Raw genomic sequence first — 72,089 nt, 5'->3', positions numbered from 1 at the left:
CCAACCAGTAATGCTGAAGAAGCTGAAGCTGAATGGATCTATGAAGACCTACAAGACCTTTTAGAAATAACACCCAAAAAAGATCTCCTTTTCATTATAGGGGACTGGAATGCAAAAGTAGGAAGTCAAAAAAACACCTGGAGTAACAGACAAATTTGGCCTTGGAAAACAGAATGAACCAGGGCAAAGACTAATAGAGATTTGCCAAGAAAACACACTGGTCATAGCAAACACCCTTCCAACAACACAAGAGAAGACTCTACACATGCACATCACCAGATGGTCAACACCAAAATCAGATTGATTATATTCTTTGCAGCCAAAGATGGAGAAGCTCTATACAGTCAACAAAAACAAGACCAGGAGCTGACTGTGGCTCAGATCATGAACACCTTATTACCAAATGCAGACTTAAATTGAAGAAAGTAGGGAAAACCCCTAGGCCATTCAGTTATGACCTAAATTAAATCCCTTATAATTATACAGTGGAAGTGAGAAATAGATTTAAGGGCCTAGATCTGATAAAGTGCCTGATGAACTATGGAATGAGGTTCGTGACATTGTACAGGAGACAGGGATCAAGAGCATCCCCATGGAAAAGAAATGCAAAAAAGCAAAATGGCTGTCTGAGGAGGCCTTACAAATAGCTGTGAAAAGAAGAGAAGCAAAAAGCAAAGGAGAAAAGGAAAGATATAAGCATCTGAAGGCAGAGTTCCAAAGAATAGCAAGAAGAGATCAGAAAGCTTTCCTCAGTGTTCAGTGTAAAGAAATAGAGAAAAACAGAATGGGAAAGACTAGAAATCTCCAAGAAAATTAGAGATACCAAGGGAGCATTTCATGCAAATATGGGCTCAATAAAGGACAGAAATGGTATGGACCTAACAGAAGCAGAAGATATTAAGAAGAGGTGGCAAGAATACAAAGAACTGTACAAAAAAATCTTCACAACCAACAAAATAACAGTGGTGTGATCACTTACCTAGAGCCAGACATCCTAGAATGTGAAGTCAAGTCATCCTTAGAAAGCATCACTCTGAACAAAGCTAATGGAGGTGATGGAATTCAAGTTGAGCTATTTCAAATCATGAAAGATTATGTTGTGAAAGTGCTGTACTCAATATGCCAGAAAATTTGGAAAACTCAGCAGTGGTCACAGGACTGGTAAAGGTAAGTTTTCATTCCAATCCCAAAGAAAGGCAGTGCCAAAGAATGCTCAAACTACTGCACAATTGCACCCATCTCACAAGCTAGTAAAATAATGCTCAAAATTCTCCAAGCCAGGCTTCAGCAATATGTGAACCATGAGCTTCCAGATGTTCAAGCTGGTTTCAAGAAAGGCAGAGGAACCAGAGATAAAATTGCCAACATCCACTGGATCATCTGAAAAAGCAAGAGAATTCCAGAAAAAATATCTATTTCTGCTTTATTGACTATGGCAAAGCCTTTGACTGTGTGGATCACAGTAAACTGTGGAAAATTCTGAAAAAGAGGGGCATGCCAGACCACCTTACCTGCCTCTTGAGAAATCTGTATGCAGGTCAGGAAGCAACCGTTAGAACTGGACGTGGAACAACAGATTGGTTCCAAATAGGAAAAGGAGTATGTCAAGGCTGTATATTGTCACCCTGCTTATTTATCTTATATACAGAGTCCATCATGAGAAACACTGGACTGGAAGAAGCACAAACTGGAATCAAGATTGCTGGGAGAAATCTCAACAACCTCAGATATGCAGATGACACCACCATTATGGCAGAAAGTGAAGAAGAACTCAAAAATCTCTGGATGAAAGTGAAGGAAGAGAGTGAAAAATTTGGCTTAAAGAAAGCTAAGATCATGGCATCCGATCCCATCACTTCATGGGAAATAGACGGGGAAGCAATGGAAACAGTGTCAGACTTTTTTTGGGGGGGCTCCAAAATCACTGCAGATGGTGACTGCAGCCATGAAATTAAAAGACGCTTACTCCTTGGAAGAAAAATAATGACCGACCTAGATAGTATATTGAAAAGCAGAGACATTACTTTGCCGACTAAGGTCCGTCTAGTCAAGGCTATGGTTTTTCCAGTGGTCATGTATGGATGTGAGAGTTGGACTGTGAAGAAGGCTGAGTGCTGAAGAATTAATGCTTTTGAGCTGTGGTGTTGGAGAAGACTCTTGAGAGCTCTTAAACTGCAAGGAGATCCAACCAGTCCATTCTGAAGGAATCAGCCTTGGAATTTCTTTGGAAGGAATGAGGCTAAAGCTGAAACTCCAGTACTTTGGCCACCTCATGAGAAGAGTTGACTCATTGGTAAAGACTCTGATGCTGGGAGGGATTGGGGGCAGGAGGAGATGGGGACGACAGAGAATAAGATGGCTGGATGGCATCACTGACTCAATGAACATGAGTCTGAGTGAACTCTGGAACTTGGTTATGGACAGGGAGTCCTGGCATGCTGCGATTCATGGGGTCTCAAAGAGTCGAACATGACTGAGTGACTGAACTGAACTGAACTGAACTGATTATGAAATATTCAACAGGCAGTTATGAACAAACTAAGTAAATGAAAATAGACTAAAAAATAAGGAAAAAAATTATTGAAAGCAGACACAGGAAAATGACATATTATCTATAGGTGAAGAACAGTTTGTATGACTGTGAAATAAAATAAAAGAGAGGTAGGAAGGATGTGATAATACATTTCATGTACTAGAAGAAAGGAAATGTCAAATGAAATATTTATAAATTCATAAAAAATAATCTCCAGGAATGAAAGAGCAATCACAACATGATCAAAAGCAAATAACATACTTTCAAACAATGACTAAATAAATAAATAAACAATAACCAAAAAAAAAAAAAAAAATACAAGAAGGAAACTTTGAGCATCTGTAAAGGAAAAAAAAGAGCTAAAGAATAAAAATTATAGTTGATACAATAGACTGTAGTTACTGCCTTAAAGTTTCTTAATTATTTTTATTGGTGGGAGCCAAAAACATAACAATACCTAATGTAGTTCTGAGTATATCTAAAGGAAATATTTAAAGAAATTACAGTAAAAATTAAATTACAATCAAAATTTCAAGATAGAAAGAAATCATAGAGAAGAAACAGATGTTTTAGACCTAATCTTTTAAAATACATCAGTATTTGCATTAATATAAATTGTCTAGCTATGCCAATTAAAGGCAGAGACTGATAAATTGGATAAAATAACATTACCCAAGTGCATACTGTCTACAAGAAATTCACTTTAAATATAATAATAGCAGATATGAAAAGTGAAAGAATGGAAAAATATATACAAATAAAATATTATCAGAAAGGAGTGAATATATTCCTATTGGATAATGTAACCTTTAATGAAATGTTACCAAAAACAGAAAGAACATTAAATTTAGGGGGGAGGGGAAAGAAGTATAACCAAAAGGAAGACATAATACTGAACAATGGACTTTCAATTTATGTAAAGCCAAAAAAAAATATATATATATAAAATGGAAAGTTCAAGTCATCAAATCTGTAATTATAGTTTGAGATGTTGCACCCCTCTCTCAATAATGGGTGAAAAGTTAGACCAAAAAAAATCAGCATGGATATAGGATTCAACAAAAACATTCATCAGAATTTATAGAACATTTATTGAACTCCCTGTTGAACAGGAGAAGGATACCTATTCTTTACATTCTTTTCAGGTATCCATGGAATTTATGGCAATGTATACCATACCCAGGGCCATAAAATGGATTCAAGACTTAAATAATTGATATCAAAGGAAATATTTACTCTAATCACAATTAAATCAAAATAGAAATTAATAACAAAAAATAAAAAAGAGAATCCCCATATACTTAAAAATTCACGTATTTCAGAATAAGTCATTGATCAGAGGGGAAGTGTTAAGGAAATTTTTCTTTTTAAAACAACTAAATGCAAATGAATATTTAACATATAAAAACTTGTGGGATGCAGGAAAATCAGTGATGAAAGGGAGACCCCTTCATTAGAAAAGAGAAGAAAAGGCTTAAATAAATAACCTAAGTTCCCAATTTAAACTTTTTAGTCTTTGACAAAAAGGTCAAAATAAACCCAAAGGAAGAAAGGAAATGAACAAGAAGGAAATGCAAATCAATAAAATGGAAAATGGAAAACTGATACAATAAATATGCAAAAACCTGGTTTACTGAAAGGGATATTATGAAAGACAAATCTGGGGGGTGAAGGATGCAAATTATTAAAATCAGCAATGGAATAGTAGGTATCAATACACATCTTACAGGGATCAACACGACAATAGAGACATGATGTGGACAAGTCTACACATATACATTGGAAAATTTAGATGCAAAATTCTTAACAGCATATTAACAAATGAAATATAGTAGTAAATAAAAAGAATTATTCATCATGACATGTGGGATTTACTCAGAGATACAAAGCTGGTTCAGATATTAAAATAAGTTAATGTAATCCAGCAGAGTAAGAAGATGAAGATGAAATCACATTGATATATCTACTGATGCAAGAATTTATTTATTTCTTTTTTAAAAAACTTAGTATCCATAGATGATAAATAGTAAATAAACTTTAAGCAAACTTAGGATAAAGAAAATTTTCTAACCTAGATAAACACATTTATAATATATCTGTTCAGTTCAGTTCAGTCGCTCAGTCATGTCTGACTCTTTGCGACCCCATGAATCGCAGCACACCAGGCTTCCCTGTCCATCACCATCTCCCGGACTTCACCCAGACTCAGGTCCATCGAGTCCGTGATGCCATCCAGCCATTTCATCCTTGGTCGTCCCCTTCTTCTCCTGCCCCCAATCCCTCCCAGCATCAGAGTCTTTTCCAATGAGTCAACTCTTCTCATGAGGTGGCCAAAGTACTGGAGTTTCAGCTTCAGCATCATTCCCTCCAACTGCTATCATATTTAATGGTGAAACACTGTTTTCAACTCTGTGGTGAGTAATAAAATATTGGTGTCCATTCTTTTCAGTGATAATCAATACAGTGCTTAAAGTTCTAGCCAACATAATAATAATAATAATAAAATCACCATACATTTTAGAAAAGATGAAATAGTACTTTCTCTATATACAATTGATGTAATAGTCCACAAAAAAACCCCCAAGGAATCTAACAAACAAAAAACCTTCCCATAACTAATGAATTAAACAAGGCCACAGGATACAGATATCAGTTCACAAAAATCATTCCCTTCTGCAGGGAATCTTCCTGACCCCGGAACAAACCTACGTCTCCTGCATTGTAGGTGGATTCTTTACCATCTAAGCCACTAGGGACTTGTATGTTGAGTGCTAAGAGTAACTGCTAATCTAAATAAGTGGAGTGACATAGCAAGGTCATAGACTGGAAGACTTATAGTAAAAGATGTTAGTTTTCTTCAAATTTACATACATATTCAATGCAATTTCTATCAAATGTCATTAAAATTTTAATAGATACAGACAGTATTACTGTAAAATTATGTAGAAATAGCAGCTAAAGTAATCTTGAAAAATAATCATTCTGTAGTATGATGTCTTTCTATATAGCTGCAGTAATCATGACAGTAAGGCATTGGCAGAGTGAAAAAGCAAAGCTTGAATGAAATAGTATAAAGAGTCCAGAAATAACCTGGAAAAAAATCTGGTGAACTGACTTTTTACAAACTTTAAAGCAAGTTACTATAGAGAACACACTTATGGTTACCAATGGGGAAAGGGGTGTGAGTGGGACAAATTGGGAGAGTCAGATTGACATATATACACCACTACTTATAAAACCGATAACTATTGAGAGCTTACTGTGTTGCACAGGAAATTCTACTCAGTGCTATATGGTGACCTAAATGGGAAGGAAATCTAAAAAAGAGGGCAGGTATATATATAACTGATTTGCATTGCTGTATGGCAGAAATTTGCACAATATTGTAAAGGGACTATACTCTAATACAAATTAATAATAAAAAAATAAATTTACTAGAGTAGAGATAGTACTTTTAACAAATGGTGATGGAGCAGTTGGATAGCCACGGGGGTGAGGGGAACCTAAGTATACATTTCACATTAAATACACATTAATTCAAAATCAATTATAGATTTTTAAGTAATTATAAAATATAACTATCATTTTTAGATGCTAGCTCATGAAAACTTTTCATGATCTTTCTTAGACATGTCACCTGAAGCATAATCTATTTAAAATAAAAAAGATTAATTGACTTCACCCGAATAAAGTTAGATTTTTATATGAAAAATCCTGAAAAGAGAAGGAAAAGACAAGATACAGACTGAGAGAAAATATTTGAAAACCATATATCTAATAAACGACTTACCAAGAATATGTTAAGAACTCTCAAAATACAATAAAAAAAATCCAGCTATGAGATAAAAAGATATATGGAGACCTTTCATTGGTCAGGATATTCACATGGCAATAAAGAATATAAGAAGATGTTCAACATCACTAGCCATTAGGAAAATACAAATTAAGACTACAAAGAAATATTACTACACATCTGTTACAAGGTTTAAGAATTAAAAAATAAAATCACAGAAACAATGCCAAAGGTTAGTGAGGATACAGAGAAACTGAATTTCTCATATACCACCGGTGGCATTGTAAAATGGAACAACCACTTATAATTGTTTCAGTTCAGTTCAGTTCAGTTGCTCAGTCGTGTCAGACTCTTTGCGATCCCATGCATCTCAGCATGCCAGGCCTTCCTGTCCATCACCAACTCCCAGAGTTCACTCAGATTCACGTCCATCGAGTCAGCCGTCTCATCCTCTGTCGTCCCCTTCTCCTCCTGCCACCAATCCCTCCCAGCATCAAAGTATTTTCCAATGAGTCAGCTCTTCATGTGAGGTGGCCAAAGTACTGGAGTTTCAGCTTTAGCATCATTCCTCTTAATAAATGAAACGTAATGCCACATGATCCATCTATTGTGCTCATAGGCATTTAATCCAGAAAACTAATTATGCAAAAAAAAATCTGCACAAATACTATAGCATTTTTGTTTATAATAGTCCCAAACAGGAAAAAAAAAAAAATGTTTCTTAATAGATGAATGGTTAAATCAACTATGGGATAAATTCATACCAAGGAATATAACTTAGCCATAAACATAAATGGACTGCTTGGTGCAAGTAGCAATTTCAGTGAACCTCAAAGGCAGTATGCTTAATGACACAAGACACTCTTAAAGGTCACAGACTATTTTAAACTATCTATATAACAACATCAAAGTGAAAAAAATATATAGTAATGAAAACAGACTAGCCAGGGGCTAAGGAACTGTAAGAAGATGGACACTGCAGAAGAATTCCAGTTTAAATGTAGAATGTAGAATATTTTATGGATACAAATAAATTATTAAACAAGCTTTGCTCACTAAATATTATGGTTACTGTCAAGTATAATAACATTCTGGCAAAAAAATAATCTCCTTATAATATTACCTTGTGGTATTAAAAGTTAGCATCTTTGTGAAAACTTTGGGTTTTTAAAGGAATGATTTGAGAATTAAATCTGATTTTCTACTTGGAAGTTGCACAAGACAGCAGAAAGATTCAGGGGCAAAAGATCAGAATTCTTCATTTGAAGCCTTTGTCAAGTTACTTGCTATTTGATCTCAGGCAATTTACTTGTTCACACTGGGTATCATTTTTCCTAAGTGACAGTTGGTATTTGGATATTACAATATCTGACCTAATTATTGTAAGGAAATTTTTCATAATTAAAAGTTACAAAGAGCTTTATAATTTGCATGCATTAAGTAAACTGAACTTTCTGTCTTTATTTGCATGGTTTAGATATTGTAAAAAAGTAGATGTCAAAAACAAAGAAAATTTTGATCTTGATAAGTTTGAGTTATCTGTTCAAATTTGAGAAATTCAGAATAAGGAAGAACTATGTTGTCTTGATCATCCCATAAACTGTACAGAGGAGCTCAGCCTAATCCCAGGTCAATTGCTATTTATGGTGCTGGGCAAAAGGGTGCTATGTTATTTTTACAAATGGAGGAAAAGATGTTTCTAATAAAGCACTTAATTGTTTCTCCATAAGACTCCAGTCTTATAGCTAAACGACTTCATGAAAATTTGATGATGTTAAAGTGGAACCTTCTTTTTCCAGCTCTTAAATTAAATTGATAGTTTATATCTCTGTGGAAAAAAAAAAAAAGTACAACTTTTAAATCTTACTTTGTTTTGAAATCTAAGCACTCATTGGAAGGAAAGCCAACAGAACTCAATGGATTCAGCAGATGAACTGCATCACTCAGTTATCAGAAAACTAACAATGATCATTCAAAGTAGAGGTGATCAGAGTAAGCTTCATAGGTCAGTACAATTGCCCCCAATGTATTAAAATAGTTTTGAGTATTAACTAGGTGACCTGTGATATGTTCTTTTTGGTTCTTTCTTCCACAAGATAGGGCTCACCACACTATGATTAAGACTGCCATCATTAGCTTTTCCTTAGTCATATCCCCACTGCGGTATAAAATAAACTTTTCTTTCTTATCCACATAGGATCCAGTTATTTATTTAAATTTAACACTTTTAACAGGACCAGAGAAAACAAATTTCAAGAAAATTAGTTTTTCTCATATCATTTGATTTATCATTAGGATTAAAGAATATATTACTTCGGTTTATTTTTATTTATTTACTTTTTGGCCTCTCCAGGTGACATGCAGGATCTTAGTTCCCTGGCCAGGGATCAAACCCCTTCCCCTTTCAATGGAAGTGCATATTCTTAACCAGTGGACCACCAGGGAAGTCCCTAAAGAGTATATTAATATAGTGAAAGTGAAAAGTGAAGCCATGCCTGGCTCTTTACGACTCCATGGACTGTAACCCACCAGGCTTCTCCATCCATGGAATTTTCTAGGCAAGAGTACTGGAGTGGGTTGCCATTTCCTTATCCAAATATATTATTATAATCCAAGTGATTTCAAAGAAAAAATAGTTATCTTAAAAAGTATTATTGAAAACTTCCTAGGCACAAATCTTGCCACTGGATGTAAAGGATGGATTGGATTGTCCTAGAGCAGCACACTGACAATTTCCAAGTAACTGTGAGTGATGTGTCCTGAACCACATATAAAAGAACTGAAGTGTTTTGTTTTCTGCTCCTGTCATTCTTCAGTTAATACCCTCTATATAGAGAGGAAAGCCAAATCAAGGTTGTCCAGTAAAAAAAAAAAAATGCTGTCTTCTCATCAACTTTTCAAACTTCTTCATACACTGGCTTATAAAACTGTAGGCAAATAATAAGGGTTATTGATAGTGAGGGGTAAACACCATAAAACTGATTATAACATCCATATTTATGGACCAATAGCACCATCTATCACTTTAGATACTTATCCATTATATTATACATACTATAATACAATCTTAGTGTGACAAAATGAAGAAATGTTATTATGTGTTTATTTTGTCAGTGTATATGCTTGTAAATATCATACAATTAGATGAGTTATACTTCAAATTTTATTATATGTAGCATATATTTATTACACATTCAATTTATTTTATTTATGATCTTTTAGCAAATAGTATCAGTTTATCAAAATGTATACTCTTTCTAAGGAGTTATATATCTTATACACAGAGTGTGAACACAGGACTGTACTAGGTGTGTAGAATATTAATATTGAGTATAAATTATGGATGCTGCATATGTTTAACATAAAAATAAAGTAAATCCAAATAGATTGTGCAATCATACTAAGAAGGTGTCAGTTTTATTAAAAGTGCTCAATTTTATGAAAAAGTTGCTTGAAGAAAGGGAAGAAAATACCCCTGAATCCACTGTTAAGATGTTCTTGCAGCAGTTCTCCAACTTCAATATTGCCCTGGGTTTCATTTTACCTCATGTTTTTGTAAGAGAAGTAAGTGACTATGTTTAAAGCTAATCCGGTTTAGAGTTCTAGTTATCTGCTTAGACTCATTCCTAATAAACCATGGATGCCAGAGATAATGGAAAGATGTCCCAAATGTGTTAAAGACAAAACAAACACACAACAATAAAAATGTTAATCTAGATCCCTATACAAGCAAAAAAAGTTCTTTAAACAATGAAATTAATTAAGCTTCATTTCAGTTCAGTCTTTCAGTCATGTCCGACTCTTTGCGACCCCATGGGCTGCAGCAAACCAGGCACCCCTGTCCATCACCAACTCCCAGAGCTCACTTAAACTCATGTCCATCTAGTTGGCCATGCCATCCAACCATCTTATTCTCTGTTGTCCTCTCTGTTTTTAGGACATGTGCTCTATGAAAAATAGTAAGGATGGAAAGTGATTTCAGATTGAACTGTACAATTCCAGGAGGGAAGAAAATGATCAGAAAAGGCAACTTTGACAGATAATAACTGTTTTGAGTTGCAGTTATTAATAACTATATCTTGTGGGTTTTTCATATCATCATTAGTCAGGTATAATTTACATGCAATAAAACTCATCAATTTTAATGTACAGTTGCAGGAGTTTTGGCAAATTAGTGCAGTCATATAGTCACCACTGTAGCAACAGAAACAATGGTTCCATCATTTGAGACATTTTCCTTAAATGTCCTATTTAGATATAGTTAGCTGCTTCATACATCCATCAGTAATCAATTTTCAGGTTTTAATAGTTTCACTAGTCTAGAATATTGTATAAATTAAATCACAAGGTAGAGAGCATTGTGAGTTTGGTTTCTTTCGCTTAGTGTATTGCATTTGAAGCACATTTGTGCTATTGAGTACATCAACAATTTGTCATAGTAAATACATGTCTAATTTTGTGAGAAAACTATTTTTACAATATTTTTAGCATTTTGCATATTCACTAGCAATTCATAAGTTTCTTTATTATGTTTTAGTCGGAGGTTTGTATTATATTTTTTTTTTTCTGTTTAGATATCTTAATAGAGATATCAATGGAGTAGCCATCATAGTCAACAAAGAGTATGAAATGCAGTACTTGGATGCAATCTCAAAAATGACAGAATGATCTCTGTTCGTTTCCAAGGCAAATCATTCAATATCATGGTAATCTAAGTCTATGCCCCGACCAGTAATGTTGAAGAATCTGAAGCTGAACAGTTCTATGAAGAATAACAAGATCTTCTAGAACTAACACCCCCAAAAGATGTCCTTTTCATTATAGGGGACTGGAATGCAAAAGTAGGAAGTCAAGAAACACCTGGAGTAACAAGCAAATTTGGCCTTGCAATGTGGAATGAAGCAGAGCAAAGGCTAACAGAGTTCTGCCAAGAAAACACACTGGCCATAGCAAACACCCTCTTCCAACAACACAAGAGAAGACTCTACACATGGACATCACCAGATGGTCAACACCAAAATTAGATTGATTATATTCTGTGCAGCCAAAGATGGAGAAGCTCTATGCAATCAGCAAAAAAAAAAGACTGGGAGCTGACTGTGGCTCAGATCATGAACACCTTATTGCCAAATTCAGACTTAAATTGAAGAAAGTGGAGAAAACCACTAAACCACTCAGTTATGACCTAAAGCAAGTCCCTTATGACTATACAGTGGAAGTGTCAAATTGATTTAAAGGACTAGATCTGATAGATAGAGTGCCTGATGAACTATGGATGGAGGTTCATGACATTGTAAAGGAGACAGGGATCAAGACCATCCCCAAGAGAAAGAAATGCAAAAAAGCAAAATAGCTGTCTGAGGAGGCCTTATAAATAGCTGTGTAAAGAAGTGAAGTGAAAAGCAAAGGGGAAAAGGAAAGATACACCCATTTGAATGCAGAGTTCCAAAGAAGAGCAAGGAGAGATAAGAAAGCCTTCCTCAGGGACCAATGCAAAGAAATAGAGGAAAACAACAGAATGGGAAAGACTAGAGATCTCTTCAAGAAAATTAGAGATATCAAGGGAACATTTCATGCAAATATGGTCTCAATAAAGGACAAAAATGGTGTGGACCTAACAGAAGCAGAAGATATTAAGAGGTGCCAAGAATACACAGGAGAACTGTACAAAAAAGATCTTCATGAGCAAGATAATCACGATGGTGTGATCACTCACCTAGAGCCAGACATCCTAGAATGTGAAGTCAAGTGGGCCTTAGGAAGCATCACCACAAACAAAGCTAGTGGAGGTGATGGAATTCCAGTTTAGCTGTTTCAAATCCTGAAAGATAGTGCTAGGAAAGTGCTGCACTCAGTATGCCAGCAAATTTGGAAAACCCAGCAGTGGCCACGGGACTGGAAAAGGTCAGTTTTCATTCCAATCCCAAAGAAAGGAAAAGCCATTACACGCTAGTAATGTTTAAAGTTCTCTAAGCCCGGCCTCAGCAATACGTAAACCGTGAACTTTCATATATTCAAGTTGGATTTAGAAAAGGCAGAGGAACCAGAGATTAAATTGCCAACAACCACTGGATCATAGAAAAAGCAAGAGAGTTTCAGAAAACTTCTACTTATGCTTTATTGATTACACCAAACCTTTGACTGTGTAGATCACAACAATCTTTGGAAAATTCTTCAAGAGATGGCAATACTAGACCACCTTAGTGGCTTCCTGAGAAGTCTGTATGCAAGTCAAGAAGCAAAAGTTAGAACTGCTCATGGAACAATGAATTGGTTCCAAATTGGGAAAGAAGTATGTCAAGGATATATAATGTTACATTGCTTATTTAACTTATATGCAGAGTACATCATGAGAAGTGCTGGGCTGAAGCACAATCTGGAATCAAGATTGCCAGGAAAAATATCAGTAATCTCAAATAAGCAGATGACACTACCCTTATGGCAGAAAGTGAAGAGGAACTGAAGAGTCTCTTGATCAAAGTGAAAAAGGAGAGTGAAAAAGCTGGCTTAAAGCTCAACATTCAAAAAATGAAGATCATGGCTTCTGGTCCCATTAGTTCATGGCAAATAGATGGGGAAACAATGGAAACAGTGAGAGAGTGTATTTTCTTGGGCTCCAGAAGACTGCAGATTTTTACTGCGGCCATGAAATGAAAAGACACTTGCTTCCTGTAAGAAAAGCTATGACCAGCCTAAACAGCATATTAAAAAAGCAGAGACCTGACCTTGCTGACAAAGGTCCATCTAGTCAAAGCTACCGTTTTTCCAGTAGTCATGTATGGATGTGAGAATTGGACCGGAAAGAAAGTCGAGGGCCAAAAAATGTATGCTTTTGAAATGTGCTGTTGGAGTAGACTCCTGAGAGTTCCTCGGATAGCAAGATCCACCCAGTCAATCCTGTTCAGTTCAGTTCAGTTCAGTTGAGTTCAGTTGCTCAGTCGTGTCTGACTCTTTGCGACCCCATGAATCGCAGCATGCCAGGCCTCCCTGTTCATCACCATCTCCCGGAGTTTATTCAGACTCAGGTTCATCGAGACCGTGATGCCATCCAGACATCTCATCCTTGGTCGTCCCCTTCTCCTCCTGTCCCCAATCTCTCCCAGCATCAGAGTCTTTTCCAATGAGTCAACTCTTCTCATGAGGTGTCCAAAGTACTGGAGCTTCAGCTTTAGCATTATTCCTTCCAACGAAATCCCAGGGTTGATCTCCTTCAGAATGGAGTGGTTGGATCTCCTTGCAGTCCAAGGGACTCTCAAGAGTCTTCTCCAACACCACAGTTCAAAAGCATCAGTTCTTCGGTGCTCAGCCTTCTTCACAGTCCAACTCTCACCTCCATACATGACCACAGGAAAAACCATAACCTTGACTAGACGGACCTTAGTTGGCAAAGTAATGTCTCTGCTTTTGAATATGCTATCTAGGTTGGTCATAACTTTTCTTCCAAGAAGTAAGCATCCTTTAATTTCATGGCTGCAGTCACCATCTGCAGAGATTTTGGAGCCCAAAAATATAAAGTCTGACACTGTTTCTACTGTTTCCCCATCTATTTCCCATGAAGTGATGGGACCAGATGCCATGATCTTCATTTTCTGAATGTTGACCTGTAAGCCAACTTTTTCACTCTCCTCTTTCACTTTCATCAAGAGGCTTTTTAGCTCCTCTTCACTTTCTGCCATAAGGGTGGTGTCAACTGCATATCTGAGGTTATTGATATTTCTCCCCGCAATCTTGATTCCAGCTTGTGTTTCTTCCAGTCCAGCGTTTCTCATGATGGACTCTGCATATAAGTTAAATAAGCAAGGTGACAATATACAGCCTTGACATACTCTTTTTCCTGTTTGGATCCAGTCTGTTGTTCCATGTCCAGTTCTAACGGTTGCTTCCTGACCTGCGTACAGATTTCTTAAGAGGCAGGTCAGGTGGTCTGGTATCCCCATCTCTTTCAGAATTTTCCACAGTTTATTGTGATCCACACAGTCAAAGACTTTGTCATAGTCAAGAAAGCAGAAATATATGTTTTTCTGGAACTCTCTTGCTTTTTTGATGTTCCAGTGGATGTTGGCAATTTGATCTCTGGTTCCTCTGCCTTTTCTAAAACCAGCTTGAACATCAGAGAGTTCACGGTCACGTATTGCTGAAGTCTGGGTTGGAGAATTTTGAGCATTACTTTACTAGCATGTGAGATGAATGCAATTGTGTGGTAGTTTGAGCATTCTTTGGCATTGCCTTTCCTTGGGATTGGAATGAAAACTGACCTTTTCCAGTCCTGTGGCCACTGCTGAGTTTTCTAAACTTGCTGGCATATTGAGTGCAGCACTTTCACAGCATCATCTTCAGGATTTGAAACAGCTCAGCTGGAATTCCATCACCTCCACCTGCTTTGTTCGTAGCAATGCTTTCTAAGACCCACTTGACTTCACATTCCAGGATGTCAGGCTCTAGATTAGTGATCACATCATCATGATTATCTGGGTCATGAAGATCTTTTTTGTACAGTTCTTCCATGTATTCTTGCCACCTCTTCTTAATATCTTCTGCTTCTGTTAGGTCCAGACCATTACTGTCCTTTATCGAGCACATCTTTGCATGAAGTGTTCCCTTGGTATCTTTAATTTTCTTGAAGAGCTCTCTAGTCTTTCCCATTCTGTTGTTTTCCTCTATTTCTTTGCATTGATCTCTGAAGAAGGCTTTCTTATCTCTTCTTGCTATTCTTTGGAAGTCTGCATTCAGTTGCTTATATCTTTCTTTTTCTCCTTTGCTTTTCGCCTCTCTTCTTTTCACAGCTATTTGTAAGACCTCCCCAGACAGCCATTTTGCTTTTTTGCATTTCTTTTCCATGGGGATGTTCTTGATCCCTGTCTCCTGTACAATGTCATGAACCTCCTTTCATAGTCCATCAGGCACTCTATCAGATCTAGGCCCTTAAATCTATTTCTCACTTCCACTGTATAATTATAAGGGATTTGATTTAGGTCATACCTGAATGGTCGAGCGGTTTTCCCTACTTTCTTCAATTTAAGTCTGAATTTGGCAATAAGGAGTTTATGATCTGAGCCACAGTCAGCTCCTGGTCTTGTTTTTGTTGACTGTATAGAGCTTCTCCATCTTTGGCTGCAAATAATATAATCAATCTGATTTTGGTGTTGACCATCTGGTGATGTGCATGTGTAGAGTCTTCTCTTGTGTTGTTGGAAGAGGGTGTTTGCTATGACCAGTGCATTTTCTTGGTAAAACTCTATTAGTCTTTGTCCTGCTTCATTCTGCATTGCAAGGCCAAATTTGCCTATTACTCCAGGTGTTTCTTGACTTCCTACTTTTGCATTGCAGTCCCCTAGAATGAAAAGGACATCTTTTTGGGGTGTTAGTTCTGTAAGATCTTGTATGTCTTCATAAAACCGTTCAGCTTCAGTTTCTTCAGTGTTACCAGTTGGGGCATAGACTTGGATAACTGTGATATTGAATGGTTTGCCTTGGAGACAAACAGAGATCATTCTGTCATTTTTGAGATTGCATCCAAGTACTGCATTTCGGACTCTTTTGTTGACCATGATGGCGACTCCATTTCTTTTGAGGGATTCCTGCCTGCAGTAATAGATATAATGGTCATCTGAGTTAAAATCACCCATTCCAGTCAATCCTGAAGGAAATCAACCCTGAATATTCATTGGAAGGATGGACGCTGAAGCTAAAACTCCAGTACCTTGGCTACCTGATCCTAAGAACTGACTTGTTAGAAAAAACCCTCATGCTGGGAACTATTGAAGGCCAGAGCAGAAGAGGTCAATAGAGGATGACATTGTTGGATGGCATTACCGACTTGATGGATGTGAGTTTCAGCAACTCTGGGAGTTTGTGATGGACAGGAAGCCAGGCATGCTGCACTCCATGGGGTTGCAAAGAGTTGAACACTACTGAGTGAATGAACTGGACTGAAATGAACTGAGACGAATTGAAATCATAACAATATAGCATATTCTAAACAATAAACAAAATATCTTCATCATTATTTCCATTTTCTTAGATTAATTTTATCAGCGTTTCGTGGGTTAAAGAACATAAACATTATATATCTTTTGGAAGATTTATACATAAAAGTGTTTAGTGTAGTTTTCAGTCAAATATAAATGAGATTGTATTCTTAGTTTTGATTAACAATTACTCAGTACTAGTATATTAAAATAAAATTGATTTTTCAAATATTAACCTTGTATCTTATGACCTTCAGAATTGAAGTGTGTTTATCTTTGTGTGCTTGTATTTATAGATTTTTTTGACTTTCCAAGTAGATACTCATATTCTCTCTGAGACACATAATTTTATTTCTCTCAAGCTGTGCTATTTTATTTTTAATTATTTTATTCCTTCTATTTTCTTAGGACACTGTCTAGAACCTCCATATAATATGGAATAGAAATCATGAGAGTAAAAAAAAAAAAAAGAAAAGAAAGAAATCATGAGAGTAATTTTTTTAGCCTTGTTCCTAATCATAAACATCTACTCCAGATTATCTATCTTATAAAATATGACAACTAATGTCTATAAATATATATGAAAAACACAATACATATGCCTTACTTTAAATATGATAAAGCTTAATTTAAATTTATTGTTTTCAATGTCTATATATGCAAAATTTATGTTAGTATACATGTGTATTTAGATACATTGCTTACACACAATGTGCTCTAATAAAAATTGTATTATATTAATGTTGTATGCATGGAATATTATATAATCCATTCAACAGCCTACTTCCGTATAAAGCTATGCTTTAGTCACTTCAGTTCAGTTCAGTTGCTCATTCGTGTCTGACTCTTTGTGACCCCATGAATTGCAGCACACCAGGCCTCCCTGTCCATCACCAACTCCCAGAGTTCACTCAAACTCACGTCCACTGAGTGATGCCATTCAGCCATTTCATCCTCTATCATCCCCTTTTTCTCCTGCCCCCAACCCCTCCCAGCATACTTATTCTCATCTTGCACACCTAATACAGGGATAGATATAAATGTGTTTCAGGAAAAAAAAAAAGTATATACATATTAGGAGAAGAATAGCACAGAAAAACCTTCTGAGATATTTTCTAAGAAACTAATTTGTGTTTTGGTCTTTCTATGGTTGACGATATGTCTTCTAAAAGCCAGCAGACAAGACAACTAAATTTCATATGTCAGTAAAGTTTAGTTCACAAGATCCCAAGAAGCATACATTTGAAAAAAATTGTATTATTCACTTATTTGAATGGCTGAAACTTTCAGAAGATTATATCATGAGAGAAAGGTTTAGGAAAGAGTTTTGCAGATGGTAAAGAATCTGCCCGCAATGCGGGAGACCAGGGTTCCATTCCTGGGTTGGGAAGATCCCCTGGAGAAGGGAACCATTACCCACTCCAGTATTCTTGCCTGGAGATTCTATGGAGAGAGGAGCTAGGTGGGCTACAGTCCATGGTGTCCCAAAGAGCTGGACACAACTGAGTGACTTTCACTTTCACTTTCACTTTTTTTGGAGAGAGTTTGGTCCTGCAAGTCTAGTATAAGCGTAGCACAGCAAGACACTTAAGTTTGCACTCCATCACACCCAGAGTGTGATACATCTTGTCGGCTCCACAACTATCCCTCTGGGGTCACCTTCATTATATTGAATCTATTTTATTGCAGGAACCTCCTAAGTAGACTCATGTTTCCTATGGATCTGGTAGAACACAGAAGCCAGGAGTAGATCTTTTGAACTAAGCTTCCATGCACTGGTGCATGTTCAGTCATGTCAGACTCTTTGTGACCCCATGGACTGTAGCCCACCAGACTCCTCTGTCATTGGGGTTTTCCAGGCAAAAACACTGGAGTGGATTGCTATTTACTCCTCCAGGGCAGCTTCTCACCCCAAGGATGAAACCAGCATCTCTTATGTCTCCTACACTGAGCAGGCAGATTCCTTACCAACTGTGCCACCTGGGAAACCTCTTATTCAAAAAAAAAAAAAAAAAAAACCACAAGCCTTTTTTGTCCTTTTCTGACTTCATTCCTCATCACTACCAAGCTATTGAAATGGAGCAGAAAACCAAATTTAGCTCTAAGCTTAGTGGAAGGCAAAACTGCAGGAGGTAGACTACATGGATTTCATTATTTAATACACAGAGGACTATGTGTTATGTACCAGAACTTTGAATTTCAAGAGCAGAGACATTTCCTTATTTTGCTTAATTTGCTTTGGAATTGCTCTGCAGAAAGCCATTTCTTTCCTTCTTTCTTTTTTAGGCTACATTTTTTTTTTTTAATTGGCAACTCAATCTCTACATACATATGATATTGCATGTTATAAATGGATTGACAATTAAATAAATCATATAAATTCATGAGAATTTACATAAAACTATGCCTCTAGGTTTGGGTGCATTTTGTGCCAGGTACTTTAGTAAATATGGCAAACATGAACTCAGCTTCTTCAATTTACAAGAATAAGCTTTTAAAAAATAGCAAATATGTCATCTCATAAAAAACTTAATATGTCAAACCCAGAAACATGAATAACTAATGACAAAAGAACATTATTAAAGAAAAGTTGGTGATAAAAATATTTATTTAAAAATTTAGCAACTGGGCTTCAAAAACACAAAGCCATTTCTTAATGAAATTCTATTTTTCTCAAATAGTTACATTTGGAATAGTATGGAAAATAGGATATATCTAGAAATCATAAAATCCTCTCTTTGTACAATTATCTATAGGTTAACAAATCAATAAAAAAAATTTAAGCACAAACTAAATAATTCAGTGGACACTATCAATATATTTGAGCTTCCCTGGTGGCTCAGTGGTAAAGAATCTGCCTGAAATTCAGGTTTAGTCCACGGGTCAAGAAGATCCTCTGGAGAAGGAAATGGCAACCCAGTTCAATATTCTTGCCTGGGAAATCCCATGGACAGAGAATCCTGGCAGGTGACAGTCCATGGGGTCGCGAAAGGGTCAGACCCAAGTTAGTGGCTAAACAAAACAACAAACAAACAAGGTATTTATGTATATTTAGTCATGACAGAAGGATAGATAGATAAGTAAATAGATAAACTGAAATATAGGAATGAATAATGAAAGGAGCAGAATGCTATAGTTTATAAAATGTACCTATTGTTATGCAAGTTTTCATATTTAATGACTAAGAGGTTAGCATTTGTTAATGTGATGTAATGAATGACTGAGAATAAGTGAAGTTGCTATTAGAGAGACCTGAAGTCACAACGCTTTAAACTTGTGATAAGTTTGTCCCTCACCTAATAAAATAGCTGATCTGGTAGCTTGATGGTGTCAGTTTCCATCCATTTTGATTTCTGCCATTGTCTCATGTTATTGCCCATAGGGTCAATGATATCAACCCAGCTGAAGTAAATGAACTGTTGTATCTATAATTGAGTTTTCTTAAGAAATTTTCCAATCAGTCTTCTTTAGCAAGGCCCTTTTTAATATCTTGCAGCAGCTGATTGCCTGATTAATGTCCCATGAAATACACAACTTGCTATTGTGAATGACCTGAATTTTAGCAGGAAAAAGTGTAGACAATATAGTATGTGTCATTCTAGCTAAAAACTATCTTTTGCCACCATTGAGTCCAAGTTTGAAAAATGCAAACATTCATAATAAAAATCTTTCCTTTTTGAATACTTCTAAAGATTTTCTCATGGCTGTAACATACATCAGAATGTGTAGTTCTTAATCTCTTATGAAATATTGCATCTGCTTGATAAAACAATGACAGAATTGACAATGTTGCAGTTTTCATATACTGAAACAATGTAGTCTTGTGCTTTCAATGAACAATAAGTTCACAAAACCTCACAAGGAAACTGTCCAGTTAGTTACTTTACTTCCAGAATAAGACTTTACTGAATGACAACTTCTAAAAGCTTGCAGATATGTTTGATGGGAGGAAGTGAGCTAGAAGAGGAGTTTCAAACTATGTTTTGAATATATAATATTCACATATCTTTATGTTTGACTATCTTGAATAAAATTATGATATAACAAACCCAAACTTTGACTATATAGATGAATATAATGAGTTAGTGTAGTTAAAGCAGGGCGTTTGACACATGTTGAACATTCTGCAAACTTTAGCAGTTGTATATATGACTTTTTGCATAGCTTACTGTAAATATCTGCTGAACAGAATTAGATAACTTCCTATGGGGTCAAAATAAGTCCACACTTCCCCCCTAGTAGCCATAAATTACTTCCAAAATTATTTAAATGTCCACCTTGTGACTGTTGCAGTGTTTTTTGTTTATTTATTAAGGCAAATTAAGGAACAAAAACTTAGCTTCTAATACTTGTGATTTTTAGCACAATTTGTATATTTATTGCACCATGATAGTGAATACTTAATTTTCAAAAAAAGACATTTTCTTTGAGAAGCTGCGTATCTTCTACAGAACCTGATTACCTAGGTCAGAATTGTGACTCACTCTTTTACTGATAGCATGACCTCCAGCAAGATGATTGACATCTCAAGGGCTTGGTTTCCTCTTGTAAAATGGGCATACTAAGAACAGATACTTCACAAAGATAATAAATGGATGGGGCTTAGAAAAATCTGGTAGAAAAGCAAAGCTGAATTAAAAGATGCCTATGATTGCTATTGAAATCTTGAAAGATGATGCTGTGAAAGTGCTACACTCAATATGCCAGCAAATTTGGATAACTCAGCAGTGGCCACAGGACTCGAAAAGGTCAGTTTTCATTGCAATCCCAAAGAAAGGCAATGCCAAAGAAAGCTTAAACTACTGCACAATTGCACTCATTTCACACAATAGTAAAGTAATGCCCAAAATTCTCCAAGCCAGGCTTCGACAATAGGTGAAGTGTGAAATTCCAGATCTTCAAGCTGGTTTTAGAAAAAACAGAGGAATCAGAGATCTAATTGTGAACGTTCACTGGATCATGGAAAAAGCAAGAGAATTCCAGAAAAATATCTATTTCTGCTTTATTGACTATGTCAAAGCCTTTGACTGTGTGGATTACAATAAACTGGAAAATTCTGAAAGAGATGGGCATACCAGACCACCTGACCTGCCTTTTGAGAAACCTATATGCAGGTCAGGAAGCAACAGTTAGAACTGGACATGAAACAACAGACTGGTTCCAAAAAGGAAAAGGAGTACGTCAAGGCTGTATATTGTCACCCTGCTTATTTAACTTATATGCAGAGTCCATCATGAGAAACGCTGGGCTGGAAGAAACACAAGCTGGAATCAAGATTGCTGGGAGAAATATCAGTAACCTCAGATATGCAGATGACACCACCCTTATAGCAGAAAGTGAAGAGGAACTAAAAAGCCTCTTGATGAATGTGGAAGAGGAGAGTGAAAAAGTTGGCTTAAAGCTCAACATTCAGAAAATGAGGATCATGGCATCTGGTCCCATCACTTCATAGGAAATAGATGGGGAAACAGTGGAAACAGTATCAGACTTTATTTTGGGGGGCTCCAAAATCTCTGCAGATGGTGACTTCAGCCATGAAATTAAAAGATGCTTACTCCTTGGAAGGAAAGTTATGACCAACTTAGATAGCATATTCAAAAGCAGAGACATTACTTTGCCAACAAAGATCCGTCTTATCAATGCTATGGTTTTTCCAGTAGTCATGTGTGAGAGTTGGACTGTGAAAAATGCTGAGCACTGAAGAATTGATGCTTTTGAACTGTGGTGTTGGAGAAGACTCTTGATAGTCCCTTGGACTGCAAGGAGATTCAACCAATCCATTCTGAAGGAGATGAGCCCTGGGATTTCTTTGGAGGGAATGATGCTGAAGCTGAAATTCCAGTACTTTGGCCACCTCATGTGAAGAGTTGACTCATTGGAAAAGACTCTGATGCTGGGAAGGATTGGGGGCAGGAGGAAAAGGGGACAACAGAGGATGAGATGGCGGGATGTCATCACTGACTCAATGGATGTGAGTTTGGGTGAACTCTGGGAGTTGGTGATGGACAGGGTGTCCTGTAGTGCTGCAATTCATGGGGTCGCAGAGTTGGACATGACTGAGTGACTGAACTGAACTGAACTGACTGATGATTACTATTTATTGATTATTTATTGTTATTTATTTTACTGTTTCCTTAAGGATTGATCAAATGATAAAAGAAAAAAAATTAAACCCTACTCCTTTAAGTCTAGAAACAGTTTTATTTTCTGTTTTTGCCTCCAGTAAAATAAATTATTGCCCCTAAATGTAGTTTCTAATCATCAATGATTATCTGTTTGACATCAAAGTCTTGGTATCCTTGAAATAATTGCCTCATATTTCTAAATGATTTGTTTCCTTTCGTCATTGTTGTTGATTTAGAGCATGTGAATGTGACAGTAAGCAAGCAAGGGAAGAATTACTAAAAAGGGGGATGAATGAAAACATATCCCTTTTATCTAAAAAGGTAAAGAGTATATATGTTTCACATTTTCTTTATCCATTCCTCTGTTGATGGACATTTAGGCTGCTTCCATGTCCTGGATATTGTAAATAGTGCTGCAGTGAATACTGAGGTGCATGTATCTTTCAAATTATAGTTTTCTCTGGATATATGCACAGAAGTGGGATTGCTAGATCATATGGTAGCTCTATTTTAAAGTTTTTAAGGAACCTCCATACTGTTCTTCATAGTGGTTGTACCAATTTACATTTCCATCAACAGTGTAGGAGGGTTCCCTTTTCTCCACACCCTCTCCAGCATGTATTGTTTGTAGATCTTTTGGATGATGGCCTTTCTGACCTGTGTGAGATGATGCCTCATTGAAGTTTTAATTTGCATTTTTCTAATAATGAATCATGTCAAGCAACTTTCCATGTTCTTTTTAGCCATATGTATGTCTTCTTTGGAGAAATGCCTATTTAGATCTTCCATCTGTTTTTTTCTTTCTTTTTTGATTTGGTTGCTTGTTTTTTCTGATGTTGAGTTGCATGTGCTGATTGTGTATTTTGGAGATTAATCTCTTTTTGGTTGTTTCATTTACAAATATTTCCTTTCATTCTGAGGATTGCCTTTCTGTTTTGCTTATGGTCTCCCATGCTCAGTCATAAAAAAGATTGACATAACCATTTGCAATGACATGGATAAACAGAGATTGTCACACTGAGTGAAGTAAGGCATACAGAGAAAGGCGACAATATCATAGGATATTGCTTACATGTGGAATCTTAAAAAAAAAAAAAAGGTACAAATGAACTTATCTACAAAACAGAAATAGAGTTACAGATGTGGAAAAAAAACTTAACGGTAGCAAGGGGATAAGGGCGGGGGAGGGATACATCGGAAGACTGGGATTGATACATATATACCGCTATATATAAAACAGATAATTAATAAAGAACTACCCTGTGGTACAGGCAATTCTACTCAGTAATTTGTAATGTCTATATGGGAAAATAATCTATGGGAAAAAAGTGGATATATATATATATATATATATATATATATTTGAGATTTAATTTGCTGTACACCTGAAATTTACATATCATTGTAAATCAACTATACTCCAATAAAAATGTAAAATTAATAATAAAAAAAGAAAGTGAAGGATAATAGATATCACAGAAACCAGTAGAGATTATAAGACACAGTATTTCTGTATGTAGTACATTAAATGTTATCTGAATTGTGTTTCTCATTTCTGAAAACTGACCTTCAGAGAACCGTGTAACATTGTAGGTCAGAATGATGAACAGAGTTGCCCTGCCAAATTGGCCACATAAAATTAAAACAACAGTGAAATAGTTGCTGAAATTCTCAATCAGTTAAGCATTGTGCTAAAAAAAAAATTCCCCTTCAGAACTTTTGTACACAACAAATTATTTTACACTAGAGAAGTGTCTTTAATATTAATAGTGATGAGTTTAATTTTCGGGAGAAAAAAATGTATTCTTTCCATTTTATGTTATTTTTGTACATTTACTTAAAAACTACTATTGTTTATAAAACCTACTAACTTCACATAAAATAATGCAAACCATATTTATTACTTGCTATATTATTAAGTACTTGTATTATCCAGTACAATAAAGAGAAAATAAATATCAAATACTTATAGTACTCATATCACAGATTCAACTGTAATTAATGAGATAGTAACATGATAAAAATTATATTAATATATTGTTATAAGATAAAGCAACTGAATATAAAATTATTATAAGTACATTGATTTTCATTCAATGAAAGAAAATGGCACTATCTGTCAAGAGCCCTTATTTCTTACATTATTTTCACTTCTGCAGTTTCTCTAAGTCTTAACATTTCCTTGGGCTAAATGAGCCAATATCACTTGTCTCAACATACATAAGAACAAAAACAGTAAGTTAAATGAACACATTTTAAAATTTTTGAGAAACGTGTTTCTAAAATGATTCATGCAAATCCCTCATATTAGATTTTAGGGAAATTTTTACTGACATCACCATTTAGGCATATAAAAATAAAAATGAAAAAATCCTCAGAAAAATATGTATGCATATGTGTGTGTGTGTGTGTGTGTATGTATATGTATATATATATATATATATATATATATATATATATATATATATATATATATATATATATAAAGTACTTATTTCATTTAAATAGTCTATTCCAAATGTTTTCTTTTTTAAAATCAATGTTCATTTTACAATTCAACTGTATGTCTCCTTGAATTACCGTGGGTTCCCTGGTGACTCTGAAGGTCAAGAATCTGCCTGCAATGCAGGAGACCTAGGTTCGATCTCTAAGTTGGGAAAATCCCCTGGAGAAAGAAATGACAACAGACTCCAGAATTCTTGTCTGGAGATTTTCATGGACAGAAAAGCCCATACAGTTACAAAGATTAAAACATGACTGAGCAACTAACACTTTTGCATTAACATAGATTCATTGCTAATATATAAAGTGAAAAATTTATTGTTCATTGTTTTATTGTTAAAACTCTCAGAAATCTTGCTTTATCTTATTGTGCATTCTGTATTTAAAATGAAATTTTAAAGAGATTATTTCCTTAATATCTACTAAACTGCTTTCTTTAAATCTACATAAGAAAATAGGAACTATTTCTTTTTCTCAAGAATTTGTTCTAAAAGAAGAACAATGTAGACCAAATTTGATTATTATTTCATATATACTCAGGCTTCAAAACCAAGTTGTACCAAAATTGAAGAGCTTAAACAGATTCAAAGTGTTGTTCCTTCTGGTTATTTTTGTTCTTGTTCTACTTTTATCATGTTCTATCTTGCTTCTTATTTGGGGGTATATTTTCCTTACTTGGGAGTCATCAAGAACCTTTACATGTACAAAACATATAAATTTTAATGTATGTATTAAGAATATGTATTTGATTATATATATATATATATACACACATATACACATTCACACACATATCAGGCATATATATACTGATGCATGCACATGCATGTACATATATATACATGTAAAATGATTATATATAATTAGATATAGATAATGATATTGATGTATTGATGATGATGATAATAGTATTGATGATATAGATCAGAGTAAGACAAACTCTTTTCTATAAAAGGCCATATATAATATAAATATTTTGGTCTTGAAAGCTATATATGTTTGTCACAATTGCCCAACTGTGACCCTGTAATACTTTAATATGTAAGCAAGTGTAAACAATGGGTAAACAAAATAACATTGTTGATTTTTAATAAAACTATTTACAAAAACAGGTATCTAGCTAGATTTGTCCCTGAAATTTGCTTACCCCTGATATACGCACTAGATACAGCAGCAGAAGGGAAGAGATATGTAACAGCGGAATAGAAAAGATATGTTACAGAGCCTGTCACAGATATTTACAAAAACAGACATCTAGCTAGATTTTTCCCTGCAGTTTGTTTACCGCTGATATATGCACTAGATACAGCACCAGAATGGAAGAGATATGTAACAGAGCCTGTATTCATAAAATATTTCTCTTCTGACCTAAACTCTCACATATGGTTGCCAAATCTTAATATACCTGTCTTTCCAGATTCATTAAATAGGCATACATATGAATTCTCATTAATTTTTCAGATTAAATTTATCCTTTCATGAAAATAAATTAAAAAAAATCCTCTGCCATTCTATAATTTTACACATAAACATCATCCACTAGAATCTTGCATAGGAAAATGATCAAGATAAAACAATGTAAAATTAAATAGATTGAGCTTAAAAAGCTAATATTGATAAAGAATATTAAAATTGTGGATTATATGAAATAAAACTATAACTGGTAATAATCTGTAGTACTTTTCAAAGTGGCAGCATTGAAAGTGATATGATGTCTGGATCATGGAGAAGTTCCTGCCATTGAGACAGAATAATCTATGTTTATATTCTACATTAATTATGATTCTGCATGATCTTCCTTTCTTCTTCTTAAGTTTATATCAACACTGGCATGGCATGAAATGCAGTTCCTTCTGCTTTTTTCTATAAATAGTGTGGGAAAACTTGGGTGAGAAAATTATGATTAACTTGACACCAGAAGAATGAAATTTAGAAAGCCAAGCAAAACAGAAAAAAAAGTCACCAAAGCTGATAGAAGAACCTGAAAAAATGACCTTATGGACATATGTAGACCACTTACCCTATAAATAAATACATAAATAAAATCAATAAAATAAAAAAGCTGCTTAATTGAGATGATCAATACTGTGAGTATAGTCAGACTCACCAAGGAAAAAAGAAAGACAAATGATAAAAAATTAGAGAATAGAGAAAATGAAAAACAAACCACCACCAATAACAAATTGCTTGCTAGTAATCACAGGTGGAGATGGGAGTATCAGTGTTGATATTTGGAGGCAGCTATCATGTGAAATATTGAAATTCACTATGATGAAAATAATGCATGTACATAAACGGGATAATTCTCACTCTGTCATCTCTCATGGCATTGAAAACCAGAATTATTGGTGTGTATGAAATGTAACACGAAAGTGGTGTGGATGAAATCATATAAAATTTCCATAATTTTTGATTGGAATGGAAGCATTAGTATGTCTCACAAGACGTTTTATGTGTATAACATTATATATATCTACTGATCCTAAATCCTATGAGAAGGCTTAGCGAAAATGATTGATTCTTACTGTAGTACTGTCTAACTAAAACAAAAATGGGTTTCTTGGAGAGAGAGGTGAGACTATGTCTAAGAAAGAAAATATACAAGATGAGCATGGACTATTCTGAGTTATCAGAGAGCAAGATGGCTGTTAAGGACCACTAGGGTCAGGTCCTGAGGATCCAAAATCCAAACTGCTGAGGCTTCCACTTGTCAATTCAAGATGGGACAATTTAGGATTTAATATGGCTAAAAGCCTCTTGATGAAAGTGAAAGAGGAGAGTGAAAAAATTGGCTTAAAACTCAACAATTCAGAAAACTAAAATCATGGCATCTGGTCCCATCATTTGATGGGAAATAGATGGGCAAACAGTGGAAACAGTGCCAGACTTTATTTTTTTAGACTCCAAAATCATGGCAGGTGGTGATTGCAGCCATGAAATTAAAAGATGCTTACTCCTGGGAAGGAAAGTTATGATCAACCTAGATAGCATATTCAAAAGCAGTGACATTACTTTGCCGACTAAGATCCGTCTAGTCAAGGCTATGGTTTTTCCAATAGTCATGTATGAATGTGAGAGTTGGACTGTGAAGAAAGCTGAGCACTGAAGAATTGATGCTTTTGAACTGTGGTATTGGAGAAGACTCTTGAGAGGCCCTTGGACTGCAAGGAGATACAACCAGTCCATTCTGAAGGAATCAGCCATGGAACTTCTTTGGAAGAAATGATGCTAAAGCTGAAACTCCAGTATTTTGGCCACCTCATACGAAGAGTTGACTCACTGGAAAAGACTCTGATGCTGGGAGGGATTAGGGGCAGGAGGAGAAGGGGACGACCAAGGATGAGATAGCTGGATGGCATCACCGACTTGATGGACATGAGACTGAGTGAACTCCATGAGTTGGTGATGGACAGGGAGGCGTGGTGTGCTGCAATTCATGGGGTTGCAAAGAGTTGGACGTGACTGAGCAACTGAACTGAACAGAACTGAAGAGTTGCAATGGATTAAAACTCATCATAAATAAGTGTTAATTTTTTATTTTTATTTTTTAAATAATTTATTTATTTTAATTGGAGGCTAATAACTTTAAAATATTGTATTGGTTTTGCCATACATCAACATGAATCCGCCACAGGTGTACACGTGTTCCCCATCCTGACCCCCCCTCCCACCTCCCTCCCCGTACCATCCCTCTGGGTCATTCTAGTGCACCAGCCCCAAGCATCCTGTACCATGCATTGAATCTGGACTGGCGATTCGTTTCATATATGATATTATACATTTTTCAATGCAATTCTCCAAAATCATCTCACCTTCTCCTTATTCCACAGAGTCCAAAAGACTAATTTATACATCTGTGTCTCTTTTGCTGTCTTGCATACAGGGCTATCATTACCATCTTTGTAAATTCCATATGTATATGTTAGTATACTGTATTGGTGTTTTTCTTTCTGGCTTACTTCACTCTGTATAATAGGCTCCAGTTTCATCCACCTCATTAGAACTGATTCAAATGTATTCTTTTTAATGGCTGAGTAATACTCCATTGTATATATGTACCACAGCTTTCTTATCCATTCATCTGCTGATGGACATTTAGGTTGTTTCCATGTCCTGGCTATTATAAACAGTGCTGCGATGAACATTGGGGTGCATGTGTCTCTTTCAGTTCTGGTTTCTTTGGTGTGTATGCCCAGCAGTGGGGTTGCTGGGTCATAAGGCAGTTCTATTTCCAGTTTTTTAAGGAATCTCCACACTGTTCTCCATAGTGGCTGTACTAGTTTGCATTCCCACCAACAGTGTAGGAGGATTCCCTTTTCTCCACACCCTCTCCAGCATTTATTGCTTGTAGACTTTTGGATAGCAGCCATTCTGACTGGTGTGAAATGGTAACTCATTGTGGTTTTGATTTGCATTTCTCTGATAATGAGTGATGCTGAGCATGTTTTCATGTGTTTGTTAGCCATCTGTATATTTTCTTTGAAGAAATGTCTGTTTAGTTCTTTTGCCCATTTTTTGATTGAGTCATTTATTTTTTCTGGAATTGAGCTGCAGGAGTTGCTTGCATATTTTTGAGATTAGTTGTTTGTCTGTTGCTTCATTTGCTATTATTTTCTCCCAGATGGAGACATATATCATGTTCATAGATTGGAAGAATCAGTATAGTGAAAATGAGAGTAATACCCAAAGCAATCTATAGATTCAATGGAATCCCTACCAAGCTACCAATGGCATTTTTCACAGAGCTAGAACAAATTATTTCACAATTTGTATGGAAATACAAAAAGTATAAAATAGCCAAAGCAATCTTGAGAAAGAAGAATGCAACTGGAGAAATCAACCTGCCTGACTTCAGGCTCTACTACAAAGCCACAGTCATCAAGACAGTATGGTACTGGCACAAAGACAGACATATAGATCAATGGAACAAAATAGAAAGCCCAGAGATAAATCCACACATATGTGGACACCTTATCTTTGCCAAAAGAGGCAAGGATATACAATGGAGAAAAGACAATCCCTTTAACAAGTGGCGCTGGGAAAACTGGTCAACCACTTGTAAAAGAATGAAACTAGAACACTTTCTAACACCGCACACAAAAATAAACTCAAAATGGATTAAAGATCTAAATGTAAGACCAGAAACTATAAAACTCCTAGAGGAGAGCCGAGTATAAACATTCTCTGACATAAATCCCAGCAGGACCTTCTATGACCCACCTCCCAGAATGTTGGAAGTGTTAATTTTTTTTTAAACTGAGTAAATAGAAAAATAACCAGGTGATAGCCTCACCTTTTCTATACAAACTGTACCACTGGGTAACCAACAGTAGATGAGAGGTAATAATACCTTGCAAAATTATTTCAGTTGAGAGTTAAATAAAATGCTAGAATTATATTATAACCATTTTTTAACCTCCAGTGGAAGAGGAAATGAAAAATTGGGCATAAATGGCTGCAACAGCAACAACATAAAGTGAAACCCAGAAAGCAAATATTCTGTGCCTCCTATTGTTGTTGTTGCTTAGTTGCTAAGTTGTGTCCGACTCTTTTGCGACCCCTTGGACTGCAGCCCTTCAGGCTCCTCTGTTCATGGGATTTTCCAGGCAAGCATTTTGGAGTGGGTTGCCATTTCCTTCTCCAGTGCCTCTTATGAAAAAGTTTGTTATTATTTAAAGATCTTATCCAGTGTTTGTCTCACACATGTTAAGTTGCACTGTGATTTGCAGTAACCTAATTCAGATTCTTGGAAACATTCTAAGTCAAATTTCACAGATTCTAAAATAGAGAAATTATGAAGAAAAGATAAAAGGGTAGAGAGTAAATAATACAGTAAGCAAAGTATGGTGTCTTGATAAACCATAAAGAAATTCAAGGAATTGACTGCTGTAAATATTAGGATAATTATTAACTATTAGAGGGACAAAGGAAACTATAATTGATTTGGAGCACCAAGAGAGTCTTCACGAATGGCTACAAAAATTATATTCCTTAATCCACACAGTGGATACAAACATATTTAATGTATAATAATTCGTTTGACTGAAAATTTAAATTTTCACTTTGCATTTTGGGAAGTGGCTGGGAAAATTATATTCCTTAATCCACACAGTGGATACAAGCACATTCAACTTATAATAAACTGTTAGACTGAAAATTCAAAAAATTCATTTGACTGAATTTTCACAAAATTGAAAACCATCAAGTTTGAAATAAACATGGTTTTATTGTGCTCTTCTTTTGTTAAGCAAACTTGTTTAACAATAGCATAGATTTTCTAAGAGTTATGTGTGGATCACAATAAACTGTGGAAAATTCTGAAAGAGATGGGAATACCAGACCACCTAACCTGCCTCTTGAGAAATTTGTATGCAGGTCAGGAAGCAACAGTTAGAATTGGACATGGAACAACAGACTGGTTCCAAATAGAAAAAGGAGTACATCAAGGCTGTATATTGTCACCCTGCTTATTTAACTTATATGCAGAGTACATCATGAGAAACGCTAGACTGCAAGAAACAAGCTGGAATCAAGATTGCTGGGAGAAATTTCAATAACCTCAGATATGCAGATGACACCACACTTATGGCAGAAAGTGAAGAGGAGCTAAAAAGCCTCTTGATGAAAGTGAAAGAGAGTGAGAAAGTTGGCTTAAAGCTCAACATTCAGAAAACTAAGATTATGGCATCTGGTCCCATCACTTCATGAGAAATAGATGGTGAAACAGTAGAAACAGTGTCAGACTTTATTTTTGGGAGCTCCAAAATCACTGCAGATGGTGACTTCAGCCATGAAATTAAAAGACGCTTACTCCTTGGAAGAAAAGTTATGACCAACCTAGATAGTGTATTCAAAAGGAGAGACATTACTTTGCCGACTAAGGTCCGTCTAGTCAAGGCTATGGTTTTTCCTGTGGTCATGTATGGATGTGAGAGTTGGACTGTGAAGAAGGCTGAGCGCCGAAGAATTGACGCGTTTGAACTGTGGTGTTGGAGAAGACTCTTGAAGGTCCCTTGGACTCCAAGGAGATCCAACCAGTCCATTCTGAAGGAGATTTCTTTGGAAGGAATGATACTAAATCTGAAGCTCCAGTACTTTGGCCACCTCATGAGAAGAGTTGACTCATTGGAAAAGACTCTGATGCTGGGAGAGATTGGGGGCAGGAGGAGAAGGGGACGACCGAGGATGAGATGGCTGTATGGCATCACTTACTCGATGGACGTGAGTTTGAGTGAACTCCGGGAGTTGGTGATGGACAGGGAGGCCTGGTGTGCTGCAATTCATGGGGTCGCAAAGAGTTGGACACGACTGAGTGACTGAACTGAACTGAAATGATAGTTGACTACTCAATCCAATTTCCATCTAGGACCCTCAATCTATTTCATTGATCATGATATTTCCTTTCCAGGCAACTGGAGAAATAAACAGCTAATTATATTCTACATATGAGAACAGAAGTCTTAGAGAATACCTGATTTGACAATCAAATAATTGAACAGATTTAGAAAAATATTACAGATCATCAACCTATATTTAGTGTTCTTTTTTCTACTAAGGTTTCAAAACCAAAGGGGAAAATGAGGGTGGCTACAACATACATTCTGTGAAAATAATATGTCGTTTTTTGCAGAGTAGTTTTTATTGCTCATTAACTTGCTATTGTATGACTTTTTCATGCAATTACTAACTGATTAAGATAAAATCATTGTCTGGGGCCAGCGTGAGGAACTCCGCCCATGGCAAAGGTCATGAGGAAGGAGGCTTGGCATACGCAAAGACGTGATCAAGCCTCAGGAAACCCCATGTTCCCGAGCATCTACCCCAAGACCAGAGTCTGTTTTATGCTCTCCCCCATAACCGTTTTTCTCGGAGAAGGAGTTAACTTGCAGCTCCAAGGCAATAAAAATTTCTGGGCGTGACAAGAGTGTTTCAGCTTAAGGACTCCTCTGAAGGTTATCTAGCCCACCTGTATAGGTTTGTCCGGCCACATGTAATTGTTTACAGCCTCCCAACCTGAGAGGCACGAGATGTTTTAGACTTACTAAAGGCAAATTCTTTCGGGAAGTTAGAAATTATTAGTATAGTGGGTTGGTTAGGAACTATATTGGTGAAGGGTTTTTCATTTGTTGTGCCAATAATTGCTGTTAATTCCCTGCCCTGGGTGTGACAAGGGTGTCTTAGATCAAACCTTTCTGCTGACAGACTAGCTTGTGTGACAGGATTATCCATACTCCTGCCACTATGCACATGATTGTTTACTACCTCTCAACCATAAACAGCACAGAGAGTTTTGAGGTATTTTGAAAGTCTTAATTAGCATAAGGTTTTTCTCATTGTTGAGTCAATGATTGCCACCAGGCCTCCATATTATTAGGCACCTGGGAATATATTAATCAGTGTATTTGGAATATAGAAAAGGAAATAGAGTAGTTTTAAAGTTAGCAATACTAGACTTTTTGAGTTAATGAATTTTCTCTTTTGTAATAGATCACTGTACTTTGTTACAAGTCACTGTGTCCTTGCTATGTAAAAATGTAACTTTATCACTATCTTAAGACTAAATAGATCTTAAGGGGAACATTGGTGAAAGGATTTTCATTTGTTGGGCTGATGTTTGCTGCTAAACCTCCATGTTCCCTGCCCTTAAAATGAATATAACTAGCATATAGGAGAAATAAGTATTAACTTTTAAGCATATAGGAGAAATAAGTATTAACCTTTAAGAGTAATCATGTTAACCTTGGGTTAAATAAATTCCTTTCTTGATTGTAACTCACTACACCCTCACCCTATAAGAATGGAACTTTATTTGGAGGGTGGAGCCTGGTTTAAGAAAAAACACCCTTGGAAGAAATAAGTTTTTTGGTTATCAGAAAGAAAGGATCATAAAATGTCAGCAGGTCTCACTCATGGCCAGAAGATGATGTAAAATCCCTAAGACCTTTTTATGTGAAGCACCTGATTTTGATAAAGGTCAGGACTGCTGACCCCTGCGTGACTCTGTATTCACTCCTATGTGTAACAAAAGGTAGATAAGCAAACCCAAAATAAAGAAATCGAATCAGTCTTCAGAAAGACTGATACCCCACATCGCTTCTTTCTTGCTCCCCATTTCTCTGGCTGAATTCCCATCTGGAGCATGGATGCTATTCCACATAAACCAAATTATTCAGCCTCTTTTTCTGCACTAATTTTCCTACTACACTATCCATTTCTAATCCCTCTCTATCTGTAATTAAATAAGTATTTTTCCAGGGACGCCGACTCCGTCCCCACCTTCGAATCACCCTGGATCCACTGGGGCTGGACCCCAGCAAATCATTAAGAACATTTTCTACCAATTAGTGCTCTTTGTCATTAAATATTTAACTGTTTAGTGGAACTAAACATCAAAAGTTCTCCACATAAGTTCTGAAAGATAAAATGGTATTTCTCTGAAGTGTCATTCCCTGCATCCAAGTTGCCTTCTTTTTATTTGCCCATGATCTCTATCTCCTTTGAATAAATCAAAACCCTGGTGGGATTTTGTTTCATTCTTTTCAGATTTTCTTACGGAACCTTCCTAGGGAACAACTCAAAAATTTTAAGCTTCCTTCTTCATAGTCAAAATTCTTCATGTGAAATTTTTGATGACAAAACTACATTCTCTGATCCAGTATAAATCTTGGTTCCCACAAGTTACTAAAATCTGACTTCAGTTTAATGATTATAATATTGAATGCTATAATAATAGGTACTTCTACCTATTTGAAAAAAACATGGTTGAGAATGGAAATCATTTATAAATGTAATGTTTAAGAAACTTTTTTCTGTAAAGAGACAAGTAGTGATATTTTTGTATTTGCTAATATCACATTCTCTGTCCCAACCACTCAGTTCTGTTGTCATATAACAGATGCCATAAACCTTGTGTGAAAAATTATACATGACTGTGTTCTAATAACAGTTTGTTTATAAAAACAGGTGATAGACTGGTTTTAGCCTGAGGCTTTCAGATTGCCTGCCTCTGATATTGAAAAAAGCTCCTCCTTTTCTTGCATTAATTTATCAGTTTGTCCAGCAAACATGTATTGTTTATCCCTTGTTGTGGTTCAGTCACTAAGTCATATTGGACTCTTTGCTACCGCTTGGACTGCAGCACGCTGGACTTCCCTATCCTTCAAAATCTTCAGGAGTTTGCTCAAATTTATGTCCATTGAATCAGTGATGCTTTTTAGCCATCTCATCTTCTTCCATCCCCTTATTTTTTGCCTTCCATCTTTCCCAGTATCAAGGTCTTTTCCAGTGAGTCAGCTCTTAGCATCAGTTGGCCAAAGTATTGGAGCTTAAGCTTCAGTATCAGTCCCTCCACTGAATATTCAGAGTTGATTTCCTTAAGAGTTCTCTGTATATCACTTCCATACTCTATTTGTGTTAGACTAGCAATAAATGGATAAACAAATGAATTTGTAACCAGCATTATGACAATAAATGTTATGAAGAAAATGAAAGACAAGGAGGTGGGGAGATATTGACTGCCAATGCCTGGTTGAGAGGAGCATTTTATATGGTGGTCAGTGTAGCTTTCACAAATAGGTGACTAATAAGTGACCTGTAGTAGAGAAATGAAGCAAGAATGTGATAGAGTTAACTGAGTGAATAGAATGTTGGGCAAAGAATACAACATGTGTAAGTACCATGAGATTGAAACAAGTATATTATTGTTGAACTTCAAGACAGCTAATGTAGCAGAGAATAAAAGGAGAAAGGTAGAGAGTAGTAAAATATAATCTGAAACGTGTATAAAGTGTGTATTTTAGGAATGGCATTTGGGGACCACAACACACAGTCTTTTAATGGTATTTATAAAACTTTATTTCTTTCTTGATAAGGTCCAGAACCACTGGAATTTATGAGTACTGAGGTGACATGATGCATTATGCTTTGCATGAATTGCCTTGGTTGCATTATTGAGAAAAAAATGGTGGAGAGGCAAAAAGTGACAGCAGAGAGAAGTTTTAGGGACTATTGCCACAATTCAAGTGAAAAGTCATGGTGACATAGGTGAAGTCAGTCACTGTGTAGGTAATGAGAAGTTGTTTAAGCATTGATTACAATTATGTGAGTTTTGGGGAATAAAACCATAAAGCAATTACTATTAAACCCAAACTGAAAAGTGTAAGTACATTCTTAAGAAAATTATCAGGGACTGTCAAAGAGTCTTTTTTCCATTAAGGTATTTTTATTTATTTTGATATAAATTAATATTTCCAAATAAAAGAAAATGATCAACACTCACAAAAAGGCATCATAAAGTTAATACATTTTATCAGTTTCCTGCTTGAAAAAAATTCTGGCAAATCTGGCTTCTTAAGCCAATCATCTGTTGATAGGCATTTGCTTCCATTTCATGGCTATTGTAAATAGTGCTGCTATGAACATTGAGGTGCATTGTATCATTTCAATACACGTTTTTAAAATTAATTTATAATTACAGTTTTATACTATAATCTTTTCCAAATTATTTTTATTTTTAGAGGTTTAGAAAATCTTCAAAAAGGAATATTATAATGAACAAATACATTTAATTTTCCTCCAATACTAACAATGTAAATTATAAGTTAGATTGGATTCAGATTTTCTTTTAAAGCTGGCAGGTGAGAAAGGGCAGGATGAAGGAGACCCATTGAGCTTGGACTTGCTAGACTGCATTTTTGTAGTGATGCCACAAGGCAAGTATCTCAATACTCAAATTCTTGTTGCTCCGAAATAATTTGATGGTTGTCAGTAAAGTTGTCAGGAAGCAGGTTATGAATATATCTGATTACTTTAAATTTATTTTTCTTCTTGTTTTTTTTCTTTCCTTCCCCTCTTTCCCTTCCTCACTCCCTCTCTTCCTTCCTTCCTTCTTGTTTATTGCAATAGATCTTTCTTCTATCATAACACTGTTAGTTGACCATGTCAGAACGATTAGAAGAGACAGTTCATTTCCGTCAGTTGCTGTTTATAGTCACAAACACAGGTTGCACTGAAAAACGTCCCATAATTCAAGAAGTCAGTGTAAAAGAAACCCTATTAAAGACAATGGAAAAATGAAATACAAAATAAGAACAATTTATTATTTTGATACACTCTTATCTGTGATTTGTTTTCACTATTGTTTTCTAAGTGTCATGTATGTGCCAGGGGAAAATAATATTTTAAAAAATACCTAATTATTAGGCAGTAAAAAGGAGAGAGAGAAAAAATAATTGCAGTTAGCCACAGGTGTTCTCTTCATGCACATTCTACTTAGCAGCAAGCTGATGTGTTTTATATTCTCTCACACACTCTTGCTGAATTCTGCAGATTGCTTATGATGACTGAACTTCTTGGGAATGCTTTAAAGAAGCCTCTTCAAGTTTGATCACTTTGCTCAGTAGGTTGCTTTGACAGAAAGTGCCAATTACTAGAAATATACTAGAAAAATGATGAAGAGAATCTGTCTCAAACACACACACACACACACACACACACACACCTATACAAAGCATTTTATTAATATGAGTTAAAACGAATGAATGGATGATAACTTTGAAATCACAGTTTGGATTTTAGTACAGTTTATAAAAATATTCCTGAAACTAAATAGAGTTAGAGCAAAGGAATAAAATAATTTTTAACATACATGTAAATCTTTAAATATAGACGAGGCCTGGCGTGCTGCAATTCATGGGGTCACAAAGAGTCGGACACGACTGAGAGACTGAACTGAACTAAACTGAACTGAAAACAAATAGGGGAAAAATAATGATGGTAATTTTAAAAAATATTTATATATTCTTAAAATTTATGTCCATTGTACAAATGTAGTGTAATCTACAGCCATCTAATGAATTTATAATCACAAATATTGTTTCTGTAAATATTCATAAGATAGAAAATGATTATTCAAGTATAAAAATAGATCCATTTCTGTAGAAAAATGGTAGGAATACACAAAATGACAATTGTAGGATTATTATTTTTAAGATAAAAAATATGTATACTTCCTATTACTCTGGTCAAGGAATAGTAATACTGTTTAATTATTTATATCAGAACTTACAATAATGCAACATGAAAGGAAACTACATATTTCTGTGGCTAAAGATCAATTTATAAATATTCTTCTTATATCACCATCTTACCTTGATTACATTATAGAATATGTTTAGAATATCAATAAGTGAAAGTTGCTCAGTCATGTCCGACTCTTTGCAATCCCGTGGGCTGTAGCCCCCAGGCTCCTCAGTCCATCGGGAGTCTCCAAGCATGTATACTAGAGTGGGTTGCCATGCCCTCCTCCAGGGCATCTTCCCAAACCAGGGATTGAACACAGGTCTGCCATACTGCAGGCAGATTCTTTACCAACTGAGTGACCAGGGAAGCCCAAGAATACTGGAGTGGGTAGCCTGTCCCTTCTCCAGGGGAATTTCCTGATCCAGGAATTGAACTGGGGTCTCCTCCACTGCAGGCAGATTCTTTACCAACTGAGCTATCAGGGAAACCTCAAAATTTACTTTAGGAGACAGATCCAAACAATATTGTTCTGATTGAATTCAGAGAATATCTGCCTATGTTTTCCTCTAAGAGTTTTATTGTATCCAAATTTACATGCAGGTTTTTAATCCACTTGCATTTATTTTTGTATATATTGTTAAAGAATATTCTCATTTAATTCTTTTGAATGTAGCTGTCCAGTTTTCCTAGCACCACTTATTGAACACTGTCTGTTCTCTATTGTATATTCTTGCCTCTTTTGTTATAGATTAATGGACCAGAATGTGGGTTTATTTCTGGGCTATCCTGTTCCATTTATCTATATGTCAGTGCTATATTTTTTTGGTGATTGTAGCTTTGGAGTATAGTCTGAGATCAGGGAGAGTCATTGCTCCTGCTGTGTTCTTTCTAAAAACTGTTTTGGCTCTTCGGGGTCATTTATGTTTCCATATAAATTTTAAAATTATTAAAACTAAAAACCAATTCTTTAAAAACTGACACAAAGCTGATAAACCTTTCCGGAGACTTATCAAGAAAAGAGAGGGCCCAAATCAATAAAATTAGAAATGAAAAAGAAGTTACAATTGACAGCACAGAAATACAAAGGATCATAAGAGAGTACCATAAATTATTATATGACAGTAAAATGGACAATCTAGAAAAAATGAACAACTTTTTAGAAATGTACAATGGGATGAATCATGAGATAGAGAATAACATATATACTCTACTATATATAAAATAGATAAGTAATGAGAACCTACTATACAGCATAGGGAATTCTACTCAAAGCTCTGTGGGGACCTAAATGGGAAGAAAATATGAAAGAGATGGGATAACTGATTCAGTTTGCTATACAGCAGAAACTAAGATGACATTGTAAAGCAACTATACCCCAATATAAATTAATTTTTTAAAAAGATGATCAAAGTTTCCTAGGAATCCGTCCTGTGATGAAAAATCCTCCACTGAATCCTGGGCAAAGCAAATGAAACTCTCACTACAGAAATATTTATAGAATGTTTCTATAAATGTCTTGTCCACAGGGTCACTTAAAAAGGGAAATTTTTAATTTGTTATATGAAAGTTACATAATTGTGTTATAGCAGAAAATTAAGGGATGATATTTTTGCAATAATGTAAATAATGACGTATACTTGAAACTAATATAAGCTTATATGTCAACTATATCTCAATTTGAAAAAAAAAAATAAAACAGATAATTTCCTAGGTTAGTCATCTGGCTTTCCCTAATGATTTATTTCTTCTTTTGCTACAGCTTGTTAAACTAAATTCAAATGGAAAAGGAAAATAAATAAATATAATCCTCAATTTTTAGCTTTTTGATTTGCAAGTAGTTTAAACAGAAATTTCTTAAGGCCTTATAATCTTTCTGTATTTCTTCTCGGCCAGAAGCAAGCATAACTTCTCCTTGATTCTCTGTCTGCTATATAGCTTTGTCACAGGTTTGAACTGCATTAAATTATGTCCAAGTTTGTTTATTTGTTTGTTAGATTTATTCAGTAGGAATGTAAAGGATTTCCTATGTCATTCTTCAAGACTTTCAAAGCTAAACTATGAGACTGACTATACCTTTATAGTCAACTTTCAAAAAGTATATGTCAAATGGGCAGCTTCGCTTAGCAACAGTTTCACTTTTACACGATTTAATGTATTCCCAAGTGAGAAGAGGAGCCTACAAGCATTTTGCAGGCTTTCTGAGAAACATAGCTTTAAAATTTTTCATGCAGCCATTTAAACACAGGCAAAATAAGTTAACAACTTGAGCCTATTTTTCCCCTGAACTCCTATTAGAAAGATCCATTTATAAATGGTGTAAGTATGTGGGCTCAGATGTGTCTGACTGTTTGTGATCCCATGGACTGTAGTCCCTCAAGATTATCTGTCCCTGCAATTTTTTAAGGAAGAGTACTGGACTGAAATGACATTTCCTCCTTCAGGGGATCTTACTGGCCCAAGAATCAAACCCTTGTATCCTGTGTCTCCTGCTTTGGCAGGTGGATTATTATTATTATTATTATTATTTTGCCACTGAGCCACCTGGGAAGCTCATTTAAAAATGGGGGTGGAGCTGAACATACATATTGAAAGATATTAGGGAACTAGAAATTAAATTTAGTATCGGGAAACACAATAATAGAATCAGAGATAACTTTTCTCCATTTTCTAGAAAAACTATAGGTGGTACAGTGATAAAGAATCCACCTACCAATATAAGAGATGCAAGAGACATGGTTTTATCCCTGTGCTAGAAAGATCCCCTGGAGTAGGAAATCTCAATCCATTCCAGTACTCTTGCCTGGCAAATTCCATGGACAGAGAGACTTAGTGGACTACAGTTCATAGGGTTGCAGAGTCGGACACGACTGAGCACACACAGAAGCAAATAGAGCTGCTTTGTGTGTTGGAAGAACTGAGCTATACAGAATATCTCATTTCATTAGAATTATGATAATAAAGACAACTTCCTTTTTGCTTACATTAAAAGATATTAATTGGCAGCATGCTATACTGTACCTGTATATTTAAGCCTCACTCCTCAATTCTCTCCTTCACCCATGATGCACACCATGGATCATAAAATCTAGGATCTAAATTTTCTAGCATCTGACTTTTCCTACTTCTAAGGAAACTAAAAATAGATAATTTATCAGTGTTTTCAGAAAGGACTTGAATCTGCTCACTCTCAGAGAGGATTGGTGAAGTTTATTGTATAATTATGTTCTTCACTGTTCAACTTCAGCTTCTTCAGCATTACTGGTTAGGGCATAGACTTGGATTTCTGTGATACTGAATGGTTTGCCTTGGAAATGAAGAGAGATAATTCTTTCATTTTTTAATTTGCACCCAACTGCTGCATTTTGAACTCTTTTGTTGACTAGGAGGGCTACTCCATTTTTTCTAAGGGATTCTCACCCACAGTAGTATATACAAAGGTCATCTGAGGTAAATTCGCCCATTCCAGTCAATTTTAGTTCACTAATCCCTAAAATGATGATGTTCATTTTTGCCATCTCCTGTTTGACCACTTTCAATTTACCTTGATACATTGACCTAACATTCCAGGTTCCTATGCAATATTATTCTTTACAACCTTCTATTTTATCTCCAACACCAGTCATATTCACAACTGGGCATTGTTTTCACTTTGGCTCAGCCTCTTCATTCTTCCTGGAGCTATTTCTCCACTCTTCCCTAGTAGCATGTTGGGCACCTATTTACCAGGGAAGTTCATATTTCAGTTTCATATTTCAGTTTCATAGGGCTCTCAAGGCAAGAATACTGAAGTAGTTTGCCATTCCTTTCTCTGGTGAACCATGTTTTGTCATAATTTCTAGAACTAACAGCAAAAAAAAAAAAAGTCTTTTTCATCATATGGTATTGGAATGCAAAAGTAGAAAGTCAAGAGATAGTTGGAGTAAAAGGAAAGTTTGCCCTTGGAGTACAAAATAAAGCAGGGAAAAGGCTAACAGAATTTTGCCAAGAGAACACACTGGTCATAGCTAACATCCTCTTCCAACAACACAGGAAAAGAATCTACTCATGGACATCACCAGATAGTCAATACTGAAATCAAATTGATAATATTCTTTACAGCTAAAGATAGAAAATCTTTATACTGTCAGCAAAAACAAGACCATAAGCTGACTGTGGCTCAGATCATGAACTCCTAATTGCCAAATTCAGACTTAAATTGAAGAAAGTAGGGAAAACCACTAGACCATTCAGGTATGTATGATCTAAATCAGTCTCTCATGATTATACAGTGAAAGTGACAAATAGATTCAAAGGCTTAGATATGATATATAGAGTGCCTTAAGAACAATGGACATATGTTTGTAACATTGTACTGGAGGCAGTGATAAAAACTATCCCCAAGAAAAAGAGATGCAAAAAGGCAAAATGATTGTCTGAGGAGTATATGTGTTAGTCATTCAGTCATGTCTGACTCTTTGGGACCCCATGGATAGGGGCCTGCCAGGCTCCACTGGAGTGGGTTGCCATTCCCTCCTCCAGGGGATCTTCCCAACCCAGGGATCAAACTGAGGTCTCCCACACTTCAGGCAGACTCTTTAGCTTCAGAGATAATAAGGAGGGGGTTGTGTCAAGGCTGTATATTTCCCCCTTTCTTATTTAGCTTTATGTATATAGTATATCATGCAGAATGCTGGACTGGATGAAACACAGGCTGGAATCAAGATTGCAGGGAGAAATATCAATAACCTCAAATACGCAGATGACTCCACACTTATGGTAGAAAGCAAAGAGGAACCAAAAAGCCTCTTGATGAATGTGAAAGAGGAGATTGAAAAAAACTGGCTTAAAATTCAACATTCAAAAAACGAAGATCATAGCATCTGGGCCCATCACTTCATGGAAAGAAGGGGAAACAATGGAAACTGTGACAGAATTTATTTTCTTGGGCTCCAAAATCACTGCAGCTGGTGACTGCAGCCATGAAACTAAAACATGCTTGCTCCTTGGAAGAAAATCTATGACTAAGCTAGACAGCATATTAGAAAGCAGAGACATTACTTTGCCAACAAAGGTCCGTCTATTCAAAGCTACCATTTTTCCAATAATCGTGTGGATGTGAGTGTCAGACCATAAAAAAAGCTGAGAACTGAAGAATTGATGCTTTTGAACTGTGGTGTTGGAGAAGACTCTTGAGAGTCCCTTGGACTGCAAGGAGATAAAACCAGTCAATTTTAAAGGAAATCAATTCTGAATATTCATTGGAAAAACTGATGCTAAAGCTGAAATTCTAATCCTTTGGCAACCTGATGTGAAGAACTGACTCCTTAGAAAAGACCCTGATGCTGGGAAAGATTGAAGGCAGGAGAAGAAGGGGATGGCAGAGGATGAGATGGCTGGGTGGCATCACAAATTCGATGGACATTGAGTTTGAGCAAGCTCTGGCAGTTAGTGATGAACAAGGAAGGCTGGCATGCTGCAGTCCATGAAGTCTCAAAGTGTTGGACATAACTGACTGAGTGAACTGAACTGAGCTGTGCTGATTTTCTTTGCCTGAGTTTTTCCCATTGCCCTGTATAATTTCAGCTCTTTTGAGGTTCAAGCTACTAAAATTTTATTACATGAGTTAGTGAGAGACACTCAAATAGTGTTATCCAGTTAAAATGTGGTTCCATATTAAAGAAAAGTTCTTAATTCTTACTGTCTACTGTGTCTAACAGAGTATCATCTTGTGAGATCAGTTGTGCATATTCACTGGAAGGACTGATGCTGAAGCTGAAACTCCAATATTTTGGCCACCTAATGCAAAGAACTGACTCATTGGAAAACACCTTGATTCTGGGAAGGATTCAAGGTGGGAGGAGAAGGGGATGACAGAGAATAAGATGGTTGGATGGCATCATGGACTCAATGGACATGAGTTTGAGTAAGCTCTGGGAGTTGGTGATGGACAGGGAAGCCTGGTGTGCTGCAGTCCATGGGGTCACAAAGAGTCAGACACGACTGAACTGATTGAAAACCTGTTTTATCATAGTTGTTCAGAATACTCCTCCCATCTGAAGAAGGTTTAAGGATTGTCTTTTGGGGGCATTATATATGGCAGTATTTTCTCCAGCATTATAAAGAGATATGCCAAAGCCCTCTTACATAACCATATTTTTACTTCTGCCTTGTCATCCATATATATGAGTATTTTTAATATTGTATTTTCATGTTTCTGTTGCTTTAGAAAATAACAATTGCCAAAATAGATTTATCATTATTTTTTAATTTATTTTCTGATTGTTATCAGTGGACATTTTAGTTGAATGTTGTTTTAATTCTCTCAATTTATCATATCTATGTTTTGAACTCTTCTGGAGACTATGGTTCAATTATTTTATTTAATTTTATGGAGACTATATCTAAATAATTTCTGAGGGATTTCTTCTATAATATTAATTTCCTTCTCCTCCAACCCATGTCTCCCACATGGGATTCAGACTCTCTACCATTTGAACCACCAGGGAATCTCCATATCTATATATTTTCTGAGGGATTTAATCTATAATATTCTAGTTATTTTTTGTTAGCTTCAGGGAGTAGAGGAGGTATAGAAATGTTTCCTCTGTTTTTGTAGATATTATAGGTGAAATTTTGAGTAAGACAATATAAGGATAACATCTGTTTCTGAAATACACATTACTATAGAGAATGATTATGGGAAAACACCAAAGGAAAGTATCATTCTATATTTCAAAGATTTCTTAGGAAAAGGGGGGGAAGAAAAAAGAAAAAAAAAACTATTAGAGATGTTGATGTAAATAATTTCTTAAACTCTTTAAATTTCTTAAACTATATATCACCATGCTTTGTAGTCACAAGCAAATATGGAACTTGTTTCACAAATTAAAAAAAAAAAACAAACTTGGAAGTGAAGATGAAAATTTGTCAAATAAAGAGAACCTATTTGATGCATAACAGGCTGGCAGCATCTTAAAATCTTCACTTAAGCAAAATGGCAACCCACTCCAGTACTCTTGCTTGGAAAATCCCACGGACCAAGGAGCATGGTAGGCTGCAGTTCATGGGGTCGCGAAGAGTCAGACACGACTGAGCGACTTCACATCACTTCAATGGGGGGCTCAGGTTTGTGAGTCCTGGTAACTGAGACCATTGTTCTACTAAAGGCACAAAGGTTCTAGGGCTTCCTAGGTGGCACTGGTGGTAAAGAATCATGCCTATGCAGGAGATTGAGAGATGTAATTTCAGTCCATGGGTTGGGGAGATCCCCTGAAGTATTCAATCCACTCCAGTATTCTTGCCTGGAGAAGCCCATGGAGAATGGAACCTGGAGGATCTCAAAGAGCTGTGCAGTATTGAAGAGACTTAGCAGCAGCATCAGCAGAATAAAGGGTCTAAGGGAAAGATTTTAAGGAAAAAAGTACAGTTCAGTTCAGTTGCTCAGTAGTGTCCGACTCTGCAACCACATGAATCAGAGCACGCCAGGCCTCCCTGTCCATCACCATCTCCCGGAGTTCACTCAGACTCACGTTCATCGAGTCAGTGATGCCATCCAGCCATCTCATCCTCGGTCGTCCCCTTCTCATCCTGCCCCCAATCCCTCCCAGCATCAGAGTCTTTTCCAATGAGTCAACCCTTCACATGAGGTGGCCAAAGTACTGGAGCTTCAGCTTTCACATCATTCTTTCCAAATAAGTCCCAGGGTTGATCTCCTTTGGAATGTACTGGTTGGATATCCTTGCAGTCCAAGGGACTCTCAAGAGTCTTCTCCAACACCGCAGTTCAAAAGCATCAATTCTTCGGCACTCAGCCTGCTTCACAGTCCAACTCTCACATCCATACATGACCACAGGAAAAACCATAGCCTTGACTAGATGGACCTTAGTCGGCAAAGTATGTCGCTGCTTTTGAATATACTATCTAGGTTGGTCATAACTTTTCTTCCAAGGAGTAAGCGTCTTTTAATTTCATGGCTGCAGTCATCATGTGCAGTGACTTTGGAGCCCAGAAAAATAAAGTCTGACACTGTTTCTACTGTTTCCCCATCTATTTCCCATGAAGTGATGGGACCAGATGCCATGATCTTCATTTTCTGAATGTTGAGCTTTAAGCCAACTTTTTCACTCTCCTCTTTCACTTTCATCAAGAGGCTATTTAGCTCCTCTTTATTTTCTGCCATAAGGGTGGTGTCATCTGCATATCTGAGGTTACTGATATTTCTCCCGGCAGAAATGTCTCCCGGCCTATGTTTCTTCCAGTCCAGCGTTTCTCATGATGTACTCTTTATATAAAGTTAAAGAAGCAGGGTGACAATATACAGCCTTGACGTACTCCTCTTCCTATTGGGAACCAGTCTGTTGTTCCATGTCCTGTTCTAGCTGCTGCTTCCTTACCTGCATACAGATTTCTCAAGAGGCAGGTCAGGTGGTCTGGTATTCCCATCTCTCTCAGAATTTTCCACAGTTTATTGTGATCCACACAGTCAAAGACTTTGGCATAGACAATAAAGCAGAAATAGATGTTTTTCTGGAACTCCCTTGCTTTTACCATGATCCAGTGGGTGTTGGCAATTTTATATCTGGTTCCTCTGCCTTTTCTAAAACCAGCTTGAACATCAGGGAGTTCTCGGTTCACGTATTGCTGAAGCCTGGCTTGGAGAATTTTGAGCATTATTTTACTAGCATGTGAGATGAGTGCAATTGTGGGGTAGTTTGAGCATTCTTTGGCATTGCCTTTCTTTGGAATTGGAATGAAAACTGACCTTTTCCAGTCCTGTGGCCACTGCTGAGTTTTCCAAACTTGCTGGCATATTGAGTGCAGCACTTTCACAGCATCATCTTTCAGGATTTGAAACAGCTCAACTAATTCCATCATCTCCACCAGCTTTGTTCGTAGTGATGTTTTCTAAGTCCCACTTGACTTCACATTCCAAGATGTCTGGCTCTAGATTAGTGATCACATCATCGTGATTATCTGGGTCATGAAGTTCTTCCATGTATTCTTGCCACCTCTTCTTAATGTCTCTGCTTCTGTTAGGTCCATACCATTTCTGTCCTTTATTGAGCCCATCTTTGCATGAAATGTTCCCTCAGTATCTCTAATTTTCACATTAGAATTCAAAGTTTGTTACTTTTTAACTTGATATCACTAGAAAGAGAATTGATAATACCCATAATTTCAGGCTGTTCCAGAGTTGTAAATTTATGCTAACCACAAATTCTTCACTACAAAATTTCTCAGCTTTAAGAGAAGGACAAAGCAAGTTGGATATCTTTAAGATATTTTTAATCAAGTGGTGTATATAAAATAATTTGTTAATCTAGGCTACAATTACAAAACAGTCTGTATTTTTAAAGAAATAGAAAAATCACCAGTCAAGATTCAATACTTATTTTTGTTTTCGCTTAACACCCAAAATGCTTTTGTTTCATATTAAAGAGGTTAAAATCAATAGATTCTAATTTATTTTCTCTCATTTCATTATTCTTATGATGCCTTTTAGAAGATATAGCATGAGGCCTGTTAACATGTCATATACGCAAGACATTCCCAAATAATTTGAAAATCATTTCTTGACCAAATGTCTAAGCATACTGAATCATCTTGAATTTTATTAACTTTACTTTAGGTGTAAGAGCTTACTGACCTTTCTGAAATTTAAGCATTCTTATTTTATATTTTCTATTGAAATACTCTGACTATAATAAACAGTTTTATATAGGGTTAAATAATACATATAGATAATTTCTGTGTAAGTTCAGTTCATTTCCGTCACTCAGTCGTTTCTGACTCTTTGCGACCCCATGAATCGCAGAATGCCAGGCCTCCGTGTCCATCACCAACTCCCGGAGTTCATTCAGACTCACGTCCATCGAGTCAGCGATGCCATCCAGCCACCTCACCCTCTGTCATTCCCTTATCCTTCTGCCCCCAATCCCTCCCAGCATCAAAATATGTTCCAATGAGTCAACTCTTCACATGAGGTGGCCAAAATACTGGAGTTTCAGCTTTAGCCTCATTCCTTGCAACGAAATCCCAGGGCTGATCTCCTTCAGAATGGACTGGTTGGATCTCCTTGCAGTCCAAGGGACTCTCAAGAGTCTTCTCCAACACCACAGTTCAAAAGCATCAATACTTTGGTGCTCAGCCTTCCTCACTGTCCAACTCTCACATACATACATGACTACTGGAAAAACCATAGCCTTGACTAGACGGACCTTAGTCAGCAAAGTAATGTCTCTGTTTTTGAATATGCTGTCTAGGTTGGTCATAACTTTTCTTCCAAGGAGTAAGCATCTTTTAATTTCATGGCTGCAATCACCATCTGCAGTGATTTTGGAGCCCCCCAAAATAAAGTCTGACACTGTTTCCACTGTTTCCCCATCTATTTCCCATAAATTGATGAGACCGGATGCCATGATCTTCGTTTTCTGAATGTTGAACTTTTAGCCAACGTTTTCACTCTCCTCTTTCACTTTCATCAAGAGGCTTTTTAGTTCCTCTTCACTTTCTGCCATAAGATTGGTGTCATTTGCATATCTGAGGTTATTGATATTTCTCCTGGCAATCTTGATTCCAGCTTGTGTTTCCTCCAGTCCAGCGTTTCTCATGATGTACTCTGCATATAAGTTAAAGAAGCAGGGTGACCATATACAGCCTTGATGTACTCCTTTTCCTGTTTGGAACCAGTTTGTTTTTCCATGTCCAGTTCTAATTGTTATTTCCTTACCTGCATACAGATTTCTCAAGAGGCAGGTCAGGTGGTCTGGTATTCCCATCTCTTTCAGAATTTTCCACAGTTTATTGTGATCCACACAGTTAAAGGCTTTGGCATAGTCAATAAAGCAGAAATAGATGTTTTTCCGGAACTCTCTTGCTTTTTCCATGATCCAGCGGATGTTGGCAATTTGATCTCTGGTTCCTCTGTCTTTTGTAAAACCAGCTTAAACATCAGGAAGTTCACAGTTCATGTATTGCTGAAGCCTGGCTTGGAGAATTTTGAGCATTATTTTACTAGCATGTGAGATGAGTGCAATTGTGCGGTAGTTTGAGCATTCTTTGCCATTGCCTTTCCTTGGAATTGGAATGAAAACTGACCTTTTCCAGTCCTGTGGCCACTGCTGAGTTTTCCAAACTTGCTGGCATATTGAGTGCAGCACTTTCACAGCATCATCTTTCAGGATTTGAAATAGCTCCACTAGAATACCATCACCTCCACTAGCTTTGTTCGTAGTGATGCTTTCTAAGGCCCACTTGACTTCACATTCCAGGATGTCTGGCTCTAGATGAATGATCACACCATCGTGATTATCCAGGTCATGAAGATCTTTTTTTTGTGCAGTTCTTCCATGTATTCTTGCCACCTCTTCTTAATATCTTCTGCTTCTGTGTAAGTAGAAAATGAAATTCATTATATCTGGCTAAAATTAATTTGGCCAAATGCAACTTTGTATGTATAAAAATATATTAGTCAACAAAAAGTATTTTGAAACATTGATGCTTGCTGATTCTTAATTTTGATGCAATAATGTAGACTTATAGAAAGTTCTTTAGTCACTTTACATATATTTGTATCTTTCCTGTATTCAGAATTTTACCACATTTTAGAAAGTTTTTGTTTCCATCTTAATTTTCAGACAATAATCTTATGTTTGTTAATATGAGCATTTAAAATCAATATATATCTACTAAAATCTTTAAATGTCTACTTTGTGCATGTGGAACTTGTAATATGCTGCTGCCAATTGTCATCAACTTGGGACATGATTGTTCTGTGTTGAAATCATCAAAGATTAGTTATTAGAGGGCATCTCTGGCAGTTCAGTGGTAAAACATCCACCTGCCAGTGCAGTAGGCAAAAGTTTTTTCCCTGGTAAGATCTCATATGCTGCGGAGCAGCTAGGCCAGTGTGCCACACTACTGAGCTTGTGCTCTAGAGTCCTGGAGTCACACTGCTGAGCCCACGTGCCTCAGCTGCTGAAGTGCAAGCACCCTAGGTCCATGCTCCACAATAAGAGAAACCACCGCAATGAGAAAACCTCACATTGCAACTGGAGAGTGGCCCCTGATGCTGCTGCTAAGTCACTTCAGTCATGTCCGACTCTGTGCGACCCCATAGACGGCAGCCCACCAGGCTCTCCCATCCCTAGGACTCTCCAGGCAAGAACACTGGAGTCGGTTGCTATTTCCTTCTCCAATGCATGACAGTGAAAAGTGAAAGGGAAGTCGCTACTTTCCACAATTAGAGAGAAGCCTATCTAATTTTCATAAGATTATCTTTTGTCTATCCAGCTATTGATCTGCTATCAATTTTTTCCAACTATATATAACCTGAATATATATTTGGAAGATATTTGGAAGTCTATATCAATTTCTGGAGGGCAGAGTGAGACTATTACTTAAATGATGTTTTTGTTCACTTATATTTCGTTCTCTTTATTTTTGTTAAAATACAAAATAATATACGTAACTATGTGAAATAATACTCTTCTATGACACAATATTTATTTGACCTAGTGTATTCGCTATTGTTGTATATTCATATTATGGAAGTTAATTATGCATAAAATATACACATCTGAAAAACTAATTAAAATCAGACATTTTTTGTTTGCTCACCCTGGGTATCTACATGTGGTTGTAATATATACATGCTACTTGGTTCTCTGTCTTGAACCAATTCAAAAAATCTCAGAAATAACATGTAAAAACATGGATTTTTTAACAGATACATGATTAATTACATTAAAAGATATGTTAGTAACAAACAAATGAGGTCAATTTAGTTGAAGGGCATTGTAGTGGAAAAATAGGAACAAGAAGTAAACACATTTTATCTATGCAATCAGGAATTCTAGATGACCATAAGCTGTTACCTGGACACAGGTGGCTGTTTTCTCAGGAGAGCCCTTCATAATAGGTTTTAAATGAGAAAATAGGAATCATCAGTTTTAGATACTTTTGAAATATCACAAGTGTGAAAGCCTTCATACATCATAACTGAAATAATGTAAAGTGATTAATAAATGTCATTGACATAAATGAGTTGCCAGATGCATCTAATCCTCAAGTGAGCAAGAAAAAAAAAATGCATAAAAACCTCTTAAAATATGTCATACCAGATTATGACAATTTATGTTAAACCACAGAAATGATTTCAATTTCCAAAATAAAGTAATTTTATAAAGGTAAATTAGTTATTTTGAGAATATAACCATTTTCCTTATTTTAGCATTTGAAAAATTATATTTTGTCTATCTCAAACCATAATTATAAATGAATCAAAGCAAAAAAATGGATACAATGTAATAAATATCTCAGGAAATGAAAATTGTAATGAAATATATTAATTTATTCCAGTTAAAATGTGAGGATTAAAAGTATGTCTTAATAGGTATTTGTTTACTGAAACATTCTTAAAATAATTTGATTTTAATATGAAAGCTACTAGTTAAGTTAACTTATACCATGATCTTTGTCATTGGGTGATAATCATTATATTTAAACTTTAGAAAATTTTGTTATAATGCCAAGTTTGTTTTGTTTTTGTTTTTTTTTCCCTATGAGAAATCCAATCTTGGACAATAACGCAACATTTTATTTATTTATTTAATTGAAGTATAATTGCTTTACAATATACTAGTTTCAGGTGTACAGTACAGTGATTCAATATTTTAATAGGTTTTGCTCCATTTAAAGTTGTTACAAAATAATGACTGCATTTTTCTGTTCTGTAAAATCTATTATTATTGCTTCTTTATTTTATACATAATAGTTTGTATGCATGTGCACATGCTAAGTCTCTTCAGTCGTGTCTGATTCTTTTTAACCCTATGGACCATAGCCTGCCAGGCTCCTCTGTCCTTGGGCTTCTCTAAACAAGAATATTAGAGTGGGTTGCCATGATCTCCTCCAGGGGATCTTCTAGATTTAGGGATGGAACCCTCATCTCTAATGGCTCCTGAATTGGCAGGAGAGTTCTTTAACCACTAGCATCACCTAGGAAGACCGATAGTTTGTATAAATACTGCTTTTGCCCTTCCCTTTTCCCTCTTTCCAGTTATCAAGATTTTAATATATTAACTATATTCCAATAAAAATTTAAAAGTAAATAAATAAACACATGCTCTCTAGTTCTGTTCTCTGGTATCTTACTAGATATAGATAGATAGATAGATAGATAGATGGATAGAGATTGATCACCTTTTTAAAAAAAATTTGGAATACATTCAAGTTACAGTGGGTATTAGTTTCACATATACAGCAAATTGAAGCAGTTATACATATACATAAATGCACTATTTTATAAGATTCTTTTTTCCATATGGACCTTGACAGAATATGGGGCACAGTTCCCTGTGCAATACTGCAGATTATTTTTAGTAATATATTTTATATATAGTGGTACATCTGTGTCAGTTCCAGACTCAAAATGTATCCCCCTCCTTTTTTCCTGGCAACCGTAGGTTTTTTATGTACATCTATGACTCTGCTTTTGTTTTGTAAATAAAAGTTTATTTGCATCTTTCTATTATTCAGATTCCACATATAAGCAATATTATATGATATTTATCTTTCTGTGTCTGACATTTCACTCCTATGACAATTTCTAGGTCCATCCATGTTGCTGCAAATGACACTATTATTTTTTTTATTGATGAATAAAATTCCATTGTGTATATGTATCACGTCTTTATCCATTCCTCTGTTGATGGACATTTAGATTGCTTCTATGGCCTGGATATTGTAAAGAGTGTTGCAGTGAACACTGGAGTTCATGTTTCTTTCTGAATTATGGTTTTCTCGGGGTATATGACCAGGAGTATGATTGCTAGGTCCTATAATATTTCTATATTTAGTTATTTAAGGAACCTCCATACTCTTCTTCACAGTGACTGTACCAATTTACATTCCCACCAGCAGTGTAGGAGGATTCCCTATTCTCCACACCCTGTCCAACATTTATGGTTTTTAGATTTTGATGATGGGTTTATGACTGGTGTCAGGTGATGCCTCACTGTAGTTTTGATTTACATTTTTCTAATAATTAATGATAGTGAGTATCTTTTCATGTGTTTGTTGGTCATCTCTATGTCTTCTTTGGAGAAATGTCTAGATTTAGATCTCCTCTCTCCAACCTTTTTTTTTTTTTTCTTCATTGGGTTATTTGTTTTAATATTGAATTGCATGTGTTGTTTGTATATTTTGGAGATTAATCCTTTGTCAGTAGCTTCCTTTGCAGATATTTTCTCCCATTATGAAGGTTGTTGCTTCATCTTCTTTACGATTTACTTTACTCTGCAAAAGCCTTTAAGTTTACTTAGATCCAGTTTGTTTGTTTTTGTTTTTATTTTCATTGCTCTGGAAGGTGGTTCATAAAGATCTTGCTGTGATGTATGTCAAAGTGTTCTGCCTATGTTTTCCTTGTTTTATAGTATCTGGTCTTACATTTAGGTCTTTAATTCACTTTGAGCTTACTTGTGTGTGTGGTGTTTTAGATTGTTCTAATTTCATTATTTTACTCTCTGGTAAGACTCTGTCTGGTAAGACAGAAATGTAGCTGTCTGGTTTTCCCAGCACTATTTATTGAAGAGACTGTCTTCACTAGGTGATCATTACCTCCAGGCATTCTATACTGTTGCGTTCATCTATGTTTCTGTTTCTGTGCCAGTTCTATACTGTCTTAACTATTATAACTTTGTAGTATAGTCTGAAGTCAGTGAGCCTGATACCTCCAGTTCCATTTTGCTTTCTCAATATTGCTTTGGCTATTTGAGATCTTTTGTGTTTCTATACAAATTGTAAATTGTTTTGTTCTAATTCTGTCAAATATGTCATTGGTAATGTGACAGTTATTGCATTGAGACTGCATTGGGTAGTATAGCTGTTTTCACAATATTGATTCTTCCGATGCAAGAATATGATGTAGCTCTCTTATCAGTGCAGTGTTTGATTTATTTTAGCATCTTCTTATAGTTTTCTGAATACAGACTTTTTACCTCCTTAGGTAGGTTTATTCCTAGGCATTCTATTACTTTTGTTACAACAGTAAATAGGATGGTTCCTTAATTTATCTTTCTGACTTTCATTGTTAGTGTGCAGGATATTTTTGTATATTAATTTTGTATCCTGTGACTTTACCAGACTCATTGATTAGCTCTAATAGTTTTCTGATAGCATCTTTAGGAATTTCTGTATACAGTGTCATGTCATCTGAAAACAGTGACAGCTTTATTTCTTCTTTTCCAATTTGGAAAACAAGCTTATGGTTACCAGAGTGTAAGTAAGGGGATACATTGGGTAATTAGGATTAATATATACATACTACTAACCAATAAGGACCTAATGTATAGCACAGGAAACTCTATACTCTGTAATGATCTATTAATACATGGGAAAAGAATCTAAAAATACTGGATATACTTGTATGTATAACTGATCCACTTTGCTGTACACTTGAAACAAACACAACATTGTAAATCAACTATACTCCAATGAAGATTTTTTTAAATAAATGATAAATAAATAAAAGTTCTCTAGCTCTCTTCTCAGAATGACATTTTAACATCCTCCTTATAAAAATCCCTTCTTAATGACTGAATACAGGAAGATCATAGAGCAAATAAAATGTATCAGTTAATAACTTCATCATACACACACAGACACCTCTAAAGTCAGGTTTTGTTAAATGTAATTGAAGTTGAACTCAGATTTCTTTAGAATTCATGAAGTCAGAAGGTTGTAATTGTGAATAACTTGTAAAATTAAAATATAATGACCATTGCCTCAAAGCAGGTAGTTTTATCAAATATCAATTTGTTTTATAAGAAAAAAAATTATTAGCACCAGCATTGCCATTCTTATGGTGCCTTCTATGAGCTATCAAGTAAATCCTCTATTTATTATTAATGAAAATATATGTCCTATAGAAATGAAAATTCCTCTAATGGAAAGCAATCTTTACATTTAAAAATATATATTTATGCAATTGGGCTTATTTCTACACTGGTCGTATATGCTTTTTTGATTGTATGGTATACCCAAGCTGGGGATAGTGAGTTACTAGATCATCTGTAAAGTAGTCAATTCCTACATTTGAAATATTTAACCGATTTTACAATCCCTCTAACTTTATTTGTAGTCAACTTATACTCTACCAGAGTTCTGATCAACATATCTCATGGTTTGCCGTTTTTTGTCCTACAAAATTTACTCCTTATAACTCCACTAATATGTTTACTGAAGAGAACTTTATTCTCCATTAGACGTTTTGTCAGGACCCCAAATCATGCTACAGAGAAGGCAATGGCACCCCACTCCAGTACTCTTGCCTGGAAAATCCCATGGATGGAGGAGCCCATGGATGGAGGAGCTACAGTCCATGGGGTCATTAAGAGTCGGACGCGACTTCACTTTCACTTTCACTTTTCACTTTCATGCATTGGAGAAGGAAATGGCAACTGACTCCAGTGTTCTTGTCTGGAGAATCCCAGAGACAGGGAAGCCTGGTGGGCTGCTGTCTATGGGATTGCACAGAGTCGGAAATGACTGAAGCGACTTAGCAGCAAATCATGCTAATTACAGGATGACTGTTCAGTGAATACGCCTTAATGTTGAAAATTAATGAGGCTTGGGAATGCCTCAACTTATGGAAACCTTAGTTTACCTACTATATTACTATGATATCTATTTGTCAAATCTTGTTATAATACTGATATTTTAAAATCTAAATCATATTATACCACAATATTTTCATTCCCTATCTTGCTAGGCATCAGCCACTATTAAAAATATATTTATTTTAAGCATCATTTTTTTTTTTTTTTTTAATATATGTTCTTAGTTGCTGAAAAGCATTAGGAATTGTGGCCAATTACTTCAATATTTTTGGACTGCCTAAAAAAATGCTGATCTGGTACTGAAATGACACACAACAGCATAGCTATATCTCACAAAGAAAGTGTCTACTTGGGTGTTTTCTAGGGTTTAGCTAGCATTTCTATTATTCAGGAGCTATTAATACCTCCCTCCTCCCACCACCATCTATTTGGAAAGCGAGAGCAGATATTTCATTGCAGGGTTATTGGATATTGGTTACAAGATCTATTTTCAAGCATTTTGTTATTGATATTTCTGTATTCACCTCTTGTAATTACATAAATGTATCTACAGAGCACACCCATACAGATGTAGATGTACACATTCACATACACAGACAAACACACACATGCTTATTCACATACACTTCTTTATGTGAGATATTTTCCAAAGACTGGTTACACAGTCTCTGCTCGGAGTTTCTTTTTACTTTCTGTCAGACGGAAATTTGATTAACTCTGCCACTGATCTTCCGTATAACGAAGTTCTGTCTTTTGAACTCTAACTATAAAAACAGAATTTGAACAAGAATGGTAATAGTAAAGCCCTCATATCTTCCCAGTGGCTCTTAAAGTTTTGTAACAGGATGGTTACCTCTTTCTCATACATACCTCTCTTTCTTGAGGCATTATATTTTTAAGAATATTTTTATTGAGTTTAAATCAACATATGACATTTGTATTATTTTCAAGCATGCAACTTAATAATTTGATATTTGTATGTATTGTGAAACTGCAAAGTTTCCACAAAAAATCTTCTGATAGTCTTATTGGAGTTCCTTGTATGTAATAAGTTGTTTTTCTTTTACTTAATTTAAGCTTCTTCTCTTGTTTTTAACGTTTTATATTTTAATTATAACATGTTTTGGTGTAGGCCCTTTGAGTTCATCTCAGTTAGAGCTCTCTGGGCTTCCTGAATCTGTATGTCTAGTTCTTTCTCCAGGTTTGGGAACTTTTCAACCATTATTTCTTCAAAGAAGATTTCTGTCCATTTGTCTTTCTCTTCCCATTCTGAGACTTCTATAAAGAGAACACTAGTCTGCTTAGTGTTTTCCTATTGATTTCTTAAGCTATCATCATTTTTTTTTCATTTTTCTTTCTTTTTCTTTCTCTGATTGGATGAGTTTTTCTGCCATATATTTGAGATTACTGATGTTTTCTTTGCTTCATCTAGGCTGCTGTTGAATGCCACTTAGTAAATATTTTTCATTTTAGTTATTGTGTTCTCCAGTTCTGTGACTTCTGGTTAGCACTGACTTATTTTTCTATATTTTTACTGAAGTTTTCACTGTGTTCATCCATTCTTCTCCCAAGTTTGGTGAGAATATTTAAGACAATTACTATTAACTCTTTATCAAGTAAATTACTTGGTAAGAATTTTTTCTTTACTTATGAATTTTTTCCTGAGAATTTATCTTGTTATTCTTTTGGAACATATTCTAATGTTTATTTTTCTTGACTGTCTGTTTTGGTTTCTATGCATTAGATTAAGCAGCCACCTCTCTAGTCTTGAAGAATTGGCCTTCTGTAGGAGACAAGCCTTATCATTCAACCTTGTCTTTCTTCTTGGTAGTCTCCCACATCTTTGTTATAGTCCAAGCAGCCTATACTCAATAAAGCAGATATAGATGTTTTTCTGGAACTCTCTTGCTTTTTCCATGATCCAGTGGATGTTAGCAATTTGATCTCTGGTTCCTCTGCATTTTCTAAAACCATCTTGAACATCTGGAAGTTCATGGTTCACATATTGCTGAAGTCTGGCTTGGAGAATTTTGAGCATTACTTTACTAAGATGTGAGATGAGTGCAATTGTGTGATAGTTTGAGCATTCTTTGACATTGTCTTTCTTTGGGATTGGAATGAAAACTTACCTTTTCCAGTCCTGTGGCCACTACTGAGTTTTCCAAACTTGCTGGCATATTGAGTGCAGCACTTTCACAGAATCATTTTTCAGGATTTGAAATAGCTCCACTAGAATTCCATCACCTCCACTAACTTTGTTCATAGTGATGCTTTCTAAGGCCCACTTGACTTCACATTCCAAAATGTTTGGCTCAAGGTCAGTGATCACACCATTGTGATTATCTTGGTCATGAAGATCTTTTTTGTACAATTTTTTGTGTATTCTTGCCACTGGCATGCTGCAATTCATGGGATTGCAAAGAGTCGGACATGACTGAGTGACTGAACGGAACCGAAGCAGCCTATATTATTTTTTGTAACTCCCAGTAGTGGAAGGTATGTCAAGTGTCCCATTCAGTATCTGAAAAAGGAAGGTCTCAGTTTCTAGATTCAATTGATTGGAAGCCAGACTCTTGAGAACAGCTTTTAAATAAAAAATGTACTATAGTTTTGGAGTACCACAAATGTAAGCCCCACTGGCCTCCAGAGCCAAGTCATCTTGAGTTTATCCTGGGTGTCACTCAGAGAAATTAGGGCTCCACATGGAACATACCAGTGAGCTGTAGTGAGGCAGAGGAAGAGTGCAGTATAGTGTGACCTGTCCTATATTCCCTAGGAACTTAGCCTGTAGAGGGGTGCCAAGCCTGAACCTTCCTTTAAGGCTAAAGCTGTAGTATGCAAATGAGTAGGCCTCTTTCTCAGAAAGGCTGTGGATGCATTTCAGTCTGACGTCTGTATAGTGCTCTGTGAGTGGTGGGCTGCCAAGAATTATGTCTCTGGTTGTTATAATTCCAAATGGCCCAGGATTGCACGTACCTCTGGCCATCATAGCCAAGTGATCCAAAGGTATCCCCTGACTGGCAGCTAAAAAATCCAGGACACCTGATGCAAAAACTGGAACACCAGCTCTGTGTAGCTGCTCTCCTCACAGAGATGCTGTGTTCTGAAGCATGGCAGAGGGATCATAAGGCATTCTTAAAGATCAGTTTGACTCTACTTTTCTGTCATAGAAAAACTGCTGAAGTGGATGAACAGAAAAAGTAAAAAAAAAAGAAAAGAAAATTAAAGAAAGAGAGGAAGGAAGAAAACAGAGAGAGTGCTGAATTCTCCAATTTTTTCATATGAATCAAGCTCAAAAAAGACTCATAAAAATGTTTCAGTTGATAAAAATTAAAGCAGAAAATTAACAAGTTGAGAGGGTTTTTTGTTTATTTACTTTTTTTTGTTTGTTTGTTTTTTTCTGTGTATATTTAATCCATTGGTGGGGTGTATCACATTGTTGTTCATTAAGTTCACTGACTCACAGGAAAGATATATAAAGCCCCTCATGGGAAAAAAAAAAAAAAAGATTCAGTTTTGATTCTAATGAAAAAATATGAACATTTTTTCATCAAAATAAAATAGATATGATAATATCTTGTGTCAAACAGTTTTTCTGACAGTGTGTTTTTCCTTGTCATATAATAGCTGAAAAATACAGACCTATCTACAACTCAATTTGTGAAAGGTTAGAAAGTAAAATCAGAAAGTTTGTGAAAACAAATATGATAAACAATGGTGATTATTTTGTGGTTTCTTAGATCTAATCTAATTAGATCTACTGTTGGTTTTCTCTTCTGTGATTTAATTATACAGATAATACTATGCATATAAATAAGCCAAAATGTATATTCATGAGCAGATATCAGACATTTTGATTTTAATATATATAATACAGAAAAGTATATATTGCTTATTAAATCAAGGTCTTGTTTTTTAGTCACTAAGTCATGTCTGACTTGCTAAGTCATATCCAATTCTTCTGTGACCGCATGGACTTTAGCCTGCTAAGCTCCTCTGTACATGGGATTTCCCAGGCAAAAATACTGGCATGGGTTACTATTTCCTTCTCAAAACAATCTTCATGATAGAGTAGAGCTTTTCATTTGAAAAAAAAAATGTAAACTTTGATTTTTATAGTATGTAATTTCTGTTCAAAAATATCATCCCAGAATAAGTTATAGAAAAAATCACAATTTCATTTTAAGGAAAGATTAACTGTGTCATTTTTACTAATATAAAAAAATGAAACATTAACTAAGAATATAGAATACTTCACCTTCCATGTAGTATACTTAGGTGTAAATATACATTTATGTCTTCTATGCTTTATTTTACTGAAATGTGTATTTTTAGATTTCTGATTTAAATTGAAAGTGATTTAATGAAATACTGAATAAAATAATTGAGAAAGATAAAGACACACAGAAAGAGACAGAAACAGGGCAAACAGGTAACAGAGGGCAAAAGAAAGACACAGAGGTAAAAGGAATTTCTGACTCTGCTTGCTCATTCAAATGATAAGAATGATTTTAGTCATGAAATTCAAGGTCTTAACTGACCTTTCAACTTCATAAATATATTCCTCACTTTTCTAGAAGATATTAGACTAAGAACAAAACACCAAAAAATATCTTTTTCCTGAAAGTTAAAGTGTTAGTGAAAGTGTTAGTCACTCGATCTTGTCCTACTCCTTGCAACCCCATGGACTGTGTCCCATGAGGCTCTTCTTTCCATGAGATTCTCCAGGCAAGAATACTGAAATGGGTTGCCATTCCCTTCTCCACAGAATCTTCCTGACCCAAAGATCAAACCCAGGTCTCCTGCATTGCTGGCAGATTCTATACCATCTGAGCCACCAGATGAAACAGTCTTCAAATATTATAGTGCCTTTTTTTCTGACTTAGAAGCTTTGGACAAACTCTACAGATAAAGATGATCATTATACCAATCACAAAGTACCCAAGATAATAGAGAGCTCTCAAATTCCACTTTTGTTTTCTTTTACAATCTTCAGTAAATCTGGGCACTCTGAAGGAGAGTTTGGACAGTAAATAAAATATATCAGGGAATTTGTAACCTTCAGAATTTTAAGATATGTCTGAGAAGCTTCTCATTAATAATGTTAGATTTTGTGATATACCTCTGATTTCTCTGCTGTTATGTCAGAAGATGTTACTATCTAGCTGTCTAGCACATATACTTCTACATACATGCAAAGGGATTGTGAGTATAGAATAGGAAAGCTTCTTCTAGAATGCAGAATGATAATCTTCAAATGTGATTTTGTTGAAGGAAAGGAGACCCTTTCCAGGGCCTGAAAGTGGGCTCTTATTTAAAACTAGGAAATGAATTGTCCAAGGAGACACATGTGCTGACAAAACAAGAGATTTTATTGGAAAGTTCACCTGGGCAAGTTAAGGGAACTGAGGAGAACTGCTCTTCCAAGTGGCTCACAGTCTCAAGTTTTATGGTGATGGGATTAGTTTCTAGGTTGTCCTTAGCTGATCATTCTGACTCAGAGTCCTTCCTGGTGGTGCACATCTTGTTCAGCCAAGATGGATGCCAGTGAGAAGGATTCTAGGAGGTGGTCGGACATTAGGTGTCTCCCTTTGACCTTTCCCAAACTCTTCTGGTTGGTGGTGACTTATTAGTTCCATGTTCCTTACCAGGACCTCCTGTCATAAAGCAACTCATGCAAATGGTTACTATGGTGCCTGGCCAGGTTGGGTGGTTTCAGTCAGTGTGCTTCCTCTAACAATTTCATAGAAGCAAAATTTACTGTGATTTTCACAGCAATGACCAAGCCCAATATGGAAAGCATGCACAATATCAGTCTGCAAAATTCACAAATCATCTTTTCCATTAATCACTGACACTTATGCTGCATCTCAACATACTTTATTGCTTTATTTAGTGGTTTTCAGGTTGTAAAGGAAAAACAGAATAGGTTGAAGATTTTGTCCGCTCTAAGATTATTTTCATAAAAAGCCTTGGGAATAGCTTTATAATTATTTTTGGCATTCTCAGAATATGCAGTTTCAAAAAAGCTTATTGGTAAACTGAAATTTATTATTTAATGATCACTCGCTATTTATGCAAGTCCTTTCCAGTGTGTGTTGGGGTGTGAGTGTGGAAGGAAGGGCCTCATCATTCTTATTTTCAATTTACTAAGAACAGTGCAACAATGTTCTGGTTGGATAAGCCACTTTTTTTTTGAAAGGAGGTACTTTGACTTTATTTAATCTTTCTAACATATGTGTTAGCTAATGTTTTTATTCACATTTTCACTTTTCACTGGAACAGTGAGTAACAAAAACATGCAAGCAGGACCTCAACAGCATTTTCTACAGATTAATGTCACTTTTCTTTCTTCTCCCCCCAATTCTCGTATGTCTTCTAATCTCTATTGAATATATCTAATTGTATAATGGGAAAACATACTCTGATTTTAACAACAATGTAGAAAATTCCCACATAATAAAGTTTTTACTTCATTATTCCATAGTATAAAAATATAATAAGCAAAGTTTAATTGAACTGTTACTTAATCACTCTTTTTGGACAAATACAGAGAAAGCAATGGCACCCCACTCCAGTACTTCTGCCTGGAAAATCCCATGGATGGAGGAGCCTGAAAGGCTGCATTCCATGGGGTCGCTAGGAGTCAGACATGACTGAGCGACTTCACTCTCACTTTCCACTTTCATGCATTGGAGAAGGAAATGGCAACCCACTCCAGTGTTCTTGCCAGGAGAATCCCAGGGACGGGGGAGCCTGGTGGGCTCCCATCTATGGGAACACACAGAGTTGGACACAACTGAAGTGACTTAGCAGCAGTAGCCGCTGGACAAATTATGTTTTGTGGAGGAATCAAAAGCATCATTATTTGATATGTAGAAAGAGGAAAAATGACTCTAAAACAATAGTAAAACCACAGTAAAATAATCCTAACTAAATAGCAAATTAATCCTCCACTATTGTATATATACACACACATACATATACATTCAACTGAAAACACTGTTAAAATCATAGAAGTATAATTTTAACATCAAAATGAGTAAAAATAGATGATTTTTATAAGAAGACTAAACATTGTAGATTAGAACTCAATTCTAGATGAATGTAAAGAAGACAAGGTATCATGAAAATAGTTAGTCATCTGAAAAATGTTATTTTGGCTAATTTCTCTCGTCTTTCCAAAAAGTTTGCTGTGGTTGTATAGGAACTTGTCTCTATCTAAGTAATATTTCAACAATAACTCTTTAACTTCCCTATATGTTCACATTTAGCTAAAAATAATCTATATTTTATCAAGAACATTATTCAATAATATAATGTCTCAAGTTTTGAGTTTGCTTTACAAACATAGACCCAAAATATTATATATTATTTATGATAAATTAATTGTATCAGCTTGGAAAATAATCAAATAATAAGAGAAATCAATGGTAGGATTCTTGCTTCCCTATCATAAAATGTATTCACTAAGACAAGAACTTAGTAAATTCCTTGCTTGTAAATTCTAATCATCACTACAACAACATTGAACCCACCTCCAGGGAGACAAGCTACTTTGAACTGTGACACACTCCCACCTCTTCTGGCAATCAGTCTTGGGTGACATAATGAGACACAGTGAAACCCTGAACACATGAAACCACAGTGGTTAACTTGCTCAACCATGCCTGTAACAATTCAATTAGCGAATCCCTATGGACATTGGGTACTTCAACAATATTATCCAGGGATATTTTTATGAAGCTTGTTTTCTAATCACGTTGTCAAGTCTAACTGTTTGTACAAGAGACTATCATTGCCCTTGCTAAGAGGAAGGATCAACTTTATTAACGATCCCATATGTCCACATTCCTAAATTATCATTTCTCCTACATAACAGTGATTATAGTTAAGCAGAAGCTTTAAATCTTTGCTAGAGGGTAATCATCAGAAATCATATGCCTTTTGTCTCCTCATTCCAGAATTAATCTTGGAAAAAATATACACCAATGCTAGGTCAGAAATGCATTTAAACTTATAAAATCAGAGTTTACATGAGGATTAAGTCAAAAGTTAAAGAGTCAATGACTTAAAATTCATGCATTCCAATATGCATAAATGGAGGGTTAATTACAAAACACCCAGATCATAAAAATATAGTTCAAAGCTTTTAAAATTCTATATAAACAAAGGCAGTTTCTCTGTGACTCACACATGTGGACTAAACTTAATGAAAAAAAATTAAGATAAGTCTGTTTTGCTTCATTTTCAATAAAGGTTAAGTGAAATATTTCTTCACAATTGCCAAACACCCCATATGATTTTTCCTTTTTATGAATTAAAATTTAATTTGTATTTCCACTGTAAGAAAAAAAAAATAATACCACTAGGGACTATTAATTAAATACATATTATTCCTATCACAAGAAAACACCTGACTTCCAAACAAAATTAACCCATTTCACATATTTTACTCATTGGATAAAGTTTGCCTAATTTCCTACTGCAAATACATTGTCCCATGGCATATTTAACTAATTCTTGCAAATAAAATTATATTTCCACAAGCCAGCCATCCATTTATTTATCTTTCCCATATTGTCTTCATGCACAAATCATGTTGAAAGAGGTAAGAGATTTAACCATGATAAGAACTGTTTAGCTGCTAAGTAGTGTCTGACTCCTTGTGACCCCATGAACTGTAGCCCGCCAGGCTAAGAGAACTAAAATGAAGTGGCAATGTTTCTGTTTTCAGGATGAGTATAGATATCCTAAGCTCCTAATTGTTGTGTCTAATATTCCTACCTTTAAAAAGCAAATATATACCAAAAAATATACAATAACTCACAAATAATATTATGAACTAGGTTTTTAACTATCTCTGATACACAAACTTACTTAAAACAGAACCCTCAAATTCTTAACAGTTTAGGGAACAGACCTAAGCATCATTTATTGTTGTTTAATCACTTAATTGTTTCTGACTCTGTGACTCCATGGACTATAGCCTGCCAGGTTCATCTGTCCATGGGATTTCCCAGGCAAGAATACTGGAGTGGGGAGACATTTCCTCCTCCATGGGATCTTCCCTACACAGGGACTGAACCCATGTCTCCTGCTTTACAGGGGGATTCTTTACCACTAAGCTGCCTGGGAAGCAAAGCATTATTTACACCTTTATGTTAAAAAGGATATTAGGGACATCATCTGACTGTTTCAAGGAGATAATTAATTTAAGCTCTAATTTTTTTCTAATTAATAATGCCAGTGCTTAGGTGGATCTCTTCTTTGTGATTTTTATTTTTCTTTCCTAGTGGGTTAAAGCACCAGATGTTCTCTGACTTTCATTATCAAAGGAAATTTCTACCTTTCCCAAACTATTAGAGAATGGTAAGATACCCTTCATTTTTAATTTTTCTCTCAAGTCATGGGCCTTGTCCAGCATCTTCCAAAGACCAGGTCAGTTATGAAAAGTGTGTGTGTGTGTGTGTGTGTGTGTGTGTGTGTGTGTGTGTGTGTGTTTAAGAGATACCTTCCTTCAGTACAGGATTTGCAAAGACCTCTGAAACTTTTGACAGTAACTCTCTGCACTGCTCATTAATCTTTGCTATACATAAAATTTCAGGTTGGTTCTTTCTGAAAAGTGACCTTGTCTAATGGTGATTCTAATTTTTCCTCATTCCTTCTCTATTAATTAGTTGGAATCCTTCTTTGAGGAAGAGCTTCTTATTCTGCACTATTTATTTATGTATGGCTTTATTTATTCATTCCTGAAATAAGTGTCTACCTTCTATTTTGATGTGTGACTGCTGACTTCTTTTTAGGCTGTACTCTCTCTTCTTCTTTGGCTCCTCATCTGGGTGGGAAGATAAAAAGCCCACGAGTTTTTACTGGAGGGAAGTTTAAATTGTGTGTGGCTGAACTTTTGCCTCATCTAAATCCTTAGTCATTATAAGTCCAAAACCCACTCCTTCTGTTTTAATCCCAGACAACCTGATCTTCTTTGTATCCAGCTAACTGTTTCTTAGAGTTCCTTGTATGACTAGTAAACTTTCAGATTCTCTTGCTGAGTGTCATCTACTGCCCATAAAAACCAGATTCTCAGGGGTGGGAATTCCTCTGCTTTTTAAGGAGTAATATTCAATTCTCATATATACGTCTCTACGTTAGGTTCATAAATATTTATTTCACTGTGTAAGTAAAACAAAATGTATTGCTATTCAGTTTATTGCCCGAATGTCCCCAATTTAAGTACAGGGAGCTCTTTCAGGCTGGCTCTTTGGTTACTGTAATAACCAAATAATTTTTGAACACTATCTTATTTTCTGGTAACATCAGTCAGTTCAATTGCTAAATGTGTCTGACTCATTGAGACCCCATGAACCACAGTATGCCAGGCCTCCATGTCCATCACCAATTGCCGGAGTCCACACAAACCCATGTCCATTGAGTCAATAATGCCGTCAAAGCATCTCATCTTCTGTCATCAGCTTCTCCTCCTGCCCTCAATCGTTCCCAGCATCAGTGACTTTTCAAACGAGTCAGTCCTTTGCATCAGGTGGTCAAATAACTGGAGATTCAGCTTCAACATCAGTCCTTTCAATGAACACTTAAGACTGATCTCCTTTAGGATGAAATGGTTGGATCTCCTTGCAGTCCAAGACACTCTCAAGAGTCTTCTTCAATACCACAGTTCAAAAGCATAAATTCTTAAGCGCTCAACTTTCTTTATAGCCCAATTCTCACATCCATGCATGACCACTGGGAAAACCATAGCCTTGACTAGATATTGACAAGGTAATGTTCCTGCTTTTTAATCTGCTGTCTAGGTTGCTCATAACTTTCATTCCAGGGAGTAAGCTTCTTTTAACTTCATGGCTTCAATCACCATCCACAGTAATTGTGGAGCCAAGAAAAATAGTCAGCCACTGTTTCCACTGTTTCCCCATCTATTTAACATGAAGTGATTGGACCAGATGCCATGATCTTCATTTTCTGAATGTTGAGCTTTAAGCCAACTTTTTCACTTTCCTCTTTCACTTTCATCAAGAGGATTTTTAGCTGCTCTTCACTTTATGCCATAAGGGTGGTGTCATCTGCATATCTGAGGTTATTGGTGTTTCTCCTGGCAATCTTGATTCCAGCTTGTGTTTCTTCCAGTCCAGCGTTTCTCATGATGTACTCTGCATATAAGTTAAAGAAGCAGGGTGACAATATACAGCCTTGATGTACTCCTTTCCTATTTGGAACCAGTCTGTTGTCCCCTATCCAGTTCTAACTGTTGCTTCCTGACCTGCATACAGATTCCTCAAGAGGCAGGTCAGGTGGTCTGGTATTCCCATCTCTTTCAGAATCTTCCACAGTTTATTGTGATCCACACAATCAAAGGCTTTGGCATAGTCAATAAAGCAGAAATAGATGTTTTTCCGGAACTCTCTTGCTTTTTCCATGATCCAGCGGATGTTGGCAATTTGATCTCTGGTTCCTCTGTCTTTTGTAAAACCAGCTTGAACATCAGGAAGTTCATGGTTCATGTATTGCTGAAGCCTGGCTTAGAGAATTTTTGAGCATTACTTTACTAGCATGTGAGATGAGTGCAACTGTGTGGTAGTTTGAGCATTTTTTGTCATTGCGTTTCTTTGGGATTGTAATGAAAACTGACCGTTTCCAGTCTGTGGCCACTGCTGGGTTTTCCAAATTTGCTGGCATATTGAGTGAAGCAGTTTCAGAGCATCATCTTTCCCGGTTTGAAATAGCTCCACTGGAATTCCATCACCTCCACCAGCTTTGTTCGTAGTGGTGCTTCCTAAGGCCCACTTGACTTCACATTCTAGGATGTCAGGCTCTAGGTGAGTGATTATCTGGGTTGTGAAGATCTTTTCTGTACAGTTCTTCTGTGTATTCTTGCCACCTCTTCTTAATATCTTCCTCTTCTATTAGGTCCCTATCATTTCTGTCCTTTATTTAGTCCATCTTTGCATGAAATGTTCCCTTGCTGTATCTAATTTTCTTGAAGGGACCTCCAGTCTTTCCTATTCTGTTGTTTTACTCTATTTCTTTGCATTGATCCCTGAAGAAGGGTTTCTTTTCTCTCCTTCCTATTTTTTGAAAGTCTGCATTCAAATGGGTATATCTTTTCTTTTCTCCTTTGCTTTTCACTTCTCTTCTTTTCATGGTATTTGTAAGGTCTCCTCAGGCAGCCATTTTGCTTTTTAAAATTTATTTTTCTTGAGGATGGCCTTGATTCCTGTCTCCTATACAATGTCCCAAACCTCCATCCATAGTTCATCAGGCACTCTGTCTATCAGATCTAGTCTCTTAAATCTATTTCTCACTTCCATTGTATAGTCATAAGTGATTTGATTTAGCTCATATATGAATGGTCTAGTAGTTTTCCCCAGTTTCTTCAATTTCAGCCTGAATTTGGCAATAAGGAGTTCATGATCTGTTGACTGTATAGAGCTTTTCCATCTTTGGCTGCAAAGAATATAGTCAATCTGATTTCAGTGTTGACCATCTGATGATATCCATGTGTAGAGTCTTCTCTTGTGTTGTTGGAAGAGGGTGTTTGCTATGACCATCATGTTCTCTTGGCAGAACTCTATTTAGCCTTTGCCCTGCTTCATTCTGTACTGCAAGGCCAAATTTGTTTGTTACTCCCGGTGTTTCTTGACTTCCTGGTTTTACATGCCAGTCCCCTATAATGAAAAGGACATCTTTTTTGGGTGTTAGTTCTAAACGGTCTTGTAGGTCTTCATAGAACTGTTCAACTTCAGCTTCTTCAGCATTACTGGTGGAGGCATAGACTTGGATAACCATGATATTGAATGGTTTACCTTGGAAATGAACAGAGATCATTCTGTCAGTTTTGAGATTGCATCCAAGCACTACATTTAAGACTCTTTTGTTGACCATGATGGCTACTCCATTTCTTCTAAGGGATCCCTGCCCACAATAGTAGGTATCATGGTCATGTGAGTTAAATTCACCCGTTCCAGTCCATCTTAATTCGCTGATTCTTAGAATGTCGATGTTCACTCTTGCCATCTTCTGTTTGATCACTTACAATTTGCCTTGATTCTGACATCATAGGATGTTTAATGTTCATCTTGTAGTGTCCCTTCCTAAGGCATGAAATGAAGTACTTTTTAAGGAGTGCTAGTTCCATTTATTGAAGAAAGATATTTAGAAACTGAGAGCTAAGTGTTACACTGGTCCTGTAAGACAAGGCTTATTTTATTTGCATGTTCTCTAGCAATCATTCATGATCACTGCAGCATTTTTTGCAAATCTAAGCCAACAAAGTGCTATAAATCTGCACTTGAATGTTATGTAATTTCTGGTTTAACCTTGCCCTTAGTGTAAAGCCTACTAGAATATCAATTTACATGAAGGGTAACCTTATGTTGTCCATAGTAACTCTCGATTTTATAGGTTTTTTTAAACACTGCCAATGACAGATTTTTCATATATGAGTGGACTTGATCCCAAAATGTAGTTTTGATAGGATGCAAATTTGTTTTATTTCTCCATAAAATAGTGTTCTTTTGTTTTGTTTTGCTTTCTTTAGCCAAAATGAATTTCTAAAGAGATAATTTCTTTGGATGATTGAAATAAATTGTCTGTTCTTCAGACTTAGATTCCTACTGAATTACTTGGAGCTTTGAAGATTTGTAGGTTTTGCATTTCTTTTCTGTACTAAGTATTCATTTGTGATGCTTGTCATGTAGAAGTCCTTCCTGCTTGCAGCTGAGAAAAACTGTAGCTGCTTGATAACATACAGAAAATCAGAATCCCCTCTCCCACCAAAAAACAAATAAACAAACAAATATATATTTACACATTCAGAAACCAATTAGAGAAAAGCATTTTTATAAAGATTTAACAAAACTAAATTCACTGTAATTGCATATAGCTGTTTGACACAAACTTTACTACTCTTAGGTCTAAGCATGAATATACGCATCTAGAACATAAACTGTCTTTTTTCATCTGGGCCCTTCTTCTAGCTTATTTAGGAAAAGGATCGTCTTGGAAACAATTTGTTTCAAGAGAAAACAAGATGGGTGCTAATATTTTCATCAAGGATAATATAATTGCCTGGCAGAAGAGGCTCGTTTTTTAATTGTGTCTATTACTCTGTTTAATTTAAGAATTTTTAATTTTTAAAAATTGTTAAATGAAAGTTAAATTCTCCAAAACCAAGAAATTATACTAAAGAGCAAAGCCAAACAAGAGACCAGCAAAGATGGCTTCAAACAAGAATGTTTGCTGGGTCTCTATGTTTGCCCTGGAGTCTAGCAGGATAACTGCTTCTGAAACAGTTGCAACCTTGTCTTTGACCTTATCCATGGTAATTTTCACCTGTTTCTAAGTGTGGTTGGCTTCTTCTTTTTAACTTTCAAAATTTATATTATATTTAAGAATACTACATTTAGGAATTAAAAATTGACAGTCTGACTTATGAAGTCATAGTATTGACATGATCAAAGACATAGCAAGATAAAATTTTATTCTGTATTGCTGGCAGCTTTTATGATGAAAACAATCTGGAGTTTCAAGCATTAACAAAATACGAGAACAGATAATACATAGAAACAAGGAATTCCAATAAGAAAGAAATAAAAGAGGTCTCAACTGTGAAGGACAATGGCAGAGATAAAAATGAAATTGATAAATAAAGATTGAATAGGACAGAATAAAAGAAAATAGAATGCCATTTCATAATAGAAATTCCTCTCCTTAAAAATAATGGTTTTCAGCTGAAAACAAGGAGAGAGATATTGAGAACTCTGGAAAAGGTCAATAATCCAATTAGGAACTGCCTGTCTCTAAGCAGTCCTATGCCTGGTCTGAGAAATTGGGCATCTGCAGCAGACCATTGACTTGGTTCTTCCTGAAATTAATGATTTTAAAAACAAAGATCTCTTTAACATTTATTTAGTGAGGAAAGGGAGAACTTGATTTTTTTTTTTTTCTTAAAGCACAGATAACATTATATAAAACAAGAATTAGTTACACATATTAAAAGGTAACATTACATATTACCTTATTTTGGATAATCTTGGTATCATGAATTTTTGATTAAGAAGTCCCCAGAAAGGCACATGAAAACTTATGACAGATAATGAAATCACATGTTGAATGTAAACAGTAATGGATTTACTACTTATAAACTCTGTAATTCTGATCTCTTCTATAGGGATGTAAGAGGTTTTATAATAATTAAGGGACATGAAAGTGCTTAAAGATACACTGCATAATCAACTAATTATGCATAAATGTTAATTAATATTAAACTGGTTTGTCAAAAGCCATCTAACTTGTATATAGTGCATGCATGTTTAGTTGGTCAGTGTTTTCAGACTCTTTTGCAACCCCCATGAACTGTAGCCCACCAGGAGCTTCTGTCCATGGGATTCTCCAGGGAAAAACACTGGAATGGGTAATCATTCCTTCTCTAGTGTGTATATAGTGGAGTGGGCTTTGTATCACAGAAATACTCATACTAGAAACTCATGAGTTTCTGCTTTGGAGTTTAGAACCTTTCAGAGGAAGGGGATTTATTAATATTTCACTAGTTATATAAGGAATGAATGTGGGTATCTCAGTCTGCCTAATAATTAAATCAATACAGAGAAAACTGAATGATGGGAAAAGAAACAAGTATTGACAAACCCAATTGAATCATAAGGTGGTTCTGTTATCATTTGTTTGTGCCAGTGAATCCAGACTTCTTTGTTTGGGTCAGATTTAGTTCATTTCTTTAATCACCTGGAACTGAAATTCTTTCATTTCAGTATTCCTAAAAAAATGCAAGAGGTATCCTGTAGGAGTATTTAATTGTATAACTAGTATTTCTTTTTGCCATCAAAGACCTCCGAAACACTACAAAATTGCTTTCTAATCCATGAATGAAATTAACGAAGAGACACAAACAACTGGGTAAAGGATAAATAGTATCTTTTTCTATTACTATAACAATGTAAACTCACAATTTTCTCAAAATAAAAAGCTTAATAATAATAAAACCTTCAAATCTCCTAAGTGTAGTGCACATACTTACTGAAAATCACTTCTCCAAATAATTTTACTCTGTGATATAATGCATAATCAGCAGGTCAAACAATGGTAGTCTAATTTTTATACAGCAGTAAATCCCTTGAAAAATAAATTGGAAATAATTTGTTTCATAGTTGTAACAGCCTTACTTTCTTATGGAAATCATAATGTGAAAGACACACTACATATTACAAGAGACAGAAGTACAATCTCTGCTTTGCTGCTGCTGGGTCACTTCAGTCGTGTTCGACTCTGTGCGACCCCATAGACGGCAGCCCACCAGGCTCCGCTGTCCCTGGGATTCTCCAAGCAAGAACACTGGAGTGGGTTGCCATTTCCTTCTCAAGTGCAATAAAGTGAAAAGTGAAAGTGAAGTCGCTCAGTTGTCCCCGACTCTTAACGACCCCATGGACTACAGCCCACCAGGTTCCTCAATCCATGGGATTTTCCAGGCAAGAGTGCTAGAGTGGGGTGCCATTGCCTTCTCCCAATCTCTAAACAGAAGAC

At 35.8% G+C, this 72,089-nt stretch overlaps 1 pseudogene; it reads right to left on the bottom strand.

Moving 5' to 3' along the window:
* Window positions 1-15,310: 15,310 nt before the first annotated feature.
* On the bottom strand, window positions 15,311-41,645 carry LOC138092242 (craniofacial development protein 2-like; annotated as a pseudogene).
* Between the last annotated feature and the right edge of the window lie 30,444 nt (window positions 41,646-72,089).

Source organism: Capricornis sumatraensis, chromosome 1, assembly GCF_032405125.1.
Source record: "Capricornis sumatraensis isolate serow.1 chromosome 1, serow.2, whole genome shotgun sequence".
Classification (NCBI taxonomy): domain Eukaryota; kingdom Metazoa; phylum Chordata; class Mammalia; order Artiodactyla; family Bovidae; genus Capricornis; species Capricornis sumatraensis.
This window is presented reverse-complemented; position numbering and strand designations above follow the sequence as displayed.